The following is a 72089-nucleotide window of genomic DNA, read 5'->3' as shown; positions in this document are numbered from 1 at the left end:
AATGTGGCTGAACTAAGTTGTTTTAGAAATTCCAAAAAGTGCTTTTTCCAGTTTAAATTTTCATCAATATGGATACCTAAAGTGTTCGAAGTTTCCATCCTACTTATTATTTTCTCAAGTGTGTTATCCTTAATATGGGTGTTGTATCTCTAGATGTGCAGAACTGAATATCTTGAGCCTTTTCCAAGTTTAGAGAGAGAGAGAGACCATTCGCAGACAACTAGTCAAAACATTGCTTACCATTTATTCTGTTACTGTATTGTGAAATCTGTCGAAAATTTTCGGATTTTGCGCGCCACGGACGGCACTCGTATGTGTGTGATTGGACATGTTTATAAGATCAGCATTATAACCGCCTGGATATGAGAATGAACTGTCTGCATAGTACAAATGTTGGAGGGACAGTACAGCTGGCTGCAACCAATAAATCGTATCAAATTTTATCCCTTTATTATTTTGAGACAATTGCAGGAGAGCCCACAGATCAAGAGGTTAACCCCACACGTAAAATTTTTATTGCAGCCAGTGAGCGCTTCATTTCCGGGGCTCAACGAGACGGGTACAAAGATTTATGGATCGACCAGACCGAAGAGTGCTCAGGATATTCTACTAATAAATTCTCCATCTTGTGTGACGTGTGCTTCAGAATAAATCCACCTTGGCGTCAGCACAGCCTACTGGTTGCATTGTGGTGCGCAAATTGTAAACTGTGGAGGTTGTTTACAGTAGCCACGAACAAGGAAGGCTATGCTAATCGTTTGTAGCGACGGGAAAGGAGAAGTCAAAGAGATGTTCAGGTCGATAGGAACCCCTGCCAAAAGTGGATTACTAACAGACCACTTCAGTTTCCGACCACATTGCTGCCTGCATGTATTCATGTATTCTGTTGCAACATGGCAACACGACCAGCATATGGCCTGTGCGACAGTTCTGATAATCACAGAAGTGACGTTGAGGAGTTTTACGCATCCACCATTCTCACTACACTTTTTCCCGAACGTTTTCAATGTGATTGGACCACTCTGAGTATCATTTGGCGGGTGGTACTCCTCTGTGGTGAAGAAGTACCTCACGGTGTGCATTCTAGGTGACGGAGACTGCGAAATGAGTTTTTATGTTACTTTGTTAGCGCTGAGGAACTCCTTTGTGCTTGGGGCTGAGTTATTGTGTTAAATATTGAAACGGATATGTGCAGCTAAAACATTACCAAATACGAGTCCTGGATCTTCTATGTAGGAAAATAAGCTCATTTGTGATTGTCGGCTATTTACCCCTGCAGTGCCGCCAGTACATGCAAATCGACCATTCAGTATTACATAAGTCTCTCTAACTTTGTCTTGCAAAGCGTAGATGTGAGCATGTTTCCAAATATATCAATGTCAACACCTGTAAAACTTGGGTATTTGTGTAACTGAAGATAGTTCATGGCGGCTTTGCATTTCATTGCCAATCCAAAAAAATACCATAAAAATATAATTTAATGTCGGTGAACATACCACAGTCTCGATACTATTTTTCGGGGATACGTGTGTATAACTTTATGAGTGGTGTTTAAATGTAAATAACTCATTCCTAACGTTATAAGTTGCATATAATACTTTTCCTTTCCTTCACTGTGGAACTTGATCTGCGAAGTAATGTGTGGTTTCAGACGATCCTATATCTAGAGAAATCATATTATTTGCAATTTTAAGCTTGTTCTTTAGTGTGTCTACCAGGAAAAACTGGTAGAAGCTGACCTCGGGGAAGATCAGTTTAGATTCCGTAGAAATATTGGAACACGTGAGGCAATACTGACCCTAAGACTTACCTTAGAAGAAAGAATAAGGAAAGGTAAACCTACGTTCCTGGCATTTGTAGACTTAGAGAAAGCTTTTGACAATGTTGACTGGAATACTCTCTTTCAAATTCTGAAGGTGGCTGGGGTAAAATACAGGGAGCGAAAGACTATTTACAATTTGTACAGAAACCAGATGGCAGTTATAAGAGTCGAGGGGCATGAAAGGAAAGCAGTGGTTGAGAAGGGAGTGAGAGAGGGTTGTAGTCTCTCCCCGATATTATTCAATCTTATATTGAGCAAGCAGTAAAGGAAATAAAAGAAAAGTTCGGGGTAGGTATTAAAATCCACGGAGAAGAAATAAAAACTTTGAGGTTCCCGATGACATTGAAATTCTGTCAGAGACAGCAAAGGACTTGGAAGAGCAGTTGAACGGAATGGACAGTGTCTTGAAAGGAGGATATAAGATGAACATCAATAAAAGCAAAACGAGAACAATGGAATGTAGTCGAGTTAACTCGGGTGATGCTGAGGGAATTAGAGTAGGGAATCAGACACTTAAAGTAGCAAAGGAGTATTGCTATTTGGGGAGCAAAATAACTGATGATGGTCGAAATAGAGAGGATATAAAATGTAGACTGGCAATGGCAAGGAAAGCGTTTCTGAAGAAGAGAAATTTGTTAACATCGAGTATAGATGTAAGTGTCAGGAAGTCGTTTCTGAAAGTATTTGTATGGAGTGTAGCCATGTATGGAAGTGAAACATGGACGATAAATAGTTTGGACAAGAAGAGAGTAGCAGCTTTCGAAGTGTGGTGCTACAGAAGAATGCTGAAGATTAGATGGGTAGATCACATAACTAATGAGGAGGTATTGAATAGAATTGGGGAGGAGTTTGTGGTACAACTTGACAAGAAGAAGGGATCGGTTGGTAGGACATGTTCTGAGGCATCACGAGATCACCAATTTAGTATTGGAGGGCAGCGTGGTAGGTAAAAATCGTAGAGGGAGACCAAGAGATGAATACACTGAGCAGATGCAGAAGGATGTAGGTTGCAGTAGTTACTTAGAGATGAAGAAGCTTGCACAGGATAGAGTAGCATGAAGAGCTGCATCAAACCAGTCTCAGGACTGAAGACCACAACAACAACAACAACAACAACAACCTGTTCAGTATAAACAGCAGTGTGGTAAGAGCTGGTTAAACTGTATTCAACAGGAAAAATATTCGCCTACTGACAATTTTTTGTGAATTGTCGTTCTCAGTCGTGATGCGAGTGCGCTTGACTTTATTTTTGAATCAGCCGCCACTGGTCGGCAGCAGTCTTGATCTGCAGACGTATTTAGGTGTGTGTTTTGGCATAACAGGGACGTGTATGAAATTACGTCCATCTTGAGATTATGTTCAGTTTAATCATTCGTAACGCGTTTGCAGTACACTTGATGTGTCTATGTGAAATAATTCATTATACGTATGTTGTAAGATAATGAATTTTTCTGAATCAAAGTATAACTTGAAATTTTTGGAGAAAGATAATTTGCAACATCAAACAGTACTTTTTGTGATCTGTTATTACTTATTGTCAGTTAAATCCTTGTCCGCCCCCAGTAGCTGAATGGTCAGCATGACGGATCGTCAATCCTCTGGGCCCGAGTTCGATTCCCGGCTGGGTCGGGGAATTTTCTCCGCCCAGGGACTGGATGTTGTGCTGTCCTCATCATCATCCTTTCATCCCCAACGACTTCAGGTCTCCGAAGTGGCGTCAATTGAAAGACCGGCACCCGGCGATCGGTCTGCCCGACGGGGGGCCCGAGCCATACGATTAAATGAAAATAAATAAATAATTTAAATCCTTTACTGGCTCCATAAAAATCCGCTACTGAAGGAACACGTAAATTTCTATATGAGTAACTCGATAGAGTGAGTGAATGTACTAGTTACGATTGGTTGGGGACTAATGGTGGAAAAACGGATTTGAAGGGGAGTAGTCACGTAGCGCCGTCACTGATAATACTATCGGATGTCTCTTCAGTGACATTTACAACGCTAGTGTCTACCACGCTCGACATCTTAGCGTGTGAAGACGAGTCTCAAGTAATAACCATTGGCATCACGCATTGCTAATTGAGAATCAACAGAGTAATTGCAAATGTTGTCATCCCCTTGTCACATGTCTTTCTCTCAGTCTAGTTTTGGATACAGTTGGCCCAGATGTAGATGGCAATTCCCTCCCTTGGTGTATGAGAAACTGGTACAGGTATTTATAAGTCGTAAGCGTGTCAGCTTCTGTGACAGGTATCAGCTTAAAGTGCACATACGTAAGATACCACCTGCTCGCAAAGGCTATGTATCTGGAGCAGTTACATGTTCCAACGCAGCTCAAAAGCATCGCATCTGCATGCTAGATGCGTTACGACCTCGATTTACTCACATCTAAGTTCACTCAATGTGCGTGCGGCGTTCACAACAGTCTAAATACGTCCAGAGATTTCAAGTATTTCAGTGGGAATACTGCCAGTTCTGTTACCACAAATATTAAGGGCATTAAACAAAAGTATTCGAATGAACACTTTATTTATAATTGATTATAAGTTAAACAGCTGTATGAAATATATCTTGCACGGCAAGAACCGTATTTTACTTGCTATAAAAAATGGTTCAAATGGCTCTGAGCACTATGGGACTCAACTGCTGTGGTCATAAGTCCCCTAGAACTTAGAACTACTTAAACCTAACTAACCTAAGGACAGCACACAACACCCAGCCATCACGAGGCAGAGAAAAATCCCTGACCCCGCCGGGAATCGAACCCGGGAGCCCGGGCGTACTTGCTATAAATTTACTAAATTCCTTTAAAATATTTCTGTTTACTTGGAAACCATTCAAGGTCAGAAGAAATTTTCCATTATTCCAGTTCTAGAATACTGATGCGTTACGGTTCCGTTTTCCTCAAATCGAAACACTGCGCGTGCAGCATCTACAGGTATCTGGAATACATCCAGAGATACCCATATATCAAATGTGTCAGCGGAAATACTGGCATTTCTGGTTCCACAAATTTTACTGATTGCACAGGTATATAGAAGTATCTGATTTGCAATAAATTTATGTCAGCGTTATAGAAATATTTCTGCTTAGGTGAACTCGGCTCAGAACAGGATAGCGGGGTACAACGGTATTGTGGTGTTTTCTAAACTGGAGAGTGGTGCAACCTATTGTAGTGACACATAACTATGTCTCTAAATCGTAGGGGGAGCTGCAACAGCCATTCTGACTTAGTTTGAAATGCGACTTGTAAATGACTGATTGTCTTTCACGTTTCCAGTTGTGTTTTTATTACTTTTAGTGGCTTTCGACGCAAAATGAGCCATTAGTTGTTAGTTGTACGCTCTTAAATGACATGCAGTCTGAAAGTGTATAATACGGTGCGTCACTTATTTTGCTCCACAAAAGTTTTTGACTTGGGGACTGGGTAGAATAGGGTAGTATCCTGATGTGTCCAGTCGTTTTTGATGCAACTAGATTTCAAACTACAAATTTTTGCCCTTGCTTTTCCAGATGGTGTGAACTTACATTAAAATGACTGACTGACAACAATGGGACATTAAAGCGATGGAAATGCTGGTTTCAGTGGTTTTATCTTCTTAAATGGGAATTTTAAAAGCATCTAAGGAGCTAAGTTTACCCAAATCAACGACTGAGAGATACGTTCGTAAATCTAAGATTAATTCCCCCTACAGATCTCACGAATCAGACGGAAAATTTAAAAATGTGCTCATTGCAGGTCGAGAAGACGAGATAGTAGCATATCTAAAATGAATAGAGAGCAGACTCTTTAGTCTAACATTTCATTGTCGGATCATTAGCCTATCGTCTTACAAAAAGAAATGGCTTATCATAAAGATTTGTCAAAATAAATTGTCTGGTTGGGCAGGACTGGATTATAGGACTTATTACTAGGCATCCTACGGTGTCTATTCGCAAGCCAGAAAATGCATCTGGGGTACAAGCTATGGGATTCAATAAAGTAACAGTAACAATCACTCAGTATTAAGCATTAAAAACTTTATATTTTTCAGAATGACTTAGTTTTGTTAATAATTTTTTTAAAGATTACATATTTCTTAGTCTAAATTGTTCATTAAACAACTTTGTCTTAGCTATAAGATTATAAACTTGGAAACTTGAGGTACGTTCTATGGGACCAAACTGCTGAGGTCATCGGTCCCTAGGCTTACACACTACTTAATCTAACTTAAACTAACTTACACTACGGACAACACACACACCCATGCCCAAGAGAGGACTCGAACATCCGACGGAGGAAGCTGCGTGAACCGTGGCATGGCGCCTGAGACCGCACGGCTACCCCGCGCGGGTTTTCAGATTATATTCCTAATAATTTTAATGTTCATGCAATAATTTCACAAAAAGCTCTCTTATCCCATTCTGTACCTTGGGTGGAGAAGAAAAGGAAAGATCCAAGCGTGTTGTTTGAAAAAAAATGTAAGAAAATACATGTAATAGAACTTTAAGTTATTTTCAGGTAAGATACGTTAACTTACACTACAATGTGGTTTATACTTTTAAGAAGTGTGTTCTTATGTTTTTAATTTTACAAAAATTATGAAACATTGAGCCCTGAGGTCTCCTACTTGGAAACTATCGAAACTATGAAGAAAATTTCCATTATTCGAGTTCTAAAATATCGTTTCGGTATCTGAAGTTCTTGTCAAGTAGACATGGCAGTAGACAACCAACGTACTTTGCAACGCGCTGTTGCGATCGTAATAGGTCGGTATACTTAATATGAGTCTCTAAAAAGCCGCGCGGGATTAGCCGAACGGTCTAGGCGCTGCAGTCATGGACTGTGCGGCTGGTCCCGGCTGAGGTGCGAGTCCTCCCTCGGGCATGGGTGTGTGTGTTTGCCCTTAGGTTAATTTAGGTTAAATAGTGTGTAAGCTTAGGGACTGATGACCTCAGCAGTTAAGTCCCATAATATTTCACACACATTTGAACATTTTTGAACAGTCTCTAAAAATGTTCGGGAAACTCAGCTAGCAACATCTGAAAGGAAACCGACGTTGTTCTCGCGAAACCCGTGTTGGGTGATTTTAGAGATCCTTTGTTCGGAAAAGAGTATGCAACCATCCTGTTGCCACCATCATGTATCGCCCGTAGCGTGCATAAAATAAGTGAGATTCGGGCACGCACTGAAGCATGCAGCCGCTCGTGTTTCCTTTTTTTAGTTAGTGAACGCAACATAAATACTCTCGCCAGGTCTTGGACAGTGCTTGAGAAGTACGTAATTAGATGCAGCCGAAAATGTCAGACATCTATTATTTTTACAAAGAATTTGTAGAGGATATCCGAGTTAATCCTATGCGCTCAATCTGGAATTAAAGCGACATCCAACAGAGTGGTTTCAGCTTTACGGAAACTGTCGCTCAAAAGGAGGCCAAGGTATCATTGATGAGCGTGAACGAGAGCAATGTCGGCAGTCAGGCAATAGTAGCCGACCGAGACAGACGCAGCAAAACAGGGAAGTTACCGCTTTTGTCACATTTACGAGTTCCTGACCAGGGGCGAATTTTATTATATCATCTGTGTGCTTTGTTTAGTTTCTAATAGCCGCAGTCCTCGCGTTTTCGTTTGCGTCGAAAAGTAAACCGATTTTGTGACATATTACAAGTTCCTTATCTGGGGCCAATTATTTAGTTCCACCTGAGTGCTTCGGTAGTTAGGTTTTTGAACATCTGCGTATTGTTAGACACAGTTCCTGCGTTTTCGTCAGGCTCTACATTAGAGTTGCGCAGCACGTGCCGATAGTCCATTTATCTGAATTATTTTTCCACGATCTTTAGTATGGGACTCCGATTGATGTGTGCGGATGCGACCCGAGTTGGTGACACTTCGCTCTCAGCTTCAGGCTGTGGTGGCTTCAGTTATACAGCTTGAGGATGCAGTGGGACGGCACCACTGTTGTGGGCCGGCCGTGGGGATCCAACGGACGTCCAGCACGTCCGAGTCCCCCAATCGGTCCACACCGGTGACCACCCCAGTTACTGCCCGCACTGAGGTTGACCTCTCACCTGTGGTCCAGCGGGAGGTCGGTCCGGGGCGAAGCAGGTGGCGAAAGACTCCCAGCGCGGCAGAACGTAAGGACTCCCCGGTTCGCCTGACAAACAGGTACCAGGTGCTGTCTCTGGCTGACACTGTCGCTGAGCCAGATGCTGTCGCCTGTCCTGTTTCAGAGGAAACCACTCAGCCTGCAAGATTCGGGCAATCACAGAGGGTGGGATTATTAGTACTTGGGAGCTCCAACGTTAGGTGCGTTATGGGGCTTGTTCGGGACTTGGCTGACAAGAAGGGAAAGAAAACCCATGTTCACTCCGAGTGCATACTGGGTGGAGTCATTCAAGATGTGGAAAGGGTCCTCCCGGATGCCATGAAGAGCACAGGGTGCAGCCAACTGCATGTCGTTGCTCACGTCGGTAGCAATGATGTGTGTCAATTTGGATCAGAAGAGATTCTCTCTGGTTTCCAGGGGCTAGCAGAAGTGGTAAAGGCTGCCAATCTTGCTTTCAAGATGAAAGCAGAGCTGACCATTTGCAGAATAGTCGACAGGACCGATTGCGGACCTCTGGTACAGAGCATAGTGAAGGGTCTGAATTAGACCCTCAGACGGTTCTGCGACCGTGTAGACTGCAGATTCCTCGATTTGCGCCAAAGGTGGTTGGGTTTCGGGTTCCGCTGAATAGGTCAGGTGTCCACTGTACGCAGGAGGCGGCCACAAGGATAGCAGGGACTGTGTGGCGTGGACTGGGCGGTTTTTTAGGTTAGAGGGTCTCGGAAAAACACAAGAAGGCCTTCAATCACAAAGGGTGCAGGCTGAACACAGGAAGAACGTTGATACAGGAACCATCTGTATAACAGTTGTAAATTGTCGTAGCTCTGTTGGCAAAGTACCAGAGCTCCAAAAGCTAATAGGAAGCACTGATGATCAAATCGTTATAGGCACTGAAAGCTGACTGAAGCCGGATATAAGCTCAGCCGAAATTTTTACGAAGAACCTAACGGTGTTCCGAAAGGATAGGCTAAACACGGTTGGCGATGGCGTGTTTGTTGCTGTTAGAAGTCGTTTAACTTTTCGCGAAATTGAAGTAGATACTTCCTGTGAGTTAGTATGGGCAGAGGTCATTGTTGGCAACCGGAATAAAATAATAATAGGATCCTTTTACTGACCTCCCAATTCAGATGATACAATTGCTGAAAGTTCCAAGAAAACTTGAGTTTGATTTCAAACACGTACCCGACTCATACGATAATAGTTGGTGGTGACGTTAATTTACCCTCGATATGTTAGTGAAAATACATGTTTAATTCCGGAGGTACGCATAAAGTATCATCCGAAATTGTGCTAAACGCCTTCTCTGAAAATTATTTCGAGCAGTTAGTTCATGAGCCCATGCGAACGGTAAACGGTTATGAAAACACACTTGACCTCTTAGCAGCAAATAATCCTGAGTTAATAACAAGCATCAAAACCGATACGGGGATCAGCGAACACAGGGTTGTCGTAGCGAAACTGAATATTGTAATTGCCAAATCCTCCAAAAACAAGCGAAAAATATTCCTATTCAAAAAAGCAGATAAAAATTCACTTGACGCCTTCCAGAGAGACAGTCTCCACTTCTTCCAAATTAATAATACAGGGTGATTCAAAAAGAATACCACAACTTTAAAAATGTGTGTTTAATGAAAGAAACATAATACACTCCTGGAAATGGAAAAAAGAACACATTGACACCGGTGTGTCAGACCCACCATACTTGCTCCGGACACTGCGAGAGGGCTGTACAAGCAATGATCACACGCACGGCACAGCGGATACAACAGGAACCGCGGTGTTGGCCGTCGAATGGCGCTAGCTGCGCAGCATTTGTGCACCGCCGCCGTCAGTGTCAGCCAGTTTGCCGTGGCATACGGAGCTCCATCGCAGTCTTTAACACTGGTAGCATGCCGCGACAGCGTGGACGTGAACCGTATGTGCAGTTGACGGACTTTGAGCGAGGGCGTATAGTGGGCATGCGGGAGGCCGGGTGGACGTACCGCCGAATTGCTCAACACGTGGGGCGTGAGGTCTCCACAGTACATCGATGTTGTCGCCAGTGGTCGGCGGAAGGTGCACGTGCCCGTCGACCTGGGACCGGACCGCAGCGACGCACGGATGCACGCCAAGACCGTAGGATCCTACGCAGTGCCGTAGGGGACCGCACCGCCACTTCCCAGCAAATTAGGGACACTGTTGCTCCTGGGGTATCGGCGAGGACCATTCGCAACCGTCTCCATGAAGCTGGGCTACGGTCCCGCACACCGTTAGGCCGTCTTCCGCTCACGCCCCAACATCGTGCAGCCCGCCTCCAGTGGTGTCGCGACAGGCGTGAATGGAGGGACGAATGGAGACGTGTCGTCTTCAGCGATGAGAGTCGCTTCTGCCTTGGTGCCAATGATGGTCGTATGCGTGTTTGGCGCCGTGCAGGTGAGCGCCACAACCAGGACTGCATACGACCGAGGCACACAGGGCCAACACCCGGCATCATGGTGTGGGGAGCGATCTCCTACACTGGCCGTACACCACTGGTGATCGTCGAGGGGACACTGAATAGTGCACGGTACATCCAAACCGTCATCGAACCCATCGTTCTACCATTCCTAGACCGGCAAGGGAACTTGCTGTTCCAACAGGACAATGCACGTCCGCATGTATCCCGTGCCACCCAACGTGCTCTAGAAGGTGTAAGTCAACTACCCTGGCCAACAAGATCTCCGGATCTGTCCCCCATTGAGCATGTTTGGGACTGGATGAAGCGTCGTCTCACGCGGTCTGCACGTCCAGCACGAACGCTGATCCAACTGAGGCGCCAGGTGGAAATGGCATGGCAAGCCGTTCCACAGGACTACATCCAGCATCTCTACGATCGTCTCCATGGGAGAATAGCAGCCTGCATTGCTGCGAAAGGTGGATATACACTGTACTAGTGCCGACATTGTGCATGCTCTGTTGCCTGTGTCTATGTGCCTGTGGTTCTGTCAGTGTGATCATGTGATGTATCTGACCCCAGGAATGTGTCAATAAAGTTTCCCCTTCCTGGGACAATGAATTCACGGTGTTCTTATTTCAATTTCCAGGAGTGTATAACCTTCTGTTATACATCATTACAAAGAGTATTTAAAAAATTTTTTTCACGCAAAAACAAGTTCAGAGATATTCAATATGGCCCCCTCCAGACACTCGAGCAATATCAACCCGATACTCCAACTCGTTCCACACTCTCTGTAGCATATCAGGCGTAACAGTTTGGATAGCTGCTGTTATTTCTCGTTTCAAATCATCAATGGTGGCTGGGAGAGGTGGCCGAAACACCATATCCTTAACATATCCCCATAAGAGAAAATCGCAGGGGGTAAGATCAGGGCTTCTTGGAGGCCAGTGATGAAGTGCTCTGTCACGGGCTGCCTGGCGGCCGATCCATCGCCTCGGGTAGTTGACGTTCAGGTAGTTATGGACAGATAAGTGCGAATGTGGTGGCGCTCCATCCTGCTGAAATATGAATTGTTGTGCTTCTTGTTCGATCTGAGGGAACAGCCAATTCTCTAACATCTCCAGATACTGTAGTCCAGTTACAGTAGCACCTTCGAAGAAAAAGGGACCAAAAACTTTATTGTCTGAAATGGCACAGAAAACGTTCACCTTAGGCGAGTCACGTTCATACTGAGTTGTTTCCCGCGGATTCTCAGTGCCCCATATACAGACATTGTGACGGTTGACTTTCCCGTTAGTGTGCTTCATCACTAAACACAATCTTTGAAACGAAAGATTCATCTGTTTCCATTTGAGCAAGGATAAAATCACAGAAATCGATTCTTTTAATCTTATCAGCTGCAGACAGTGCTTGAACCAATTTCAGACGATAAGGTTTCATAACTAACCTTTTTCGTAGGACTCTCCATACAGTTGATTGTGGAATTTGCAGCTCTCTGCTAGCTCTGCGAGTCGATTTTCCTGGGCTGCGAACAAATGCTTGCTGGATGCGTGCTACATTTTCATCACTCGTTCTCGGCCGTCCAGAACTTTTCCCTTTGCACAAACACCCATTCTCTGTAAACTGTTTATACCAACGTTTAATACACCACCTATCAGGAGGTTTAACACCATACTTCGTTCGAAATGCACGCTGAACAACTGTCGTCGACTCACTTCTGCCGTACTCAATAACACAAAAAGCTTTCTGTTGAGCGGTCGCCATCTTAGCATCAACTGACGCTGACGCCTAGTCAACAGCGCCTCAAGCGAACAAATGTACAACTAAATGAAACTTTATAGCTCCCTTAATTCGCCGACAGATAGTGCTTAGCTCTGCCTTTTGTCGTTGCAGAGTTTTAAATTCCTAAAGTTGTGGTATTCTTTTTGAATCACCCTGTATAAGTGTAGACCAGATGTTGCTTGAATTCAAAGAAATATTATCTGCAGTAATTGAAAGATTTTTGCCAAATTAATTAACAAACGACGGAGCTGATCCTCCTTGGTACACAAAACGGGTCAGAAAACTGTTGCAGAAACAACGAAACAAACATGCCAAATTTAAAAAGACGCAAAAACCACAAGTTTGGCTATCTTTTACGGAAGCTCGAAATTTAGTGCGGACTTCAATGCGAGATATTTATAACAGTTTCCACAACGAAACTTTGTCTCGAAACCTGGCAAAAAATCCGAAGAGATTCTGGTCGTATGTGAATTATGTTAGCGGCAAGAAACAATCAACTTCTTCTCTGGAGATACTATCGAAGACAGTGCTGCCAAAGCAGAGTTACTAAAGACAGCCTTCCGAAATGCGTTCACAAAAGAAGACGAAGTAAATATTCCAGAATTAGAATCGAGAAACATGAGTAACGTAGAAGTAAATATCCTCGGAGTAGTGAAGCAACTTAAATCACTTAATAAAAGCAAGTCTTCTGGTCCAGACTGTATGCCAGTTAGGTTTCTTTGGGAGTATGCAGATGCATTAGCTCCATACTTAACAGTCATACACAACCATTCGCTCGACGAAAGAGCCGCACCCAAAGACTGGAAAGTTGCATGAAGTGTTGAGTGCTATTGACAAGGGATTTCAGATGGATTCCGTATTTCTGGATCGCTGGATGGCTTTTGACACTGTACCACACAAGCAGCTTGTAGTGAAATTGCGTGCTCATGGAATATCGTCTCAGTTATGTGACTGGATTTGTGTTTTCTTGTCAGAGAGGTCACAGTTCGTAGTAATTGACGGAAAGTCATCGAGTAAAAAAGATGCGATTTCTGGCGTTCCCCAAGGTAGTGTTATAGCCCCTTTGCTGTTCCTTATCTATATAAACGATTTGGGAGACAATCTGAGCAGCCGTCTTACGTTGTTTTCAGATGACGCTGTCGTTTATCGACTAATAAAGTCATCAGAAGATCAAAACAACTTAAATTGAAAGGAGCACATAGAAAATGTTGTAGGGAAGGCTAACCAAAGATTGCGTTTTATTGGCAGGTCACTTAGAAAATCTAACACATCTACTAAGGAGACTGCCTACACTACGCTTGTCCGTCCTCTTATAGAATACTGCTGCGCGGTGTGGGACCTTACCAGAGAGGACTGACGGAGTACATCGAAAAAATTCAAAGAAGGACACCACGTTTTTTATTATCGTGAAATATTGGAGAGAGTGTCACTGGAATGATACAGGATTTGGGGTGGACATCATTAAAAGAAAGGCATTTTTCGTTCTGACGGAATCTTCTCACGACATTCCAATCACCAACTTCCATCTCCTCCGAATGCGAAAATATTTTGTTGACATCGACCTACATAGGGAGGAACGATCACCACTTTAAAATAAGGGAAATCAGAGCTCGTACTGAAATATATATGTATTCGTTCTTTCCGCACGCTATACGAGATTGGAATAATAGAGAATTGTGAAAGTGGTACGATGAACCCTCTGCCAGGCACTTAAATGTGATTTGCAGAGTACCCATGTAGATGTAGATGTAGAATGGCCTGGTCCATGAGTGAGTTGTACATTCGTTGCATTGATATTTGGACAATAAGATAAGCAGAGTATTTTGAGGTCTTTCTACTTCACTATAATCTAGCTACACCTTAGTCAGAGCATTAGGTAACTGCCTGGTGAATTAAAACTGTGTGCCGGATGAGGGCTCTAACATGAGGGACCTTTGCCTCCCACAGGCGACTGCTCCACCGAATGAGCTATCAAAGCACGACACACCTCCTGACCTCACAGCTTCACATCCGCCAGTACCTCATCCCACCTTCCAAACTTCAAAGAAGTTCCCCTGAGAACCTTGCGGGACTATCGTCCGATACACGGACGATTGCGGTTGGCGCATGTCGAGGTACGGACGCGGATTGCATTGTTGACGATTCCAAGCGACAGTTGCTGTGTGCGCATGCGCTTGCTTTCCGCTTCAAGAAAGCGTGTATCCTTCAAATTATGTCTCTCGCTTGCTTATGCAGAATTTATCACTCACCACCACAATCAGCGATGACAACTCGCAACAAATGGAATCGAAATTCACTAAACAACTCGCTATTATCACGTTTAATGCTCGCATTAGCTACAGCATTCACAGCAGAGCGCTCAGGACATGCTGAACGCTCATTGGCTGTCGGAGAAAGCTTGACGTAGATACGCAGAACAAGCCTAACTCGACCGCCATCGTTCGTGACTCCAATTATAGTACTCTTGGGAAGAAAGAATACTGTAGAGGCATGGCTTAGCCACAGCCTGGAGGATTGTTTCCAGAATTGCTTTTCACTCTGCAGCGGAGTGTGCGCTGACCTAAAGCTTCCTTGGCAGATTAAAGCTGTTTGCCAGGCCGAGACTCAAACCTGAGAACATCGAATTTCGCGGGCAAGAGCTTTACCAACTGAGGCAAAGCCCCCAGGTTCGAGTCCTGAGCTGGTATACAGTTTTAATCTGCCAAGAATTTTCAAATCAGCGCACACACCGCTGCAGAGCGGAAACTCATCTAGAGCGTTAGGTACTCTGCAACCAGGTCCGGGGTTCGAGTTGTGCTGTACTGTAGTTAGCCATGCTAGTGCATGTTATTCTGTGGTACATTACTCGCAATCTGGCTATATGTTACGGTGTGACTCTACTTACAAAAGTGATTTCAGTTGTGTTTATCTTTATTGTGATAACTGTACGAGTGACTAAAAACCGAAAGTACATCAGGCATTCGGCTGAAACCGCAAAGCGGTCACAGTGGCGTACCACGCTCATGTGGTCCGATTTTTGTTTCGACCGAAAAATTTACAAAAGTGTGTTAAGGATTCTATTGCAGCTAAATATTTGTGACAAGCAAGACTGTAAATACGAATGCCGCTCGTTTCATTCGCAGCAATGTTTCCATAGGTTCATATCTAAACGTACGCTCTAAAATCGTGATACACTCCCAATACGCACAAAGTGCTGGTGACAAGCAAGGCTATAAACATGGCTGCGCCTCGTTTTACTTGCAGCAATTTAAGCTGTACTCCTAGATTCCTGCCTAACCACATCCTCGGAAATCGGGACATTCTCGGGAAAAACGGTCAAATATTTGCGACAACAAGGAATGTAAATGTCACTGCTGGTTGCTTTACTCGGAGCAATTTCATCTATCGTTTGTTAATCAGAAAAGCGCGACACATTTTGTGCATAAACAGACAAGTATTATAAATATAATCGCCCCTCGTTTTGCTCGCACCAATTTAACCTGTTCTCTTAGGTTCATGAGCGCTAAGTCCCAAAACGGAAGGAAATAAAATAGAATATTGAGGAAGAACTTACGTTACATGAATAAGAAAGTCCCAGAATGTGTTACAATCGCGTAGACGAAAAAAAGGAAGTGTGTACCTAGTTTCGACCCTACTTCCTTCACCTCAAAACAACGCGTCTGTAACCAAAGAAGCACGACGAACAGTACATTGCACTGCCTTGAAACATTTAATTAGAACAAAATGGTTAAAATGGCTGTGAGCATTATGGGACTTAACAATTGAGGTCATCAGTTCCCTAGACTGAAAACTACTTCAACCTAACTAACCTAAGGATATCACACACATCCATGGCCAGCTAATTAGAACAAATCGCAAGTAGAGTGATAAGTTTTCATTGCGCCTTTGCCTTAAAACGGCATTCTGTCTTAACACGTGTGGCGAAACGAGTGCTGTATCGTTTGAGAGATACAGAGGGGAGCGTGTGTATTCGTATTTACCTCAGTTCATTGCTTCTAGCGCTACGTCATCATAACACGCCTGTGCTTAGCATACAAAGTGTTCCGCCGTAGTATGAAAATGAAATTAAAAATTAAAGTAACTTTTTCAAACTTTGTCAATATATGTATCAGTATATTAATGCTGAAATCGTTAAATCTCAGAATGATCAGATGAATATGTTTCGCTAAATACATTGTTTTAAGCAAAAAATAAGTTGTTCTAAACATCGTAGGTAGAAAGGCCAAAATTGTACAGAATGAGCCAATGTGAGTCACAACTTGATCGGAGTAATATTTATGGTCAAAATCGGCGTTTTTACGGATAATTGAAGGCGCTAAATATTAGGCACAGAAAGATGAAAAGTCGTATGTAGCCTCGGTTTCACATAAAAACATTAACTATGTGACTCCGTTAAGCTACGTCCAATAGTTTTCAAGTTATTTGCTGGAAACTAAATTTGGAACAAAAATATCCTCATTCGTAATAGATCGATTACAGTTTGTGTTAATGACAGAAAATTCTAAATACAGCACTCAATTAATGTCATTAAATAACACAAGTGTACTAATTTTCAAGACTTTAATGTAAATAACATTCAATAAAAGGACTCTTAAAGAAGTAATTCAGACTCAGAGATCACATTCTTCTGTCAGTTCCGTTCTAAAACTTCTTGCCGGCAAAGTTTAAATGCAGCCGAGTTGAAACTTTTTCAGTAAATAAAGCCACCTTACATTGATTCATCTAAAAATTGTGAAGATTGTAAATTGTTACACAACAGAGTTATTAAATGATACGCGTCTGAGAAAGTGGACATTTAGATGCTGCTGCCTGTCCCTAGAGCGGTTGACAGCAGATGTTCCGTTCGGCCGTCCGCTGCGCCCATATACAAATACGGCCAAGCTATAAATATGTTCGCGTCAGTCAGTGTCTCGGACGACGTCACAACCAGGCAACCACCAAACGTGTTGTCGGCGAAAGTAGGCACTGAACTCACGTTGACTTTACAGCTTCCTGGATCGTTTAGATTTCACGGAAGTAACTGTTTGTGTGCCGCCTGTAATGTTGAGAAAACCGCGTGGCAAGTGCTGAGATTATTTTCCACTTTTGTACTGACCAATTTACTTTGATGGTTAGAAATCAATTTTACTTTGAACTTACGGTAGAGGTCGCCTCTGAACAGCTAATAGTGCTGTTTATGATAGGGACATAATTATCGCCGGCCGGAGTGGCCAAGCGGTTCTAGGCGCTTCCGTCTGGAACCGCGCGTCCGCTACGGTCGCTGGTTCGAATCCTGCCTCGGGCATGGTTGTGTGTGTCGTCCTTAGGTTAGTTAGGTTTAAGTAGTTCTAAGTTCTAGGGGACTGATGACCTCAGATGTTAAGTCCCATAGTGCTCAGAGCCATTTGCATCATTTGAACGTAATTGTCATTATCAGAAATATTATTATGTTTGTGGTTGTGAACTTATAATGAATATATAAATCAGTTAGAACTCAAAACTTTTATTGGTAATCATAGTTGCTGATCCTGCTGAGTAAGCAGCAAGTAGTAACATTTTCTTTTCAGTGGGCACAAGAAGAGTGTGGACTTTCAGACTGGAAATTATGGTCAGCATGTTCTCCATCGCTTTCTGGCCAAGCGCAAAAATAATTTTCAGGCTCTTGTAAAAACGATGAAGGTAATAAAATTATTTAACCCGCCGCACCACACGCGCAGGTTATAATACAGAAACAACCGAGATATGGTGAACCCAATATGGCGTCCCAAACGTAGCTAGCGAGGGCGTCACGTGACCGATTTCCGATTTCAACCGAATACCAGACTCACTTCCGATATTTAGTCACTCGTGCTATTTGTATCTACGAATCGTTCAGTAAATTCTCTTTTGTCTTTCCCACAACGGAAGCCTGTTACTCAGAATGAGCTGTTGCAGAAACGACTTTCACAAAGGTTTAGCAAAATGGACGTAGTCCGCAAGCCAGTGGGGGCTACGTTGAAAAGTATCCACGTTGCAGAGTTCCATCTGTTGAACTGTTCGGCCGGTTTCCCAGCGTCCTGGAGACACATGTTCAATAGTACCCAAAAAGTAAACAGCTCGAGTCTGCTCATTCAGTCCACACGCCTCACACAGCCGTATGATACATTCAACTACTGGAAAACTACTGTGCATCACAGCACGAACCGCAGAACAGATTTCAGACTACTTAATGCTCTGACAAAAGTGTACCTGGATTACTCTTTACAAAATGACATCAAAACTGAGCACCAATGCAACGACTCTGCTTGTAACCGCAATCAAACATGTTTCAGCCTCTTCTGTGAACAAATGTTAAGATCACAGAAAGTAGGCGTTTGCGTACCTGTCCTTATTGGAACGGTTGTTCTTGTTTTGATGCCATCACAAAAGTTCAAAAATATTCATGACTGGACTAATAAAAAAGTAGAGAACGGATTGGATGGTTGTTTTAACAGTTCAGGTTTTCTACAAAGGCTCCCCCACTTGAGAACACCGCATGTAACGTTCATATGACGATGTGAAACAGTCAGAAAATTTCAGAATGTTGTTCAGCTAGCGCTTCACATTGACTTGAATGTCGGGTATGTCGTCAAAGTATTGGTCCCTCGCGTGAACACCTGCACTTTGTCGCAGGTCAGTACTGGTAACACGAAGTGTCGCCAACCCTGATGACTTTTTGCAGAAATGAATCGTCTGTGCTTTGTGTTTCATTAAGTAGCGGCAGGCGTCGTCGTGTCGTTTTGTTTGACAGACAAGACGTGGTGACAAACTTCGCACACACTTTTCTCTTCTGCAAAACATTCTGCAGAATGTCCTGCGCACTTGATGTAGAGACTGATGTAAATTGAGGTGGACAAAGAATGGAAGGAAAGGATCACTGCCTGTAAGGTGTCAGGCAAATCCAACACCTTCCATGAAAACCCTGACATGATAAGCAAATCCAGTAGTATGTCACATAGCTCCGAATAAATCGTGACGTTAAATTAACCAAAGTAATGCGAGTAACGAGTGAGCAAATGGAATACCACAGACTAACACAAGAATGTCTAAATGCATGTCATACCTTCCCACCGTGAGACAGACGCAGTTCCGAGGGGAGAAACGAGAACAGAAGCCGAGAACAGAACCGTGTTAAGCTAGAAGGCCCTACGATAAGAGACGGACACCCACGTCGCCAGCTAACCACCAGGACCACCCCCCAGCCCATGTTAAAAGCTAGAGTCCTTCAGAAGGACAGTATAGATCTTACGATAACACTAAAAGGGCCACACCAGCTGCAAGTTTTAGTGTGAGACTTTTTCGCGTCTCTGTTACGTTGCAAACTTTAAAAACATTGCCCCACCACGAAAAGTATAACATTTCTCGTTGGATAGACAGAATTTTTGTAGGTGGAGCTTAAGGTTAACATTGAGACCCTGATTGGTCAGATGAAAACACAGCCAGATAGTTTTTTTTAACCAACTTCGGTAAATTGTAGTAAGGAGAAGTAAGGAGAGAGTTGCTTCCGAGACGGCGAGCTGTATGGAGCTGCGCCGGCCGCCGCCCCCTGACAAACACCGAGAAGGTAATGAACGCACGCAATGCTGCATTTTTGAGCGCATAAGGCTTCACTCAGAACTGCAGAAGTCTCATCTGTTACATCCCCTTTTTGCGTAATACTAGTATCGATCGTCAATTAAAGCTCATGGTATTCATATTTGCTACGTGAGTTAAAATCTGAAACTCGATGATTTTTCTGTTATATAATTATTGAGAAGCCACATCAGCCACTGTACTTTACGACAAGTTAAATAAGTAATTAAAGATAATTGAGGGTCACTGTAGACCATTTTGATAGTTTTCCCTTTAATGAAACTTAACTTAAATCTAGATTATAGATGTGATATGGCATAGGTCATCCTTCGATCCATTGTAGAACTTGGAAACCAACTCAGGGAATATTCGTTCACATTTTTGTTGAACGCAGTTGGTTTTTATCATCCTGTATTCAGACATTCCCTTTTATCAATAGTGCAATGTATAAACAATGTTTTGTGAGTAGAATAAAATTTCCAATGGTAAACTTAACTGCTTTTTCGACGTTATTTTACCAGCTGACTAAAAATAGGAAAGCCTTGAACCCCTTCCACTAAATTTAGTTAATATTAAGATTCTTTTCCAGGGAGTGCAGTGGAGCTGACGCTGAAATCATTAAGTATTTTGTTATATCATCGCTAGTCTCACTGAACTCCTCTGAACTCTACATGTCATATGTGGTCTGGCGTCTCCTTATCAGCAACAGGTCCCAGGTTCAAACTAGTCAATTCCTTAAAAAACACGCTCAGAGCGTCGTTGTGTGAAAGTGGTAGGGAGACACGACATAGAACAACAGACACCACACAGAATGTTAAAGAATGGCGACCCTGCCAGGATGGTAAAATACCATGATTGAAGGGCGACCACATGCCTAATGCGGTCAGAAAAATATCCTGTAGAAAAATTTTCGTAATAAATTTTTTTAAGGCATAAATAGTCGAAAACAGTAGCTGCAGCGATAGATAGTAAGAAAGTATTCAATAGAACATGAGACATTGTAGCAGAGACAATAGCATAATTAAGTTACGAATTTTAGTATTGTTAGAATTAAGTTTTCTCTCCAATGCAAGCGCACAGGTGGCGGATACATGGTTGACAAGTTGGTTCTGACCCAACAAGTAAGTGAATGGATTGTTAAGTCGTGTGTGCAAAAAGTTTATGAAACGCGTGAGATCGTATGAGCGCATGTTGACACGAAGTAGGGCGCGTGAATTGCTTTTAAAACAGAAAATATGGGATTCGGAAAGATTAGCAATGGCAGATCGAGACCTTGTCCGAATTGAGGTAGAGACCCAACATGAAGACGGACAGAGAATAGAGGACAGTACAACAGACGATGCAGTATCGCGAGATATAGGAGAGATAACGCACCGTAACGGGGATAATGTACGTCAAGGCATAGAAAACGTAAGTCAGCATACGACAGAGGAGCAGGAAAGTAGAGAGACAGCCGGTGAGGATTCTAACTTGCGTCTTGAATACGTAGAACCCATAGTACAAGTAATCAGAGCTCCCTCACCACAGAGTACAAGGAATTCGAGCAGAAACGTGTCACCGCACAGTTCACTGCAATCGGTTGCGAACCAACTCTTGGGCGAAAACACAGAGCGTAAAACGTCGGAAGAAAATGCAATAGTACCCACCAATCTCGCAGAATTATTACAACAAATGACGGAAACCATGACAAGGAAAAATAAAGAAATAGCGAACCAAATTAAAATTCTGAATGCAGAAACGACGAAACAAATTGCAGGAACCATGAGACAAATGCGTGAGATTAAAGAACAAAACAAAAAAATTCAGTTACACCTAAGTCATATTGAAGACGAGGCAAAAGAATCTCGAGAAGTGATAGGAAACTTAGTAACAGGTCACAATCAATTGAGAACAGACATTGACAAGGTACAAGCGGACGTACAAACATTGCGTAATGACACTCAGGACCTGATCAAAACATTACATAACAACACCCAGGGAGAAGTCAAGAAACTAGAGAAACAGGTAAACGTAATTACTAGACAAGCAGCAGGTACAGCGCGTGAAATTGTTGAAATCAGTGTGTTAGGCAAACGTATCACAAAAGCAGCGCTGAAAAGATATGATAACCGCATAGTCAAAATAGAAGCGCAAACGAAGCAACAGTTTCGGAAATTGCGAACAGAGTTGTTGCAAACCATTGAAGAGCGTAATGAACAGGATCGAACAAGCACTGAGTCTGCAGCCACATCCGTATCTGTAACAGCACCGGAAAAACAAGCAATTAACGAAGATATCATGCATCTTCGATTCCAATCACAGGCGGAAAATAACATACGTAAAATCAGACAGCCTGCACAGCAACAAATAAGTTTCGAAATTCTTGGTGAACAAACGGCACCACAAACACATGCGGAACCACAAATGTATGTCTCAAGACATGTGCACACATGTCAGGAACAGTCGCAGAAACCATGCCGAATGTTGCAGCGACATGCCGATCGTACGAAGATTTCAGAGAGAAGTTTCTCTCACGATATTGGTCCAGCGAAGCACAGAACAGAGTGAAGTACGAATTATTACAGAACCCATATTTTGAAAATTCAGGAGAGAAGAGTCCCGAGAAATTTTTCGAATTAATGGCAAACAAAAATCATTGCTTAGATGTACCATACAGTGACGGAGAGTTCATTAAATTATGCGCGATGAAGTTACCATTGAAATACCAGCAATCATTAGTAGGTCGCGGAGGCAATGACGTCGAAGCATTTAAAGGTATTCTAAGGGAACTAGAGTTCATATTTTCGGAAGATGACGCAAGAAAACGACAAAGCGCAGTGTAACCTCCCCACCGCAATTTTAAAAGAAAATGAAATGACAATACTTAATAGAAATGGGAGCCAAGTGTAACCTCCCCACAAATTTTTTAAAAGAAAAGGACGATACTAATTAGAAATGCTGATGGACATGGCTCTATGCGTAACCTGCCCACAATGAAATGTACTGACAATGGCAACAAAAAATGTGAAATTCGCAATCTGACTCAAATATAAATCCTTCAAAAAATTAAAGTCCATTCAGTGACAAAAAATTCAATTAAACCGAAATATCGGTCTTTGGCCCTGTGTAAAACAATCAGAATTAAAGTCTTACCTCAGAACAAATGGATGTCACATATCTGCTCTTGTTGTTGCGCACCGCTTCGAGGAACTGCATTGCAAATAATAATATTCTCTTTTTTTGTGATTTTAGTGGAGTTTTTCTTCAAAAGAAGTGGAATGAAATGGGAAGTGCAACGAAATCTTGAGTTCAATAAAAAATTAAATTTTTGAGAAAATGCTTTTGAAATAAAAAAAATTATTATTGGGAGACTTGTTGGAGAATAATTACAATAAATAAAATTTTTCATTATCTAATGATTATATTAATTAACAGTATACCTTATTCCTCATCTTGACCAGTGTTGCCGACCGCCTACATCACACAACCGCACTGGGCTGCTACTACTGACCGACCGCTCTGCATGACGACTATTAACGACAGACTCGCAACGACTGCTTGACAGACTGAGCAACGACTACTGACTCGCAACGACTGACTGACAGACTCGCAACGACTGAGAACCGCTCGCAACACTCGCGCGGTCAAGCGCATACTCTCTGGTCACAGATGCTACAATGCCTCGCCATCGCTGCTATGTTACATACGTGTTTCATAACCCTCCACTGGGGGGGCAAAAATTTGGCAGCGATGGTGAGTCATTTGGACTTGCCAAGCGCGGCAAAATTTTTCTTTAATTAACAAAATTCTATAACTTACAGAGTATTTAAATGTTGTGCACACGCACTAAGTACAAAATATATCAGACAAAGACAAAATGTGAGTACAAAACATAGTAGCAAATCAGAAAAGTATATACAAATTATTTGACAGATAAAGTGCACAGGCACTGAAAAAATTCTTTAGCATATTCAGAACAAATAAACAGACTGGCAAGAATAATTAGATGTAGTACATAAAGTATATGTTGTGCACACGCACTAAGTACAAAATATATCAGACAAAGACAAAATGTGAGTACAAAACATAGTAGCAAATCAGAAAAGTATATACAAATTATTTGACAGATAACAAAGTGCACAGGCACTGAAAAAATTCTTTAGCATATTCAGAACAAATAAACAGACTGGCAAAAAATATTATGTTGACAAGTGACATAAGTGTACTCGCATTGGACTTCAGCGAATCGAAAAATGTATAACCTATGAACATAAATGTTGTTACCAAAAAATTTTTTTCTTTATGTGACAAGAATCAGGATAGGAAAGGGAAGGATTGCATCATGGTTGTAGCACTTTAGATTGCACACAGCTGCTCTGAAAGTCCATATCTTTCCACAGAAGTACAACACCAAGTGACACAACTTGAAGTTCTTTTCCCATCAGAATTTATCAGTGTAGCCAAGACACTGAACTGTCGTAGTAATGTTCCATGTTTTCATTTTGGCAGTACATTAGGTACACCAAACAGCGGGACCATAATAACGTCTTCATTGCTCACGGTGGTGGACAGCATGTCGTGTCAACACCACCCTCTTACAAGGCACACCAACGTAGAATTAGTGCAAAACCAAATATAGTGCTCCATGATCAGTGGGATAAACAGGACAAATGGACATTGCAGTAATTCAGGGTAGTTAACTCATGAGGTGAAGGACATTATGTCACATAATATTGACAATTACAGACTTAATTAGTAGTTTGTGGCATTCATAGCCCAGTTATTGAACATTTCTGTACCAAGTATGTAGTATTACAGAAAAATGTTCATTAATTGTTTTACATAGAATCAGTAGCTTTCGTTTCCTGGTTACAAAATATTATGAAATAATCGCATTCGTTTCAGTTACAGAGTATAATTAAGAATCATTAACCTTCTCCTAATTACAGTTAATTAATCATTTGTCATTCCAATAAAAATCATTAGCCTTTTCCTAATTACAGTTAATTAATCATTTGTCGTTAATTGATCATTTGTCTAATTACAGTTAATTAATCATTTGTCGTTAATTAATCATTTGTCTAATTACAGTTAATTAATCATTTGTCGTTAATTAATCATTTGTCTAATTACAGTTAATTAATCATTTGTCGTTAATTAATCATTTGTCTAATTACAGTTAATTAATCATTTGTCGTTAATTAATCATTTGTCTAATTACAGTTAATTAATCATTTGTCGTTAATTAATCATTTGTCTAATTACAGTTAATTAATTGATCATTTGTCATTTCAATATAGTAAGAATTATTAGCCTTAATTAATTACAAAGCATTATTAAACAGTACCATAGTTAATTAATTATGTGTCATTCCAATCTATTAAGAATCATTAGTCTTTTCCTAATTACAAAGCATTATGAAACAGTCACATTCATTTCCAACAACAAAGTATGGCATCGTTAATTAATCATTTGAAATTCCAATATATTAAGAATTATTAGCCTTCTCCTAATTACAAAGCATTATTAAACAGTCACATTCATTTCAAATTACAAAGTATCAACATTGGAAACAAGAGCTAATCAATGGCATAATTAATAACAATTCGTGGAGTGACATTAATTATTGGCACTCAGTGGCCAGCAAGTATTGAATAAAATCATCATTCAGTATTATTCAGATTATCACGAAGTCATTATTAAAAATCAGTTAATTACAGTCATAGCATTAATAATCATGGGCATTACAAGTACTCATTACAATAAACAGTGTTCCTCATTCAGTAGTATTCAGATCATTACAAAGGCATTATTAAAATCAGTTAATTACAGTCAAATCATTAGTAATCACAAGTATTATAAGTAGTATCATTACAACAAAAAGTGGCAGTTATTAGCTAGTGACAAAGCATCATTTTGAATATAGTCTCATTAAGAGGTCATTACTCAAGTGACATGCTATTCAGAGTTGATCAGTATTATTCAGAATTATCATAAACTAGTGACATTATGTGGGACTGGTAATACATTTTTTTTGGTAGCAATGCATTGCGTTGGGATCGATAATTAATTGCTGAGGCATAATACTTTTTGCTTTTGACCTATTGTTGCAAATGAGGATAGGTAACGTCATTCGTCATGAGTCAGCTGTAGCAAGATTATGTAACAAGGCAGTACATGTGATCACATTTATAAATGATAAACACAAATGGGTAAAAAATATAAAAATGCAAGTACTAGAACAGGTATAATAACTAACAGGTTTAGTAAGTATCATGAAAAGCTTCTCCTGGAAAAATTACAAAATGGATTATTGACCTGAAAGAAGAAACGCACACTATGCTGAAAAGTAGTGAACTTCGAATTAACAGGTAGTGAAATGTGTATAAAAATGTGTTTCATAGCTGTCCTTTCCAAAACTTTCCGTCATCCTACTATGCAATAGTACACCTGCTGTCAAAGCAAACTGCAATAAATACCTAAATAACTACATAACATAAATACATAACTTCAACATTATCCTCATCTGTAAAGAAAACTTCATTATCCATATCATCACAACTTCACTATTATCATCATCTGTAAAGAAAAACTTCATTATTCATAACATCATATCCTTCATCATTATTCATCAGTATTCATTATCATCTGCAAAAAATCACTTCATTACTCATTATACAATTATTCCTTATCTCTAGCATATTTCATCACTAAAACTAAGATGTGTAGTTCAGTCTGACAGCCTGCATCAATCACCTTGTAATCTGAAAGAAAAAATTAGTTAAGACTGCTATTCTGTGATGAGTACAGTATAGTCTTGTTAATGCTTGTTAATCCTGATCCATTTACTCTTCCTCATAAAGTTATTGCATCTCCTTTCGTTTATCCCGTAGGTGAAATTCCCATTTCTGTTGAATTTATTTCTTACATACATCATTTCTTTCTGAAATTGATGAGCAGAGATTAATGTCTTGCATTTAAATCATATACCCACTAAATAATGACTGGTTTATGGTGACACAATTAACCATACAGCATAACATGACAGAAAACGTAATATGTTAAAGACGTTGACAGTGTTCAGATGCAAAAGTGTACACAGTAGCAAAAAAAAATGTTAAACAGTCACGATCTGGAGGTGTCATATGGCAACAAAAAATGTCAAAGTCAACTGGTGTGTGTTATATCTTAACTATTTCACAGTACATACAAACAAAACTTGAAAACAATCATACACACAAAAAAAGTGGAAAATGTGCACGGTCTGATATGTAACGACAAGAAAAGCGACCTGCTAACCTTACCTTGCCGGGCACTTGCCAAGAAAAAATACGATAATCATCAGTAATTAGTCAGGTGAATTAATTGCATTAGTAAATGACATCATAGTGTGTTGAATCATAAAGTGTCTTCATTCAATAAACGGTTTAATGTTTGAGATATGGTGATTGCCTTTCGATTTTCTGGTTCTCAAAGTTTCGACGTGTACAACATTGGGGTGAGGGATGCTGCGAATCCGATATGGACCTGCGTATAGAAGTTCAAATTTACTGCACTTACCTTTTAATTTACTGGATAAATAGTGTGTACGTACTAGTATCTTCTGTCCAACGTGAAAGTCGCGGCGTGTACAAACCTGTTTTTGCTGTCTTCTCCGGCGCTCTGCGGCACGTTTGATGTTCTTCAGCGCAATGTCAATTATTTCGTGGTGTCGTAGGCGACGACTTTTGGGAAATTCTATTAATTCTTTAATTTTGTTCGGTGGTTCAACGTTTTTCAGTATAACAGTCGGAGATAGCATAGTGGATTCATTTGGAATGGAATTAATTACATCTTGGAATGAGAATATGTGTGTGTCCCAATCAATATGTCTTTTGTGGCAGTATATTCGGCACAGCTTACCAATTTCTTTCATTAATCTTTCACAGGGGTTCGAAGAAGCGTGGTACTTGGATATATAAATCGGAGAAATGTTTCTAGCTCGTAACATGCGTGTCCATATACTACTACGAAATTGTGATCCATTGTCGGAAATTACTTTCATTACATGCCCTACATGAGATAGAAAATGTTTTACAAATGCTTTCGAAACAGTTTTAGCAGTAGCTTTGCGTAACGGAGTGAAAGTAACAAATTTTGAAGTGAGCTCAACAGCGACAAAGATGTAGCAAAAACCTCTGTTAGTTCTCGGAATCGGACCAAAAATGTCTACTGCGGCCATGTGTCTTAATTTCACAGGTATAATGGGATATAAAGGAGGAATATGTGAAGTGGTGTCTGATTTAGCTTTCTGGCAAATTTTACAAGACGCTAAAACTCGTCGTATACGTTTCTCCATGTTGGCAAAATAACAGTTCTGTCTCAGTATAAGAAAACATTTTATTGCTCCGTAATGTGCGTAACTTAAATGAATGTACCAAATTAATTTGTTAACCAGTTCGTCAGGAATGCATAATAACCAATTGTTGCTGTCAGGATGAGAGCGGCGAAACAGAATGTCATTGCGCACAGTGTAGTGGTTTCTAATCGTAACATTATTCTTATCTAGCCAAAGGTGTTTAATTTCTTTCCACACATTGTCTTTATTTTGCTCCTTTGCTATGTCCTGTAATGACGATGAAATAAAGTTTTCAAATGCAACTTGCTGAATGTACATGACACTGAAATTTGTTTTGCAGAAGTTGGTTGCTACGTCTTGCTGATTGTTGCCGAGAGAACGCGATAGTGCGTCTGCTATAACATTTTGTGTACCGGGAATGTGAACAATCGTAAAATTAAATTCCTGTAAATACAGCTTCCATCTACTTAATCTATCGTGAGTGAATTTGGCTGAAAGCAAAAATTGTATGGCTCTATGGTCAGTGTAAACGGTGGTGTGTCTGCCATAAAGAAAATGCCTAAATCTCGTGAAAGCCCATACAACACATAATGTTTCAAGTTCTGTAACAGAATAATTTCGCTCAGCAGGTGACAAAATGCGGCTTGCAAATGCGATGTTTTTAATAACTGTTGAACCATCTTCTTCTATTTCCTGGAAAATATGTACGCCTAAAGCGGTGTTGGAACTGTCGGTAGCAATGGAAAAATTTCTAGTAAGATCGGGGTGCGATAACAGTGGAGCATTCAACAGAGCATGTTTCAGGTTCATGAATTCAGAGTGTGCTTGCTTATCCCAAGACCAAATACTGTTTTTACCTGTTAATTGACATAATCTGGGTGTGTCTAAAGCAGAGTGATGAATAAATTTACGAAAAAAAATTAATTAAGCCCAAAAAACTGCGTAATTGTTTCTTCGTCGTAGGAACACTAATGTCACGTAGAGCCTGAAGTTTTCCTGGATCAGGCGCAATGCCTTCTGCTGAAATCACGTGTCCAAGAAATTTTATAGAAGTTTTGCCAAAGTGCGATTTACTAAGATTAACTGTAAGTCCTTGTGCATAAAAAGTTTGTAACAGTTGTTCAAGAATCAGATTGTGTTCATACCAGTTAGCTTCTGCGATAAGAATGTCGTCTACATACGTCGTAATTCTGTCTTTAAGTTCTGTCGGAAGTATTGTGTTCAAACCGCGAATAAAAGCTGCAGAAGAAATAGTTAATCCGAACGGTAATTTGCAAAATTGATAACAGTCGCCGAAACAGAGAAAAGCTGTATATTTTCTGCAATTTGGATGAAGTGGAATTTGCCAAAATCCCGATTTCAAATCTAGTGTAGAATAAATAGCTGTACCGTGAAATTTCTGTAAAAGTTCCTCTAGTGTCTGTGGTCGATCTGTTTCATTAATAATAATGTCATTAATGTGACGTGAATCAAGTACAAGGCGAAGCGAGCCATCTTTTTTCTTAACAATATGCAGCGGGTTTATGTACGGACTAACTGCTGGTTCAATAATTCCTTGATCAAGCATATCCTGCAATTCTTTTTTAACTTGTTCTCTGTGAATGTATGGAATAGGATAATGCTTTGCTTTAAATGTGTCGTGCGGTTTGACTTGAAATTCATACATAAAGCCGGACATAGTACCAGGAATGTTGTCGAAAACTGGAGCTTGCTGTAAAAGAATTTTGTGTAATTGCGTTCGTTCGTCGTCTGTACTTGCACTGCTCTCTTTAACCTTATCAGAAATCAATTGCATTACGTCGTAGTCAGCTTCGTCTGGAGTACTATAGTTGTGTACGTACGTATCCGTGAACAATGTGGGATTACAGTCTATGTTACGTGTTGCGGAAATGACCTCTGTGCGGTTAATTGTTTGTTCTTCCGCAGATAAAGAGTGCTGAAATTCTAAAGCCAATTGTACATTTTCATCCTTTAACCTTAAATAAGAATTCTGAAAGTCGATAACTGCGTCGTGTTGTACCAGAAAATTCGTACCTAAAATAACGTCTGTTGTCAATAAAGGCACAATCCAAAAATTAGAGTGAAAAGTATGACCTCCAATACAAAATGATAAATGCGTCTGTAATTTAACGTCTACACCTTTACTCGATACTGCTCCTTTCACTTTTGTTTTGCCTAAAGGTAACGTCGGATAAGTATTCTCTTTGTTGCACTCGTTGAAAGTCTCCTCATTAATTACTGATATAGGTGATCCGGAATCGATTACCGCTGAAAATTTCGATGAACCAATTTTAATTTCGATAACAGGATGTGAAATGGTTTTCTGAATAACTGGTCTTTCCTGTAAAAGAGTGTCTCTGATGTCGTCAAAAGTAATTACATTTTCGTGAACAACATTTTGCGTGTCTAAGGTAGTGCTTGTGTTATTAGAAGATGCGTCCTGTGCAGTATTTAGTCAGATTCTATCTGACGTGTTATTATTATTAGGAGGATTCTGTGGCATTTCGACTATTTGAACTGTCCTATTACTTCTTCCAGGCGTGTTACGCTCTGGATGGTACCTACTGTCGGGTTCATTCATGAGAATATGTTCTTGCGTATGATTTTGCTGTTGGTATGACCGACTGTTGTTAGATGTTCGCTGAAAATTGTCCTCATTAGTTTTACGTCTGTCGTAATAGTCATTCCTATACGGTGCATTACGATAGGAATTGAAATACTGTCTTCTTTGTACGTAGTTGTTTCCTTGCTGACGTACGTTACTATTTGTTGGACCAGGGGCTATACGTCCACGCGGCGAAACATTAAAGCCTGGTTGACCTTGTGTATTCCATTGTTGGTTAGGTATGTTAACCGGCTGGTTTTGATGTTGTTGTTGTGAAACACCTCTATTGTTACTAAAGTGTTGTTCCTGTTGCTGAAAATTTTGACGGTATTGATAATTAGAATTTTGCCTGTTATTAAAATTTTGGTAGTTGTCGTTCCTAAAACGTCTGTTATCTTTCCGATTGGAATTACGTCCCTGATCATAATTGCAGTACTGTTGTTGACCTTGGTTGTTACTCAAAAAGTTTTTGTTTACAAAAGAATAATCAGATTGCTGTACTTCCAAGAGCTGTAAAAGATCTCTGAATGCTGAAATGTTTTCTTTTTGCTGGCCTGTTAGAAGCGACACTCGTAATGACCGTGGTAATTTGGAAATGCATAATTGTATAAGTGCAGATTCACTGTACGGTTCACTTAGGTACTGATTTTGTTGGACCATATGCTCAAAAAATTGCGTTACACTGGGAAAATTTGAGTTCTCGTAGTTTGGCAAACTAATTAGTTGGTCTTTAATTCCGCGCTGTGTCGTCTTCGACCAGTAAGCTGACAGAAAAGCATTCTGAAATTCCTCTACCGAGTAACACTGTCTCGCGATCGGTCTCATACGAGTTGCCGGTTCGCCTTCCAAAAAACTGCAAATAAATTCAAGTTTATGTGTTACAGGCCAAGTCGGTGGAAGAGCAAAACTAAACTGTTGAATCCAATCCAGCGGGTGAATCTGCGTTCTATCGTTTTTGAAAACCTTAAACTTTCTCACTGACAGAAAATGTTTGTAGTCGAAGTTATCATCTCTGCATGATGGAACAGGTTCAGAATCGTAAGAGTATCTATTGAACTGTGGTTGTTCGGAATCGAAGTCCCGTACTCTCTGCAGATTACCCAAATTATACGCGCTGCGTGAGTCTGACACATGTTCATAAAGTGGCGCCTGTTGTGGTATGTTATTAACTGAAATGTTTTTGATTTCCGTTACTTCTTGTTGTAAATTTGACAACTTCCTACGTAACGTATTGTTAGATGAATCGATCTCATTAATTGTCTGCTGTAAATTTTGAAATTCAGGTGTTTGGTTAAATGACACCGGTGCAGTATCGTCTGACTTATTGTCATTAGCACTTTCGATAGCATCAATACGACTGGCCAATTCATCATATTTTTCTGTCAGTATTTTTGCCTGATCATCGGTTTTAGAATCGGACGCATTAACCTGTTTTTGCAACTTACGCGTAGTTTCGCTCAGTTTTTTAACATCAGCTTTGATGACATCGCAATCCTGTGTTAGATCTAGTTGTTCGAATCTATCTGTCACTGTTTGAATATTTACTGTGTGTGTATCTGTTTTTGATTTAAGATCAGAAATTTCATCCCGTAACTCCGCGTTCAATTGTTCTATGGTATTAATTTTGTCGGACACTGTAGTAATATTATTGTCTACATACGTCTTCGCTTTCGCGAACATTTTACGTTTGTCCTCTTGTCTTTGTGCAGTGATTGTTTCCATAACCTGACGTTTGACTTTATTTTGATCTTGAATAAATTTGCGGAAACGCGTATCACTGTTCTGTATGTGCTGATTAAAGCGCTCGTTAATCTGAGTGCTCTGCTGTTCGAATTTCGCGTCTATCTTTGCGTCCATTGTGCGCGAAAGTTCTACCGTTATTGCTTTAAACTCGTCCCGTAAATGTGTAGCTTTTTCAGAGCATTGTTTAGCGACTTCGCTAATTTCGTCTCTGAGTGTTTCTGTTGCGGCTGTCTGCATTTCCCTTAATTCTTGCGCAACAGACTTTATTTCTTCGCTATTTTTTCGTGAACAAGCCTCAATTTCCGCGCGCAACTGTTCCTTAGTGTCATGACACTGCGCGGCAACAGCTTTAATTTGTTCACTAAGCTGCCTCGAATTGTCGTCAAATTTTTCATTTTGTTGTCTGACCTGTTCACTAAGTTGCTTGAGGTTTTCATTTTGTTGTTTGTTATCTTCCCTAAGTTGTTTGAGATTTTCGTCATTATTGTCAAGTTTCTCATTCTGTTGTTTGACCTGTTCACTGAGTTGTTTAAAATCTTCACTTTGTTTGTCTAATTTTTCGTTCTGTTGTTTGGAATTTGCAGTAAGGTCGTTCTTAAACTGTAGCATTATTGCCATAAATTGATTCAAATCATACGTAGCATTTGCATTCTCAGTACTGTTTAATGGTGTACCTGCAGTTGTCGCGCTTTGTGTGACCATTTGGTCATTCTGTATTTTAGAAAAAGGTTTGCCAGTCAAATGTACACTATCAGTCATTGTTTCGGAATTAAATAAATCCGCCCTACTTTGTGTGATCTGTTCATATTCATTAGACAAATTTGTCTGTTCGTTACTTGGGTTTTCCAAATCGGGTGTGTTAAGCTCTGCAGCGCTCATTACAATAGAGCATTCTGCGTCATCAATTGTCGTCAAGTTAACAGACGAGACAATTGAGTTCGTTTGTTCATCATTAAGGTGAAAGTCATCTTTAGTGGTTGGAATGCACTGATTGTTAGTGAACGCAGGATTGTCATCATTACGTTGCGTATCACAATTACTATCGGTCACGTTGTTTAAGTCGGTAATTTCGTTCACAATACTTCGCGATACACTATTCACAGTCTTTCGCGGCATTTTTACAATAGTCAAAATTTTTCACAAAACAAATGAGCACAATGCAAAAGCAACACACAAATACAACAAAGCAACAAATTGCCGTTGACCTGTAGAGAGAAAGTCACAAGATTAATAAAAGCGTAGCGCCAAATCCTAATTATACTTAAGCAAATAAGAGCAGATATCTGACTGTTGCTCAAAAGACTCTCAACGAAATACGATCCTGGACTGGGTGTCGCCAAGTGTAACCTCCCCACCGCAATTTTAAAAGAAAATGAAATGACAATACTTAATAGAAATGGGAGCCAAGTGTAACCTCCCCACAAATTTTTTAAAAGAAAAGGACGATACTAATTAGAAATGCTGATGGACATGGCTCTATGCGTAACCTGCCCACAATGAAATGTACTGACAATGGCAACAAAAAATGTGAAATTCGCAATCTGACTCAAATATAAATCCTTCAAAAAATTAAAGTCCATTCAGTGACAAAAAATTCAATTAAACCGAAATATCGGTCTTTGGCCCTGTGTAAAACAATCAGAATTAAAGTCTTACCTCAGAACAAATGGATGTCACATATCTGCTCTTGTTGTTGCGCACCGCTTCGAGGAACTGCATTGCAAATAATAATATTCTCTTTTTTTGTGATTTTAGTGGAGTTTTTCTTCAAAAGAAGTGGAATGAAATGGGAAGTGCAACGAAATCTTGAGTTCAATAAAAAATTAAATTTTTGGGAAAATGCTTTTGAAATAAAAAAAATTATTATTGGGAGACTTGTTGGAGAATAATTACAATAAATAAAATTTTTCATTATCTAATGATTATATTAATTAACAGTATACCTTATTCCTCATCTTGACCAGTGTTGCCGACCGCCTACATCACACAACCGCACTGGGCTGCTACTACTGACCGACCGCTCTGCATGACGACTATTAACGACAGACTCGCAACGACTGCTTGACAGACTGAGCAACGACTACTGACTCGCAACGACTGACTGACAGACTCGCAACGACTGAGAACCGCTCGCAACACTCGCGCGGTCAAGCGCATACTCTCTGGTCACAGATGCTACAATGCCTCGCCATCGCTGCTATGTTACATACGTGTTTCAGCACGTGAAAACGAAAGCAAAAAGCATTGGAATCCACAAGACACAGTACGAAGAAACAATAATTACGAACCACGTGATAACTTCGCACCAAGAAACGACAATAGATTTCAACAAAGAACCGGTTATGGATTTAGAAGAGAATATGGCAATAACTATAATTCACCCAGGAACGGCAACAACTATTACAGAGGAAATAACGACAACAGGAACGGGTTCAAAAATGGCTCTGAGCACTATGGGACTTAACATCTGTGGTCATCAGTCCCCTAGAACTTAGAACTACTTAAACCTAACTAACCTAAGGACATCACACACATCCATGCCCGAGGCAGGATTCGAACCTGCGACCGTAGTAGTCGCGCGGTACAGGAACGGGTATTGGAGCGCCACTAGACCGATAAATTATCAACAAAGAAACCAATATCAACAAGCGGAGCAAGAAAAGAGAATACAGATAGAAGAGGTGGAGGTAAGACCACCAAACCCCGAAAAACGTTCGAATTGACAGCTGAGCGCCAATGCCAAAGGGAATGACGCACCGACCCAGGACAATTGCAGCACCTTGAACAGAGAAGAGAAGAGAAGAAGGAAGAAACAAATCCGCAGGGACCAGACGAAAACGAAGACAGGAAAATAACAATATCGTGTTGGGACGAAATTAATTGGGAGAATACTGACGAGGAAGATGAATTACCAGAGGCATGCACAACGAATGTAGGAGGAAAGGACGAAGTAATGAGTATTGCAGAGCTATTTGAGATGGAAACCAGGGAAAGCGAATTCAATGAGGACAATGCGCAGTCGACAGAAGTTGAAAATAAGTTACTAGTGGGCACACAACCCAACGTATATAATGAAGGAAGTTATGAAGCGATAATTAGAGCATTTAGATACGATTACGTGGAAGTAGCGACGAAGAAGGAGAAGACAGACGAACATGAGGAAAAAATAGAGGATGCTGAAGAAAGCGTAAATGAAGGAAGAAATAGAGAAGAGGAAAAAAAGAGAGAGAAGTAGCAGTCGAAGCTTATCCTACAGAAAGTTCGAATTCACAAGGAAAATTCCTGAAAAGACTCATGTATGATTCGGTGGAGGATTCGGTGATGCAAGAAGAAGAAGAACAGAATCAACCCTTTCAAATTCAACCAATTGTGAAGCCCATGGTAAAGCATATCCCAGTCAGTATTGTAATTGATAGCGGAAGTGAACTGACTGCGATCTCAGAAAATTTATTCATGCAGTGCAATGCCAATGAGGAATTGCCAGTTCTGTAAACACGTAAGATTAAAGTAAGAGATCCTATTAGAAACAATGCTGCGGAAGTTACGAGACAAACAAGGTTAACTCTTTCGTGTCAAGGTCAAAAGATTGAAGCCAATTTCGTGATTATACCTAAACTAACTGTAGATTTGATTATAGGTGTAGATTTTTTAAATGAGAGACGAGCGATGATAGATATGGGGAAAGGTAGCGTAACATTCGGGAATGTCACACTTCTCTTTGAGCAAAAGCTAAAATTAGAAGAAATACCAGTTATAAACAAACAATTAAGAATGACGCGAGATAAAGAGGATGAAGAATTAGAATGGTATGCACAAAAGAGGGAATCGCCTCAACTCATGTTAGAAGTCCATAAAGAAATCGACGAAAAATTGCAAGAAGTTCAAGGTATTTCGGAACACAGTAAAAGAGAATTAGAGGGTATTTTACGAGTTAAAGCAGAGGTATTTTTACCTAAGACTGGCAGTATTAAACACTTTCAGTACAAGTTTGAAGTAAAACAGCACAAACCATTTAGAGTGCAACCCTATACAATCCCATTAAGCTACAGGAATAAAGTATTCCAGGAGATATCTAAAATGTTAGATGATGATATTATTGAACCAGCTACCTCCACGTATAACAGCCCGCTCCATATTGCACAGAAACGAGATGGGAGCATCAGGTTAGTGCTTGATTCCAGACGGATCAGCACAATCATAATCACTGAGACAGATCGCACAGAAAAATTAGAGGAATTGATACAAAACTTCCACGGTACTAAGATATTTTCATCAATTGATTTGCGGAGTAGTTTCTGGCAAATAGAATTGGCCCCAGAATGTAGAAAATTTACAGCATTTACAGCATTTATCGTATTCGGTAGATGTTACCAGTTTAAACGATTGCCATTTGGTTTAAACATATCATCAGTAGCGTTTATTAGGGGATTTAATACTATACTCAGTCCTGAAATTTTACAAAAAATTACTTCTTATGTTGATGATGTGACTATAGCAGAACCCTCTTGGGAACATCACAACGACACATTAAATCAGTTTTTACAGATCATGAAAGAGCATGGGGTCACAGTAAATACAATGAAATCCAAATTTGGAAGGCGAGAGGTCAAATTTCTAGGACACATAATTTCAGAGAAAGGGGTAATGCCCGACCCAGAAAAACTGACGGCAATCAAAGAATTCTGTTCTCCATATAATAAGAAAACTCTCAGAGGATTTCTAGGTCTCACCGGATTCTATAAAAAATGTATTTGGATCGACTCTCTCGCAACACCACGCCTATGTGCATTGACTGGGAAAAACACGCCATGGGTATGGGATCAACAAGCCAATGAAGAATTTTTAAAAGTGAAAAACACTCTAACAACAGCACCGATTTTAGCACATCCTGATCTAACACAAAATTTTTGTATGGCCACTGATAGCGCGAAAACAGGTTTAGGAGTTGTTTTATTCCAAGAATACGAACAGGCAGGGCTAAGATCATATAGAACAATTGCATTTGCCAGTCGGGTACTCACAAAAAGCGAGAAAAACTATTCAGTCACAGAGCTGGAAGCACTGGCCATTGTATGGGGCTTCCAACGTTTTCGATACTTCCTATTCGGAAGAAAAACAAAAATACACACTGACCACAAAGCATTAGAATTTCTGTTATCCGCCAAACTAACTCATGGGAGGTTAGCCAGATGGATGTTAATACTACAAGAATTTGACTTCACTATTACACACATACCAGGACCAGCGAATGTATTAGCAGGTGCTTTATCACGATGTCCACAGGCTGCATCCAATAACATAGGTTTGGAAGCAGCAGAAGACCAGTTTACAATGTACTATATGAAACAAGTACCTTTCGAAAACTACATTACGACAGCATTGAAAAACATAGGCAAAGAACAGGACAAGGATGCCGAAATACTAGGAATCAAACACAAGTGGAGAAGTAAGGATTTTCCAGACATTCGACAGCACTATCTTGTAAAAAACAATGTTTTATTTTTTAGACGAAATGTTGCAACGAATGAATGGTTAATTTATATCCCAGATGAACTAATTAGTAAGTATATATGGTATACACATTTAAGTAATGGCCACTTTGGACCAAAGAAATGCTTTTTAAAAATAAAACAAACAAGCCATTTTCCTAATAAGGAAAGACGAATTAGAACAGTATTAGTCAAATGCAAAAAATGTATGAGGGCTAAACACGTCACTTTCCAAACGAAACCACCTATGTTTCCAATAATCCCTAAAAAATTAAAACAAATAGCTGCACCAGATTTGATGGGGCCCCTCCCATGCACAAAAAATGGATATATTTTCATATTTGTCGTTTTGGAACTTACTTCTAAATATGTTACCTTGACACCATTAAAATGGGCAACAGGTATTACTATATGTAAAGCATTTAGACAAAATTTTCTCAGACAGGTAGGTCGAGTGGAACGAATAATTTCGGATAATGGCCCACAATACAAATCAGTGCAATGGCAGAACGCGTTAAAACAACACAAAATAAAACCCATCAACATATCTAAGTATAAACCTAGCGTAAATCCAGCAGAACGATCTATGAAGGACATAGGCACTTTATGCCGATTATATGCAGGCAAAAGACACAACACTTGGGATATATACCTTACAGATTTTCAAGAAGTAATAAATGAAATGCCACATAGCACTACACTACTACCTCCAGTTACTGTACTTAAAAACATTGAACCCCCAAACAAAATCAGAGAAAATGTTAGATTTCCTATTGTACCACGTAGAGAGCACAAACAAGTCATAGCAACAGCACTCTCCAACATCAGAAACGCAGCCATTAAAAGAAAAGAAAGAGGAGATAGAACAGCAATTAAAAGAACATTCTCAGTAGGCCAGAAAGTATTTGTAAAAACACACCATCTCTCCAGCAAACAGAAACACAAAATACATAAGTTTTACGCTGCATACAAAGGACCTGTCATAATTATCTGAATTGCTCATGATAATGCTGTGGAACTAATGAACCCAAAAACAGGCAAAACCTTAGGACTACACCATGTGAGCCATATCAAAAAGTTCGAAGATTAATTTTATTACTGCTAAATAATCAGCACAATATTTCAAGATTATGTTGTAGATAAGATCATCAGGAGAAAGAAGAATGAAGAGAGAGGAAGGTGGGAAAAAGAAAGTGGTTTCAATAATAACACCAATAGTACCATAGATTAAGGTGAAGGGATAAAACGTAGATAGCCTAACAGAATGAAATACTAAAATGCTATACACCACGACTCTACACAAAAATAAAAAACGGATTTGAGGATTCTTGTAGAAGTTAAGACTCAAAATATCTTAGAATTGTAACATGGAAAGGGCACCGAAATTTGTAAAGTTTTTTAAGAAAGTGTAAAACAGTGTAGGTACTAGACATATGTTACATGATTATAAGTAAAACTTTTTGTAAGAACGATTGTAAAAACTCCAGCAAAGACCAGATGCAATGACCCACAAGTTGCAACGCAAGAAGTATCAAGAAAGAAAAGGATGTAATTAGCAAGACACGATTCCTACAAGGCAGGAGCGTCGAGAGAAGGGAAAGGACAGCGAGACCATCAGAGGGCCCTTGTAGCTGAAGTGGAAAGTAAATCTGCTGAACCACAGAGTGGCGGAACCCTGCTGGGACAGAACACGGAACCACAGAGTGGCAGAACACGGAAGGCCAGGAGGGTCTTGGAACGCCCCAACTCAGCGGAGTGAGCAAAAAACGGCCCGACGAGAAGACGGCTTGGGCAAGCCACCACTGGCAAAAACTATGTGTAAATGTCACACTACTGCTATTACACAAAACTGAAGAAAACTTCCACAAAGTAAAAATGACATGCCCAAACTATTTATCAAACTGTTACTAAGAGGAGAACATCGAAGCGACTAGTTATCAATAAATATTTCCATATCCTGCCCAGAGAAGAAACAAGAATCAAGTAAGAAGCAGAGAAAAAGCAGGAAGAACAGAAGTTGAAGATTCGCAAGATTGAGACCAAGAAAGAAGATGGGTGGAGAATAGACGACATACCCTCCCAAATCCCTATCCTATTGTAAACAAGTCGTCTGCAAAGTATTACAACGAAAAACGACTGCTTTCAGCGACACATAAGGATGACTTTAACACAGACAAAGCCAGTAAACCACGAGATTCTGCACTCACAGCTCCATTCCATTATGGGACCTCCACAACAGCAACACACACATGCAAAGGCAACAAGGAATGACGAACAAAGCTGTACATCAAATACTTGCCCACATCCATCTCGCTCAAGTCCATCACCTTCGTACAAAAACATTCGCCAACCTCATGCTTAAACATTCATAGGATTGTGTGAAATCAAATTATGTGATGTAGGAATTGTGCAAAAGAAACGTGTGAAAAACTAAATAAGTTAAGCACACCAGACAGCTAATAAACTACAAAATAACAGTCTTTGACTATGGACTTAAGTAAAAAATAGACTATTGATAAAAATAAGTCATTAGTTCTGAAATGGACAGTATATAAAGAACAAAAGTAAGGCATAATAAATGCTAAAACTATATGCCACTTATTTTCTCCTCATAAAAATAAAAGAATAACTATATTTTACTTATGTTCTCCTTATAAAAAATAAGAATAAATAATTATCTTGTTGGATGTTTTTCCTTTTTTTAACATTTTTACCATTTGTTAGGATAATATCTCCATACTTGTGTATGTATATTTCTTTGTCAAAGCAATTCTTAGAAATAATTCTTATTTGTTAGTGTAACAATGTTGAAATGAGTGTCTAGAAACAAAAACATTTTAATTGTACATGATATTTAGAAAATGTGTTAGGAATAGATTTTACTTAATTACTACATTTATAAACAAAATATTTCTAAGAAAATCTATGTGAAAGACTCCTCACTTTCGATAACAAACTTCTTAAAAAACAAACTTCACACTTAAATAAAGAAAGAAAATAATTAAAAATTAATAATAATAATAATAGCATAAAATATTCTTCTCTTGTCAATATAAACATATTTTTGAGAATAATGTGGAAGAATATAAAAATATAAATTAGTAATACAAACTAGCATAGAACCAGAATAACGTAGCTGAACAGTAGGCAACAAAATTTAGATAAAGGAATAATTATTGACTGACTTAGACAACGATTCAATCATTGCTTAACTTCAGTGCAACAAATTAAGTTCGAAGGGTGGTGATATGTAAGGTGTCAGGCAAATCCAACACCTTCCATGAAAACCCTGACATGATAAGCAAATCCAGTAGTATGCCACATAGCTCCTAATAAATCGTGACGTTAAATTAACCAAAGTAATACGAGTAACGAGTGAGCAAATGGAATACCACAGACTAACACAAGAATTCCTAAATGCATGTCATACCTTCCCACCATGAGACAGACGCAGTTCCAAGGGGAGAAACGAGAACAGAAGCCGAGAGCAGAACTGTGTTAAGCTAGAAGGCACTGCGATAAGAGACGGACACCCACGTCGCCAGCTAACCACCAGGACCACCCCCCAGCCCATGTTAAAAGCTAAAGTCCTTCAGAAGAACAGTATAGACCTTACGATAACACTAAAAGGGCCACACCAGCTGCAAGTTTTAGTGTGAGACTTTTTCGCGTCTCTGTTACGTTGCAAACTTTAAAAACATCGCCCCACCACGAAAAGTATAACATTTCTCGTTGGATAGACAGAATTTTTGTAGGTGGAGCTTAAGGTTAACATTGAGACCCTGATTGGTCAGATGAAAACACAGCCAGATAGTTTTTTTTAACCAACTTCGGTAAATTGTAGTAAGGAGAAGTAAGGAGAGAGTTGCTTCCGAGACGGCGAGCTGTATGGAGCTGCGCCAGCCGCCGCCCCCTGACAAACACCGAGAAGGTAATGAACGCACGCAATGCTGCATTTTTGAGCGCATAAGGCTTCACTCAGAACTGCAGAAGTCTCATCTGTTACATCCCCTTTTTGCGTAATACTAGTGTCGATCGTCAATTAAAGCTCATGGTATTCATATTTGCTACGTGAGTTAAAATCTGAAACTCGATGATTTTTCTGTTATATAATTATTGAGAAGCCACATCAGCCACTGTACTTTACGACAAGTTAAATAAGTAATTAAAGATAATTGAGGGTCACTGTAGACCATTTTGATAGTTTTCCCTTTAATGAAACTTAACTTAAATCTAGATTATAGATGTGATATGGCATGGGTCATCCTTCGATCCATTGTAGAACTTGGAAACCCACTCAGGGAATATTCGTTCACATTTTTGTTGAACGCAGTTGGTTTTTACCATCCTGTATTAAAACATTCCCTTTTATCAATAGTGCAATTTATAAACAATGTTTTGCGAGTAGAATAAAATTTCCAATGGTAAACTTAACTGCTTTTTCGACGTTATTTTACCAGCTAACTAAAAATAGGAAAGCCTTGAACCCCTTCCACTAAATTTAGTTAGTATTAAGATTCTTTTCCAGGGAGTGCAGTGGAGCTGACGCTGAAATCATTAAATATTTGGTTATATCATCGCTAGTCTCACTGAACTCCTCTGACCTCTACATGTCATGTGTGGTCTGGCGTCTCCTTATCAGCAACAGGTCCCAGGTTCAAACTAGTCAATTCCCTAAAAAACACGCTCAGAGCGTCGTTGCGCGAAAGTGGTAGGGAGTCACGACATAGAACAACAGACACCATGCAGAACGTTAGATGCCTTCAGCTGCATTGGGACATTACGCAGAATTGACTCCGGAAGGTGAAAATGTGCACCTGCCCGGGATTCGAACACGGCATCACCTGCTTACTAGACAGGTGCGGTAACCATTGCGCCATCCAGGACAGAACATTAGCAAAACTGCACGCACTGTCTCAGCTTGCCTCCGGCCGATCCACACTCCCATCGAACGCCACCTACCCGCAGCTCCCGTCCATTTCTTCCATATTCGCACTTCCGAGAGTCCCAAGGAGGTCGCATGTATTTGTGCATCCGCACGGAAGAAGGTGGATTCATTGCCCAGCTAGGCCTACCAAATTATGTGAATGACGATTTGTCGCCATTGACCGGTCGAATACATGTCTATTGTTTACAGTTGTTTGTTCAAGCTGCCACAGTAGTTAATGTGCTGAGGTCGCTTAAATGCCACGAATATAATTTTTTGGACGGTATATATATATGAATATTTTGTAAGATCATAGTACCCAAAAACAAGAAAACAACTCCAAGTTACATAGGCTCTGCAGTGCATATCTTAAGAGCTATGAACATCTGTTCATCTTCGATACTGTACAACACATCTCTTCTACTGCAAGCTCTTTGCTTCTCTTACGTTGGAAGGAGATAGTACGGAACAAAATAGAAAGAATTTGCCAGTAAGAGTAGTGTTTCACAATACCGAGCTCTTAAGGTAAGCATTCTAGAACCCATGTTTTTTGGACTTTTTTTGCTTGTTTCGGTGAGTACTATCGCGTCTCAATATTCAACACTTTCTTTAACACCCTGTATTGCTATGTGATTTTCCATAGTTTAGGTGCATTCTCTCTCGTGGAAACTTGCAACTGCTGTCCTGAAACACCAAAAAACTGTTCAAATGTATGTGAAATCTTATGGGACTATATGATTTCACATACATTTGAACAGTTTTTTGGTGTTTCAGGACAGCAGTTGCAAGTTTCCACGAGAGAGAATGCACCTAAACTATGGAAAATCACATAGCAATACAGGGTGTTAAAGAAAGTGTTGAATATTGAGACGCGATAGTACTCACCGAAACAAGTAAAAAAGTCCGAACAACATGGGCTCTAGAATGCTTACCTTAAGAGTTCGGTACTGTGAAAACATCTCTTACTGGCAAATTCTTTCTGTTTTGTTCCATACTGTCTCCTTCGAACATAAGAGAAGCAAACAGCTTGCAGTAGAAGAGATGTGTTGTACAGTATCGAAGATGAACAAATGTTCATAGCTCTGAAGATATGCACTGCAGAGGCTATGTTACTTGGAGTTGTTTTCATATTTGTGGGTACTATGATCTTACAAAATATTCATATATATATATATATATATATATATATATATATATATATATATATATATATATATATATACCGTCCAAAAAATTTTATTCGTGGCATTTAAGCGACTTCAGCACATTAACTACTGTGGCAGCTTGAACAAACAACTGTAAACAATAGACGTGTATTCGACCGGTCAATGGCGACAAATCGTACAAAGGACTGATGACCTCAGATGTTAAGTCCCATAGTGCTCAGAGCCATTTGAACCAATAATCGCTTCAGCTGTATTTAGTCCTTTATTATTGGGTCACTACTGGTTTCGTGGCACTAAAAGCCACATCTTCAGGTGAACATATAACTAAAACATTAGAGCGAAAAAGCTCGGAATCTTTGTACCCAACATTCGTTGTTCCTCAAAACAACACTATTGAAAGTCGGTATCTCTTAAATAAAAACAGCCAGATTCAAATGTAGTGGATAGGTCCGCCTCTCCGATCTATACGGAATCGCGTACAGGGGACACGGTCTCGTGCTCTGTCACACTGACGGCAGAGAACTGATGTTCAGACTGTGGGCTGCAGGATTTATGTCGTTAGGAGTGTTTGTGTTATGAATTGCCGTTACGGGCCGGTACTGGTACGGCGACGAAGGATTGAAACACGAGCATTAGTGTGCATTACAGCTGCAGACAGTCAACATGGGTCTGAGGGTGGGCAGGGATTTACTCGTACAGGTGTTTTATGAAAGTAGCAGCATCAGTGCTGTTACTCTTTCCGAGTATCAACGTATTAAACTTATACGGAGATGCCATCTTTCCTCATCAGGGTTGAAGTACTCGATTGGGAAGTTCGAATTAACTGGCGATTTTGGAATTCCTCCTGGCAGAGGCTGGCGGACAATTGCGTCATAAACTGGTAAAAAAGTTAGTATTGCCACGGCTGCGAATGCATGAGGCGTACCACGGCAGATGAACATTCCATGGTCTACCGATTCTTCGGGAAGCAATAGAGCACTCTCTACTGCGGTTCCAGGCAGTACGAAGTTAACAATTGTTATCCTCTCATGTGAACAGTAAATTTTTTTTCCTTCAATAGCCTGTTCGTTATTTCTCTTCCCCATGTCCTTACAAATGTTTCCATAAAGTTTCACTGTCCTACGATCAATACGTGCCCTCTCCAGTAATGGAAGTCCAATTATAACCTTGCTGTATAAAAGAGGAGCGTCGAAACGACGGTATACTGACCTGTTTCCCCAGTGCCCCCAGAGGGTTGGTGCGTTACTTTGTGTTGTGTGGTGTACGTCTTGATTATTCCATATGTCATGCTTCTTCACGTTTGTGAAGATATTTTGACAGAAACAAGCGTGACTGCGGTAACAGACCTAAAAAATCATAATTATAGTACAAATTTGTAGCGAGCTGCCTCTGGTTCCTTGTACCAAAATGCTCAGACTGAACAAGCTATGAATGTTTGTCAGTGTGTGTGTGTGTGTGTGTGTGTGTGTGTGTGTGTGTGTGTGTGTGTGCGTGTGTGTGTGTGTGTGTGTGATATTAAAAATTCTGATATCCTGATATTTATGTGAACGGCACTTCAGAGCCTAATGGATTCCAATAGGAGTCTTCGCTGACAGTCCTTACAGGGTTTATAGAAGCTTCCAAAAGCAAATCAGTCTGAAGGTACTTTGTAACACACAAAGCAAAAGACTATAGACACAGTGATTGACATGCAGCACACGTCACAGAGCAAATTAAGCAAGGAGGCGAGCAAGAGGCAATAGGAGAAACATTTGCAGCCGACGTAGCCCCACAAACGATGACTCAACGGGATCCCGTCAGGTAGAGCAAAATCTGAACGCACAAGAAAACAGGAATATACCAAAGGACGGGGGAAAAGCAGTGTGTATGGTAGCGCCAGAGACATACCTCGGTTACATGCAACATGCCCAGCCATTGTTGGTCACCACCAAGTACTTTCGAAATCTCTCGTTCGATTATTGGTTATTGCTCTTCATTCTGGAAATCTTGCCAGTAGGGAATTAGAAGAGAGAGAAAATATCCGAAGAAGAGCTGCACGTTTCGTCACTGTCTCGTTTGGTAAGCACGACAGCGTTACGTAGACGTTCAACCCACCCCAGTGGCAGACGCTACAACAGGTGCGGTATGCATCACTGGGAATTCAGAGGGCGTGCGTTTCGGGAGGCGTCCGGCAACATATCGCTCCTCCTATATACGTCTCGTGATGTGACCACGACGAGATAAGCAGAGAGATTATTATACCTCATACGGAGGTTAAGCTACAGTCCTTCTTCCCATGCACCATTGGCGACTAGAATAAATATGTATTAACAGAATAAAAAATCCGCTTCAGTTGAGAGTAATTTCTTACTTATTTCAAGACCGGCTTTGAAGCCTGATGATTTGTTTTCGGGCCGGCCGCGATGGACTCGCGGCTCTAGGCGCGCAGTCCGGAACCGCGCGACTGCTACGTCGCAGGTTCGAATGCTGCCTCGGGCATGGATGTGTGTGATGTCCTTAGGTTAGTTAGGTTTAAGTAGTTCTAAGTTCTAGGGGACTGATGACCACAGCTGTTAAGTCCCATAGTGCTCAGAGTCATTTGAACCATTTTTTTGTTTTCGGTTGTCAAGAAGAAATTATGGAAATATGAAACGAGCGTATGGCAACGTTGGCCGGGAGGCCCCATCCGGGGAAATTCGACCGGCAAGTGGAAGACTTATTTCAGTCGACGCCATATTAGGCGACTTGCGCGCCTGTGATGAGGATAAGGACAATACAATATCAAGTCCCCAAGCATAGAAAATCTCCACCTAGGCCGGTAATCGAACTCCGGCTCTTTTGCATGGGAGGCGAGCACGTTACCACCCAGTTAAGCAGGCGGACATGGAAATATGAATCTGTGGCTGATAAGCCAGTTTGTCATGGGGGGAGGGGCGGTCGCATCCACATAAAAGAACGCATGGGAGTGTAGGCGAGGGGGACCCACTGTTGCCAGTGCTGCACTCCCATGCGTTTTTATGTCTCTATAATTATTTGATCCCCCCATGAACCATGGAGCTTGCCGTTGGTGGGGAGGCTTGCGTGCCTCAGCGATACAGATAGCCGTACCGTAGGTGCAACCACAACGGAGGGGTATCTGTTGAGAGGCCAGACAAACGTGTGGTTCCTGAAGAGGGGCAGCAGCCTTTTCAGTAGTTGCAAGGGCAACAGTCTGGATGATTGACTTATCTGGCCTTGCAACAATAACCAAAACGGCCTTGCTGTGCTGGTACTGCGAACGGCTGAAAGCAAGGGGAAACTACAGCCGCAATTTTTCCCGAGGGCATGCAGCTTTACTGTATGATTAAATGATGATGGCGCCCTCTTGGGTAAAATATTCCGGAGGTAAAATAGTCCCCCATTCGGATCTCCGGGCGGGGACTACTCAAGAGGATGTCGTTATCAGGAGAAAGAAAACTGGCGTTCTACGGATCGGAGCGTGGAATGTCAGATCCCTTAATCGGGCAGGTAGGTTAGAAAATTTAAAAAGGGAAATGGATAGGTTGAAGTTAGATATACTGGGAATTAGTGAAGTTCGGTGGCAGGAGGAACAAGACTTCTGGTCAGGTGACTACAGGGTTATAAACACAAAATCAAATAGGGGTAATGCAGGAGTAGGTTTAATAATGAATAGGAAAATAGGAATGCGGGTAAGCTACTGCAAACAGCATAGTGAACGCATTATTGTGGCCAAGATAGATACGAAGCCCACACCTACTACAGTAGTACAAGTTTATATGCCAACTGGCTCTGCAGATGACGAAGAAATTGAAGAAATGGATGATCAAATAAAAGAAATTATTCAGATTGTGAAGGGAGACAAAAATTTAATAGTCATGGGTGACTGGAATTCGAGTGTAGGAAAAGGGAGAGAAGGAAACATAGTAGGTGAATATGGATTGGGGCTAAGAAATGAAAGAGGAAGCCGCCTGATAGAATTCTGCACAGAGCACAACATAATCATAAGTAACACTTGGTTTAAGAATCATGAAAGAAGGTTGTATACATGGAAGAACCCTGGAGATACTAAAACGTATCAGATAGATTATATAATGGTAAGACAGAGATTTAGGAACCAGGTTTTAAATTGTAAGACATTCCCAGGGGCAGATGTGGACTCTGACCACAATCTATTGGTTATGACCTGTAGATTAAAACTGAAGAAACTGCAAAAAGGTGGGAATTTAATGAGATGGGACCTGGATAAACTGAAAGAACCAGAGGTCGTACAGAGTTTCAGGGAGAGCATAAGGGAACAATTGACAGGAATGGGGGAAAGAAATACAGTAGAAGAAGAATGGGTAGCTTTCAGGGATGAAGTAGCGAAGGCAGGAGAGGATCAAGTAGGTAAAAAGACGAGGGCTAGTAGAAATCATTGGGTAACAGAAGAAATATTGAATTTAATTGATGAACGGAGAAAATATAAAGATGCAGTAAATGAAGCAGGCAAAAAGGAATACAAACGTCTCAAAAATGAGATCGACAGGAAGTGCAAAATGGCTAAGCAGGGATGGCTAGAGGACAAATGTAAAGATGTAGAGCCCTATCTCACTAGGGGTTAGATACCGCCTACAGGAAAATTAAAGAGACCTTTGGAGATAAGAGAACGACTTGTATGAATATCAAGAGCTCAGATGGAAACCCAGTTCTAAGCAAAGAAGGGAAAGCAGAAAGGTGGAAGGAGTATATAGAGGGTCTATACAAGGGCGATGTACTTGAGGACAATATTATGGAAATGGAAGAGGATGTAGATGAAGATGAAATGGGAGATATGATACTGCGTGAAGAGTTTGACAGAGCACTGAAAGACCTGAGTCGAAACAAGGCCCCCGGAGTAGACAACATTCCATTGGAACTACTGACGGCCTTGGGAGAGCCAGTCCTGACAAAACTCTACCACCTGGTGAGCAAGATGTATGAAACAGGCGAAATACCCTCAGACTTCAAGAAGAATATAATAATTCCAATCCCAAAGAAAGCAGGTGTTGACAGATGTGAAAATTACCGAACTATCAGTTTAATAAGTCACAGCTGCAAAATACTAACACGAATTCTTTACAGACGAATGGAAAAACTAGTAGAAGCCAACCTCGGGGAAGATCAGTTTGGATTCCGTAGAAACACTGGAACACGTGAGGCAATACTGACCTTACGACTTATCTTAGGAGAAAGATTAAGGAAAGGCAAACCTACGTTTCTAGCATTAGTAGACTTAGAGAAAGCTTTTGACAATGTTGACTGGAATACTCTCTTTCAAATTCTAAAGGTGGCAGGGGTAAAATACAGGGAGCGAAAGGCTATTTACAATTCGTACAGAAACCAGATGGCAGTTATAAGAGTCGAGGGACATGAAAAGGAAGCAGTGGTTGGGAAGGCAGTAAGACAGGGTTGTAGCCTCTCCCCGATGTTGTTCAATCCGTAAATTGAGCAAGCAGTAGAGGAAACAAAAGAAAAATTCGGAGTAGGTATTAAAATTCATGGAGAAGAAATAAAAACTTTCAGGTTCGCCGATGACATTGTAATTCTTTCAGAGACAGCAAAGGACTTGGAAGAGCAGTTGAACGGAATGGACAGGGTCTTGAAAGGAGGATATAAGATGAACATCAACAAAAGCAAAACAAGGATAATGGAATGTAGTATAATTAAGTCGGGTGATGCTGAGGGAATTAGATTAGGAAATGAGGCACTTAAAGTAGTAAATGAGTTTTGCTATTTGGGGAGCAAAATATCTGATGATGGTCGAAGTAGAGAGGATATAAAATGTAGTCTGGCAATGGCAAGGAAAGCGTTTCTGAAGAATAGAAATTTGTTAACATCCAGTATTGATTTAAGTGTCAGGAAGTCATTTGTGAAAGTATTCCTATGGAGTGTAGCCATGTATGGAAGTGAAACATGGACGATAAATAGTTAGGACAAGAAGAGAATAGAAGCTTTCGAAATGTGGTGCTACAGAAGAATGCTGAAGATTAGATGGGTAGATCACATAACTAATGAGGAAGTATCAAATAGGATTGGGGAGAAGAGAAGTTTGTGGCACAACTTGACCAGAAGAAGGGATAGGTTGGTAGGACATGTTCTGAGACATAGAGGGATCACCAATTTAGTATTGGAGGGCAGCGTGGAGGGTAAAAATCGTAGAGGGAGACCAAGAGATGAATACACTAAGCAGATTCAGAAGGATGTAGGTTGCAGTAGGTACTGGGAGATTAAAAAGCTTGCACAGGATAGAGTAGCATGGAGAGCTGCATCAAACCAGTCTCAGGACTGAAGACCACAACAACAACAACAATTATTTGATGACTCGGGAGGATGAAGGTTTTGCTTCCGAAACCGATCGTTCAATAATGGTTCAAGTGAAATCGTGCAAACATGATAATACATACTGTACGTATTATTAAAGAAGAGTCCAACCCTTAATCCGTGTGCGCGGAAGATGGGAAACATCATTGCTTGGGGAGATAAAGTACTAGGGAGGTGAGCCGGTCAGCGTGGCCGAGCGGTTCTAGGCGCTACAGTCTGGATCCGCGCGACCGCTACGCTCTCAGGTTCGAATCCTGCATCGGGAATGGATGTGTGTGATGTCCGTAGGTTAGTTAGGTTTAAGTAGTTCTAAGTTCTAGGAGACTGATGACCTCAGAAGTTAAGTCCCATAGTGCTCAGAGCTATTTGAACCAACTAGAGAGGTGAACTACAACGAGGGCTTTGTGGGTTCCAAAACTACTACGGGAGCCGTGAAGGCTCTGCAGGAACTGAAGAGATGGCGGCTAAACTTGTTCTGGCGAGGACTCAATGGCAGCATCGGCGAGGGAGATGGACTCCGATACGGCGACACTGGCCGAAGGGTCTTTCTGGTTTGAAGATTCAGTATAAGACTGAATGCATAGCTCCAGAAAGACAGTAAGTCTAGTGGGTGGAAATTACGATTGAAAAAAGAGTTGGTCTTCCAAAAAGTGAAAATCACCAAATTTCCCACGCAAGCCTCGGAACTGGGCAGTTTAAATGGAAACGAAATCTGACATGGGAAATTGCCACATGCATAGGGACATGGGATATAGATGGGACCTCAACTGAATCAAATTAAGTGTTTAAAGAATTTAAACTGTTAGATATGGCCACTGCTGGTCTAGCAGATGCCAAAGAAAAACGTATCTGAGAAACGGGGCTCAAAAATGCCTACCTTAAGACCAGGAGCACTTGTTCGCCTTCGGTGCAGTAAAACACTTCTTCTCTGCTGAATAAGTGCTTACAGCTTCTGAGGTAGGCATTTTACAGTCCACATTTACCGAACATTTTTTTCTTATTTTGGACAATACTACCTCTTCTGGATAACAAAGAGCTTGCAGTAGAAAAGGTGTGTTTGACAACAGCGAAGATGATCAAGTACTCATAATTGTTAAGGTGCATGTAAGAGCCTATGTTGATATGACATTTTTTTCTTGTTTTCGTCCGTACTAATACCTGTGAAAGTTTATAAGTGAGTTGTGTTCTCCCTATATATAAAATACAGAGTGAATCACTCAGAACTGCACCGTAAATATTGCGAAAATGGAAAGTGCTACTGATGTGTAGCTTTCATAGAACGCATTTGTAATCGAGAGCTAGTACTGTTAGTCAGTCAGCAGAATTGTAATTGTTGCTGTTGTTGTCTTCAGTCCTGAGACTGGTTTGATGCAGCTCTCCATGCTACTCTATCCTGTGCAAGCTTCTTCATCTCCCAATACTTACTGCAACCTACATCCTTTTGAATCTGCTTAGTGTATTCATCTATTGGTCTCCCTCTACGATTTTTACCCTCCACGCTGCCCTCCAATGCTAAATTTGTGATCCCTTCATGCCTCAGAACATGTCCTACCAACCGGTCCCTTCTTCTTGTCAAGTTGTGCCACAAACTCCTCTTCTCCCCAATTCTACTCAATATCTCTTCATTAGTTATGTGATATACCCATCTAATCTTCAGCATTCTTCTGTAGCACCACATTTCGAAAGCTTCTATTCTCTTCTTGTCCAAACTATTTATCGTCCATGTTTCACTTCAAAAAAATGGTTCAAATGGCTCTGAGCACTATGGGACTTAACATCTGTGGTCATCAGTCCCCTAGAACTTAGAACTACTTAAACCTAACTAACCTAAGGACATCACACACATCCATGCCCGAGGCAGGATTCGAACCTGCGACCGTAGCAGTCGCGCGGTTCCGGACTGCGCGCCTAGAACCGCTAGACCACCGCGGCCGGCCTGTTTCACTTCCATACATGGCTACACTCCAGACAAATTCTTTCAGAAACGACTTCCTGACACTTAACTCTATACTCGATGTTAACAAATTTCTCGTCTTCAGAAACGCTTTCCTTGCCATTACCAGTCTACATTTTATATCCTCTCTACTTCGACCATCGTCAGTTATTTTGCTCCCCAAATAGCAATACTCCTTTACTACTTTAAGTGTCTCATTTCCTTATCTAATTCCCTCAGCATCACCCAACTTAATTCGACTACATTCCATTATCCTCGTTTTGCTTTTGCTGATGTTCATCTTATATCCTCCTTTCAAGACCCTGTCCATTCCGTTCAACTGCTCTTCCAAGTCCTTTGCTGTCTCTGAAAGAATTACAATGTCATCGGCGAACCTCAACGTTTTTATTTCTTCTCCATGGACATTAATACCTACTCCGAATTTTTCTTTTGTTTCCTTTACTGCTAGCTCAATATACAGATTGAATAACATCGGCGACAGGCTACAACCCTGTCTCACTTCCTTCCCAACCGCTGCTTCCCTTTCATGCCCCTCGACTCTTATAACTGCCATTTGGTTTCTGTACAAATTGTAAATAGCCTTTCGCTCCCTGTATTTTACCCCTGCCACCTTCAGAATTTGAAAGAGAGTATTCCAGTCAACACTGTCAAAAGCTTTCTCTAAGTCTACAAATGCTAGATATGTAGGTTTGCCTTTCCTTAATGTATTTTCTAAGATAAGTCGTAGGGTCAGTATTGCTTCACGCGTTCCAACATTTCTGCGGAATCCAAACTGATCTTCGCCGAGGTCGGCTTCTACCAGTTTTTTCATTCGTCTGTAAGGAATACGCATTAGTATTTTGCAGCCGTGACTTATTAAACTGTAATAATACATATAAAACGTATCTTTGTGCAAACATTCACGTTTTTAAGTGGAACAATGCCTACTGACATTAACAAACTAAAAGTAGGATTGGTTAGAATGGCAGTGGATTTCGATTCTAGAGCGAATCGTTTACGAGATATCGTATTTTGAAAAATTTCCACACCTACCCTTGTTTGTGCCATTCCACCTTCGTAGTTGCTAGTAAGAAGTTGTTATATTTGCTTGCAGTGTGCTTGTGTGTTCCTTGAGTGCACTGCCGCCGACAGTACTTATGGTGTATGGAGAGTGTAGGAAGAATGCAGTTCATTCTTGTTCAGTGTATGCGGCACAATATCCCAAATATACATCAACTTTCTTGACAGTTATTTATCAACCTCTTCAAGCAATTACGTAAAAGTTGCACTGCAACACCTACAAAACGTAACAGAAGGAAACAAGTGACGACAGAAGACCGGGAAATTGATGTCCTTGCTGCTGTCTTAGCCGTTTAGCACGTCAGCTCCCGCACAATCGTACAAATAAATGGCATGAGTCAGAAAATTGTTATACGCATTCTCCATCGACATAGGTTGCATCCCTATCACAGCTCTCTCTATCAAGAGCTCCATGGAAACGATTGTTAGAATCGTGTTAACTTTTGTACGTGGTCATTAAGACAGGATACTTCAGATATACTGTGAAGGAGCCACATTTACCAAACGTCGCCACGTAAACCGTCAAAACATGCATTATTGATCTGTTGACAATCCCTTTTGGCTTCGACAGGTGGAAGGTCAGCGACTGTGGAGTGCGAACGTGTGATGTAGGATAGTGAACCATCAGTACATGAGCCCGTTTTACATAGACGGAACACTAAACGCGCACAAGTATCGGGACCTTCTAACAGACCATCTTCCACGGATGCTAGAAGGCGTTCCTCTGCAGACTAGGAGGAAGCTGTGGCGCAAACATGATGGCTGTTCTGCCCATAGTGCACGAAGTATTATAGCATGTGTGTGTGTGTGTGTGTGTGTGTGTGTGTGTGGTGGTCTTCAGTCCTGAGACTGGTTTGATGCAGCTCTCCATGCTACTCTATCCTGTGCAAGCTTCTTCATCTCCCAGTACCTACTGCAACCTACATCCTTCTGAATTTGCTTAGTGTATTCATCTCTTGGTCTCCCTCTACGATTTTTACCCTCCACACTGCCCTCCAATACTACATTGGTGATCCCTTGATGCCTCTACACATGTCCTACCAACCGATCCCTTCTTCTAGTCAAGTTGTGCCACAAACTTCTCTTCTCCCCAATCCTATTCAATACTTCATTAGTTATGTGATCTACCCATCTAATCTTCAGCATTCTTCTGTAGCACCACATTTCGAAAGCTTCTATTCTCTTCTTGTCCACACTATTTATCGTCCATGTTTCACTTCCGTACATGGCTACACTTCACTTCCTGACACTTAAAACTATAGTCGATGTTCACAAATTTCTCTTCTTCAAAAACGCTTTCTTTGTCATTGCCAATCTACATTTTATATCCTCTCTACTTCGACCATCATCAGCTATTTTGCTCCCCAAATAGCAAAACTCCTTTACTACTTTAAGTGTCTCATTTCGTAATCTAATTCCCTCAGCATCACCCGACTTAATTCGACTACATTCCATTATCCTCGTTTTGCTTTTGTCGATGCTCAACTTATATCCTCCTTTCAAGACATTGTCCATTCCGTTTAACTGCTCTTCCAAGTCCTTTGCTGTCTCTGATAGAATTACAATGTCATCGGCAAACCTCAAAGTTTTTATTTCTTCTCCAAGGATTTTAATACCTACTCTGAATTTTTCTTTTGTTTCCTTTACTGCTTGCTCAGTATATCTTTACGAATTGTTTCCTAGGTATCGGATTGAAAGCAGACGACCTGTACCTTGGCCGGCCAGTTTCCCATAGTTAACGCCTGTAGGCTTTTTTTCTGTTCGGAAAACTGAAAAGCGCTGTCTACAAGAACATAGGAACTACACCCGATGACACTCAACAATGTATTACAGCAGCCTGCTCGGACATCTCCGCTGAAATGCTAGCACGCGTGGAGCAGTCGTTCCATACCATACTGGAAGCGTGTACTGCCACTGCCAGTGGTCATTTTGAACGCAACCTGCGATGTTCAACTGTCTCGCTACTGGTCAGAACCCACATAAACACTGTATGCACTTGTGTTGTTGATTAGTGTGTGCTATTACAGCTATTGCACAAATGACTGTGTGCGAACTTTTCAAAATCTGATGTCTCGTAAACGCCTCGCTCCAGAATCCCGCAACAAACACTACTGACAGTCTGATTTACGCTACTTTTAGCTTGTTCATGTCAGTAGGCATTTTTCCATTTAAAAACTGTATGTTTGTACAGAAAATACAGTTTCTAAGTTATTACAATCTGTTGGTTGACTAACAATAAGTGCCCCTGATTGCCGATCCATTCTGTGAAACCAGCACGTTAATACTACTTTCCATGTCCACAACACTTGACGTACAAGTTTTAGGTGATTCAACCTGTATCTTAGCAATCATAATTGTAAATATACGAGGGTAATTTCAAAAGTCCTGCGAATGCGCGTGTGCTACCGTTACGGCGGCATGATCAAGTTGAAATTAGCCGGCGGTTCTAGGCGCTTCAGTCTGGAACCGCGCGACCGCTACGGTCGCAGGTTCGAATCCTGCCTCGGGCGTGGATGTGTGTGATGTCCTTAAGTTAGTTAGGTTTAAGTAGTTCTACGTTCTAGGAGACTGACGACCTCAGATGTTAAGTCCCTTAGTGCTCAGAGCCATTTGAACCATTTTTTGAAGTTGAAATTAATGTCTACTGCGGGCGAGACCTGAGGCCTGATAGTCGTACATGTGTTTGCTGGTTCGTGTGGCTGCATCGTGAGTAAATTAGTTTTAAAATGGAAGCCTAAACATAGTCTGGTCAGATTATATGTAGTGACAAGTGTTCATACATCTAAATCGAATCCCTATGTGGAAAGAACCAACGGAAATTTACGAGAGAGAGGTGTGTGGGAATAGCGTAGTGGATCGCAGCACAGTATTACGGCAATCTGATCATTTCTGTGAAGGTCGGATAAAGACTGAGGACAACTCAGGATGTGGAATATCGTCAGCTGCAGAAGACTACACATCTCAGGTTGTTGTTATTGGCATTTTGAGAGAGAATCGAAGCAAAACATGTGAGAAAATTCCGTTTGAGGGCAAAATTTCAGTTCACTTCAGTTTACAGAATGATAACTGAAAAGTTGAAGATTAAAGAAGTTGCTGCCAGACGGTGTTCTCATTTTGCACGATAGTAGAAGAACGCATATTGTCCTACCAGTGACAGAAACGCTCGGCACATATAGACGGAAAATTCTTCCCCATGCAGCACACAGTCCTGATACGACTCCACCAGACTTTGATTTGTTCCCCAAATTGAAGGAACAACTCCGTGGAGAACGTTTTCGTACAACAGATGAAGCTTCCAGTGAGGTGACCGAAGTAATGATACAGATCAACCATAAAGGAGCCCTCTCCAGAATACAGAAGTTGCCAAAACGTTGGGAAGCTGCCAAAGAACAAGAATGAAGATTATATTGATATTTGGCAAAAGAACTTATTTTCATCAATCTAGAGTGGCCTGCAGAATTTTCGATATGACTCTCGCATCTCCTGACTTCTTACTTTTCTTTCCTCATTTTATTTTTTATTTTTTTTGTGTCAGTCCTTCTGGTCTTCCATTTTACGTTTATGTGCCGAACGTTTGAGACACAAGTTTTGTTCGTGTACGAACAGAAAAATCCGGAGCATTATTGACTGGTACCGTCAATGACACTATAACATACTGAAACACGTGCATTTTCCGAGTGTAGCTCCTATGCAATGTGCACTGGAATTTTCCATGGCCCGCTGGCTGCGGAATAGTGACGTCGGAATATACGAGTATCCACTTCCTGGGCGCACATAACGGAGGAAGTTACGTAAAGTGGAAAACAGGCGTTTCAATTGACTCGCCCATGGCAGCTTGAACGTAAATTACGTATTCAGTAGCGAGACGTATTTTCTCACATTATTCACGGCAGATACTCGTTAAAAACGGATGACATGACGGTAGTTATAAAAATAGCGAAAGCTGAGTCGTGCACACATGAACCGGAACTGGAATCAGACAATCATTCTTTAATTAAAACAACCTGAGCTCTTTCCACGTGCAGTATAGTCTTTCTGGGAAATATTTTGTTTTATTGTATACGAATACTTCTCATCGATCATGGTGCAATGTAACAACCGTCGGCAATGTTAAATCGAAGCGATTTTTGTATCTAGGTAGTGTGCAGCAGTCATCTTTTAAAACCCAAACATGAAGAGAGGCGAGGAGGCAAGTGGAGTTGTGGGGTCTTTGTTTTATTTCAACTTGTTGTTTTATTTTATTTTATGTTTTGTTTCACTCTTTCCGGTCTAGCTCTCTATGTTCAGCCCCCTCTAAAAATCTCACAGGGAATAGTGTGAAAATTCGAAGAAATGAAGATAAATGTGAGAGTACTACTATGACATCTACGTTTACATCCACACTGTGCTTCCACGCTAAAGTGTATGGCAGAGGGTACTTCTAATTACACCCCGTATTAAGCTTTCTTCCCCTTCCATTCCCGTAAGAAACTCGGTTAGCAAAACTGCTTAAATGTCTCTATGCCCACAGTAGGCAGTCTGATCTTGTCTTCTTGCTTTCTACGGAAGCTACACGTAAGTAGGTATAGTTTATTCCTAGTTTCACCAGTTCATACGCCTTCCTGAAACTTTGTAAGAAGACGTTAGCGGGGAAGTAGGTGCCAGTCTTCAAGTGTCTGCCCGTTGGCGTTTTCGACATTTCTTCGACGCTCTTCTGTGGCTAAAACAAACCTGCAGTTTGTGGCGAGTCATGGCCCATCGAACACAGGCTGGTGTGAGGTGGAGCGTACACCATTAAGTTAAGTAGTGGTTTTGACTTTGTACATATGTACTGTTTGTGTTTTTCTTTTCCTTTTCGTTTATAAATGTATAGCTATGGTGTAGTTTTAATCATTGACTAAGGTCTTCTTAGGCACTTGTGGGTTTTATTGTTGTGCCGAAGAAGGTGTAGTTATCTACGCCGAAACCTGGGTTAACCATTAACACTAGGTGCTTTTTTCGCAATCGAGGCGGGTTTTTAGTTTTTTAATAAATCTGAAGACACTTTGCAGAAAAACCGACCCACCATGGAGTCAAGAATGTAAATGTCGTGTGACTAGGGCCTCCCGTCGGGTAGACCGTTCGCCGGGTGCAAGTCTTTCGATTTGACGGCACTTCGGCGACTACTGCGTCGATGGGGATGAAATGATGATGAAGAACACAACACACCACCCAGTCCCTGAGTAGAGTAAATCTCCGACCCAGCCGTGAATCGAATCCGGACCCTTAGGATTGACAGTCTGTTGCGCTGACCACTCAGCTACCGGGGGCGAACACCATGGAGTCAAAACGGCCGGAATGCAGCCAGACGGTATCATCCTGTGTCAAAATTACACCCCCCCCCCCCACATCGCATTCGGGAGGACGACGGTTCAATCCCGCGTCCGGCCATCCTGATTTAGGTTTTCCGTGATTTCCCTAAATCACTCCAGGCAAATGCCGGGATGGTTCCTCTGAAAGGGCACGGCCGACTTCCTTCCCCATCGTTCCCTACTCCGATGAGACCGATGAGCACGCTGTCTGGTCTCCTTCCCCAAACAACCAACCAACCAACCCCTCCCCCCCCCCCCCCAAACACACACACATACACACAGGCTGACAATCGGATGAAGGATTTGCTTCAACGATTGGATTCGGAAACACTGCAACATTCTCTGCAGAGCCCGGATCTTTCACCCTGTGTTTTTCATATCTTTGGCGACCTGAAGAAAGACATTCTTGGGTGTCGGTTTCAGCTGGACAAGGAACTGCAAGAGTGGGTGCGGTTGTGGATCCGTCAGCTCCCAAACACCAAACGATCTATTCAACTTCTGCGGCCAAAATATACGCGGCACCATGTGTACACAGAAGGGTGTAGCAAAATGTAGACGCTCTTTGATAGCCACAATTAGTGAAACAAAATTCTTGCAGGGGGGGTGGGGGGCTGGAAGGATATTTTGTGTGTTCAAAGTGACCCCTATTAGCAGCCAAACAACGCCGATGCCGCTGAGCTGTTGACCGAAGTACGGCTGTCAGTGTTGCCGGAGTGACAGTCGCACAGGACGCCTCGGTAGTTTCTCGTAGCTCGTTCAGTGTAGCTGGCTTCTGCTGATGAACTTCATTTTTCAACGTCCCCCATAGGTAGAAGTCAAGAGGTGTAAGGTCTGAAGATTGATTGTGGTGGGTACTCAACAGCTCCTCTTCGACCTACGATATTGCAGTGCCTGTGTTATTATGATTACGATGCTAAGTTCCTTTGGACATGCGTGCATGTCCATAGGAGCAGGCACTGCGGCGACTGCAGACGTTATGAAATACATGAAATGTATTCGCAATTGCGGATAATGACAACCGTCAGCTGTAGAATCGAATGACGACAATGGAGATTTGTGCCGGACCGGCACTCGAACCAGGACTTCCCGCTTATGCCGAGCGGTCGCCTTACCATTTGGTTTTCCGTGAACGACCCACGGGCAGACCCAAACCTCCACATGTCGTCAAGCATGCGTCTACCACCTGAACTCGTACATCCATTGTGTATATTTCGTACTTTGAACTCGCTTGACCGGTGTCGGCAGAGAAATACGTTATTGCAGAGCCTGTGTTATTCTGATTACGATGCAACTTCCCTTTGATAAATGATAATTAATAGAAACCCTCAGCTGCCGGCAGGTGTTGTTGATACACCTTGATGGGGACAGCTGTAAATGTGTGCCCCGAGCGGGACCCGAACCCGGGATCTCTTGCTTACATGGCAGACGCTCTGAGCCACCGAGGACACAGATGAATAGCGCGACTGCAGGGACTTATCCATTGCACGCTTCCCGTGACACCCACATTCCCAACTGTCCACAATCTACATACGTCTGTGCGAATGCGCACAGGTTGCCTTAACTCTTACGGGAATCGTCACCTTAGTGTGCGCGAATAATTAGTGGATGGGCAAATATCTATTAGGAACATTCCGTATGTAGATTGTGGACAGTTGGGAATGTGGGTCTCACGGAAAGCGTGCAAGGGATCTGATGTAGATTGTGGACAGTTGGGAATGTGGGTCTCACGGGAAGCGTGCAAGGGATAAGTCCCTGCAATCGCGCTATTTATCTGTGTTCTCGGTGGCTGAGATGGATAGAGCGTCTGCCATATAACCAGGAGATCCCGGGTTCGATCCCGGTCGGGGCAAACATTTTCAGCTGTCCCCATCAAGGTATATCAACAATACCTGCCGGCAGCTGAGGGTTTAAATTAATTATCATTTATTCTAGAGAAGCTGCACGGACATCAATGGTATCTGTTCTTTCGAGAACAGTTACTGTCTTAATATATTTTTCCACTGGTCACTCATGCATATTTATCTGCCGATACCGGGAAAGCGACTGTCAAGTACAACGCCTGACCTTTACAGGAATATACATAACGTATGTACGAATCCAGGTCGTAGGCGCTTGGTTGACGACTTTTGGAAGTTTGTCTCTGGCAATTGTTCGTGCACGGATAGCCAAACGGAACGGCGACCGCTCGCGGTAAGCGGAAAATCCGCGGTAGAGTCCCGGTCTGGCTCCTTATTTTCATTGTCGTCATTCCATTCAACAGCTGATGGTTTTCATTATTCGCAATTGCGAATTAATCTGATGTACCTCTTCGACCTATCCGTTTTCCAGGTAGTTTTTCATTCAAGTAGGCTCCGAAATCTTGTGGTAGTGAGGTGGAGCGCCATCTTGTTGTTGGTAAAATCTTTCACTTCAAAACACCTCTCGGATGGGAGTTAAATCGATGTTGGCAACGTATGAAGATACACCTCACCAGTTAAGATACCTTCAAAGAAGAATGGGTAAGTCAAATTGCGCGGTGACAGAGCAAATCACACTTTAACACCCGATAAATTAACACGTTTGTCCACGTGAACATGAGGGTTGGGTGTGTGTGTGTGTGTGTGTGTGTGTGTGTGTGTGTGTGTGTGAGTGTTTCTCAAAGTATTAAATTTAAGAAGAAAGCAAGGAGTTTCAACAAGCAAGGCGGCTCGAAAATTTAAGAAGAAAGCAAGAAGTTTCAAGAAGTAAGACAGCTAGAAATCAGCACAGTATGAGTGATCATCGTCAATTTGTACCCCTAGGCCGGCCGCGGTGGCCAAGCGGTTCTAGGCGCTTCAGTCCGGAACCGCGCGACTACTACGGTCGCAGGTTCGAATCCTGCCTCGGGCATGGATGTGTGTGATGTCCTTAGGTTAGTTAGGTTTAAGTAGTTCTACGTTCTAGGGGACTGATGACCTCAGATGTTAAGTCCCATAGTGCTCAGAGCCATTTGAGCCATTTTTTTGTACCCCTTGACTCGAGCTCGACTTGGTTCGTATCAGCAAAGTTTCTGATGATTTGCATTTGTATTTTATTCGTCTCATAACACACATTTTACAGGCCATCTGATCGTGTTGTACAGGAGGCACGTCAATTTTTGGCTTGTGATATACATAGTTGTATGATTTTATAGCACTAATTTTACCAGCACAGGTTTATGTTGAACAAAATAAATTTTGTTGCCAGAGTATCTACGGGGAGGGGGGGGGGGGGGGGGGGGGGGAGAGGGCATTTTAAGTGCGATTTTGACGGAGTGTTGTTACCTTGCCGTTACATTGCCTGTGTGTATCATAATGAATGGTGTTACTTACATATCAGCGGAACAGAACGATGTACTGACAGAATTTATACACAGTAAACGACAGGCTCATTCATTTTATTGACCGCAAAGATAAGACGCTTGTTGGATACCAGAGCAACACTTCATTTGCGTACTCTCTTTTTTTCATATCATCATCTGGCCGACAGTCTTAAAATGAACTGCAGGAAGTAGGTGAAAATTTTCGAAAAATGTAAACTGCAATGTCGAGAATTTCAAAATCAAAACTAATATTACATTTTGCTTGCCACCTACGATACTCCTGGTTCTAAAATCGGATATAAGGTGCTTTGCAATTGTCTCTGTAAGCAGACAGGTACCGGCACAAGGCTTTGCAACTTCATTAAGACACCAAATTACAGGTTTGGGAACCAGGATGAAGAACCCCACCCGTGGATGGTATTGCTTGACTCCTGTGACGACTGGGTTACCGATTCATGTTCTTGAACCGGTAGGCGATGGTGAAAATGTGACCGTGGACCAATGCAAAATAGTGAGATATCAGTTTTCAATTTAAAAAGAAAAATCACATGCAAGGAAACAAGGACAAACGGTTTCTGCATGTCACCTTCTGACTTGGTATATTCCCTCAAGTTCGATTGTCATTTTTAACTATTGCTAGCGTACATTGGAAAATGGAAGGCGATTATCTGGGTGGTTAAAATAAATTCTTTCCAACCGTGTTTCGTTTGAAATCAATTACTCAAAACACATTTTCTAAAAGCAAAATGAATGTGATCTACTTTTGTAATTTTTACGGTAGCTATAACTGAATTTGTAGATATCTGAAAAGCACTACGTGAATGAATTTTTTGGAAAACATCGTGTTGCTAAGTTTCATATATTCGTAGAGCGATTTTTCTGCCTATATTGCCTCACTGTTAGCCCATGTTGGAAATTAAATCCATTGTTGCGGGGACTTGAAACACGTTATATTAAACGATACTGATTTAGCAGCTTGAATGGAAAACGGTATTTATAAAAGAGGTGTCGAATATACCATATTTTCATCTTTTCACAAAAATCATCATATTTTCGACAGATTTGTAGAACATTGGAAATCAGTCGGTGAATGGAATTTGTATACCAAATCCTTGTGCTACCAAGCTATTGCGTATTATGTTTCACCTTCAGCGTGCGTTTACGGGATATAAGAATCCGTAATTTCCATTTTTTTATTGACGTGATTTTCACGCCCAAATTTGAGTCATAATATCTTGCCCTGTTAGCCCGCTCTGGATTATCAAATTCACTTTGTTTTGCGGTTCGAACCGTGGTACTTCTTATGAGCCGAGTTTGGATAGTTGTATAGCACACGGTTTTTTGAAATCAGGTCGAAAATACCACATTTTTTATCTTTTTACAAAATTTTCAACTTTGCACTTAATTTATTCAATGTTTGAAAGTAGTACACAAATGAAACTTTATATCCGATAATCTTGTGTTATTAGGTTACTACAAGCCAAGTTTCACGTTTGACGTACATTTAGTCTCACATACATGAAGCCAAACTTTGAAAGTTTTTCGGGAGCCGAGTTTTCTGTGATACTTTACCTACAGTTTTCTGGCTGAATATTACTCGTAAATTATTTTCATTGCAATTCTTCAGAGAACGCATAAAGTAGTACAAGATGGACAAATTTCATTTATTTTGACAAAATATTGCCCGATATATAACTGCTGAAATTCACCAGAAATTCAGGATTGCTCTGGGCAAAGTTGTTCATGGAGTCAAACAACTGATTATATCTCAGCCAGTATTGCTTCGACGAACGTCAAACTTCACCAGCATTCAATGGGGACTTGTACCAATGTTCACATGAAATTTCATCGAAATCCGTAATGATCGAGCAGCGTGAACTAAAGTTCTGTAGAGCCGTTTTCTTGACATATGAACCATGGCGAGCTGCTCGTGAGAGACCATGCTCCATTGTCTATGGTGATGTACGAGACTGAACCTTCAGTATCTAACTGAAATGAACGTTGCTGATTTAAAATCTTCTTCGACCTGGTTAAGCATATTCAAGAAATCATATCACTGTAAGATGTAGCAAAAGAACGAAGAATTTGGAGAAGATACAATTAATTCGTAGCAGAAATGAAGACGAAGCTTTGTGTTAACCCCACTTGTGCTGCCTCTAACGCTGTTCAGTCACGTTTCACGAAAGAACTATTGGAAAACCGCGCTTTACAATTTCGAGGTGAAAGAAGATAGTCTATCGTGCAATCGATTAATGCTATGACACATTCATATACAACAATGACAGTGCTAAGTACGAGGAGGTTACTCTTACGCAGTTTGATATCTGTCTACAGAGAGCTCAAGGCATATTAGGATCAAAACTTTAAAGAAAGGACTGTTTAGAAGCAAAAATCATAATCGACGTATCAAAATCTTAAAAAACAAGAAAGAATAGTTTTTAACATTTCAGTCGAAAGGGTTTCTTACCAGTTTCCTTGCCGAAATTAACTCATTGCTATTGGTGAACTCTTCACTTGAACAGAACGATACCTCTGATACTATGAAAAGATTTGATATAATTCAGATTACGCCCGGACCTACCAATGTCTCGATAAAGAATTATTTCGAGTGTGGGAACTATGTTTAAGGAAATTGTTGGACAAATCAATTTCCGATAGGTCCATATCATTTGAGGTTTATCAAGAGAACAGTATTCTTAAATTTTAGTCATTTATGCATTATCAGTTTGCATCGGTGCGTTTTACAAATTGCTTAAGTATGCTCAGTATGCAGCACAATAAGCACAGCAACGTCCAGGACCATTTCGTAGTCCATCGCAATTCTGTCTAAATAAAGTTAGTAATTACCGTGACGTGGCTGAAAGAATTAACTTTTCATTCGTGAGCCGTGCGTGGTGTAAGGAAAAGATTTTCGTTATTCAACTGTCATTTTACTCGTACTTTATTCGGACGACTATGGGAGATAAACAAGCAAATCTTTAATAATTACTAAAATATATATATATATATTATTCACAAATTATTACAAGAACTGTGGTACAGGGATTCTCATAAAAAGATATACTTGGAAAAAATATTTCATTTCAATAAATTAAAGTCACGACTGATGGAAGTCGTCTGTAATGCAATATCAAACACTGCTTCGATTTATATTTCTCTGCGAGCCACCTCTTTAAGAATTACGTAAAGTATGCATCGGTTTAGCTATCGGTAAGAACTACCTATTATCAAAATATTAATGCTACGTGAAAGTTTTTCTATGGTTTACGTGCTTTAAATTCGCTTGACAGCCCAATATTGCCGCTACATGGCGCTATGCTCTCTTGTCACGGCCGATCGCGCGCTGGGCAGGAACAGTTGTACAAATTGCGTCATAAGCTCTTCTTCGTGGAACGAAAGCGGGTACCGTCAACAATTTAAAAGCCGCGCGGAATGGCCGTGCGGTTTGAGGCACCATATCGCGGATTGCGCGGCCCCTCCCGCCGGAGCTTCGAATCCTCCCTCGGGCATGGGTGTGTGTGTTTTTCTTAGCGTAAGTTTAAGTAGTGCGCAAGTCTAGGAACCGATGACCTCAGCAGTTTGGTCTCTTAGGAATTCACACAACAATTTTAAAAAAATAGCTGCAGTGCTTCTTAGCAGTTTAAATTTTGAATGTGCATTCATTTTCTTGTATTCTTCCAGCATAAAAATTTGAGGTGTGTTTCGACATGTCGGACTGAACTTTTCCCTTACAAGGAGACTGCGCACGCTTTCAAGACGCTGAGTTATTCTGTCGTTGGATGCGAAAAAATGGTTCAAATGGCTCTGAGCACTATGCGACTTAACTTCTGAGGTCATCAGTCGCCTAGAACTTAGAACTAAGAAAAACCTAACTAACCTAAGGACATCAAACACATCCATGCCCGAGGCAGGATTCGAACCTGCGACCGTAGCGGTCGTTCGGTTCCAGACTGCAGCGCCTAGAACCGCACGGTCGGTGGATGCGACTCAGAAGCGCGGACAGAAGTTTAATTTTGAAGAATCAATAGTTTGAAAGTGAAAAGGAGAAGTATTAGAGTCGTCACAGTAATTGAATTGTCACGGGAAGACATTTCCTCAAGCTAATTGCTCGAACCGCGGGTTTTGAGCAGTTTGCATATTGCAGAGTGATATATGTATGCCAGAGATTGGAGCACATGACAAACTAATTCGTTATAGGAGAATACGAATAAAAGTCGGATATCAGAAGACACCATAAACACAATTAGTTCTATTCATGAACTAAATAAAATGAACTGACTTATGCTGCTAGACAGTGAGTGACGTTGTGCTGAAGCCGTTTGATGAGGGCTCAAAACTTTGCACTTGTAAAATAAAAACATTGAATAATTGTATTTACTTTGAGTGGTTTTTATCATCTTAGAACAACGGCGAAGTACAGTTCTGTGTAAGTATAGACTGTAGTCCGCAGGTTGGTTCACTCCAGTGGCTATTTGCACGTTTGATATAACGAGCGTCCTGCACTCACTCAAGTGCAGCGAATAGGAGTGAACATTTATAATTTCGAAATAGATAATAGACAGAACTTGCATTTCGCTGCAACAAATCTCTAATTAGTTGTTGCGTTCTCCAACATAAGGTAATCTTGAAATTGAAGCTATGTTCTTACAGGAAGAAAACACAGCAAAAAGAACAAGTACCAATATCTTAATGCCTCATTGACTTTAAGTATCACTACATGTTTTACCTCATTCTTCTTCACTGTAGTTTCAAAGATGTAAACGCTCCCTATCGAAGGTTCCGTCCTTGGTTCAGTCTGAATATCAAGCTGTAGAATGCCATTGATGAGGATTGGTGACTCTCGCCTAGCGTTCTGACAAACTGTCTACAGACTTACTATTACACCGAGACAGTTATTACCGCCGGTTTGTTAGAGAACTGTCGTGCACGGGGTTTGATGTCGCAGCTGTCGCAACAGGCTGCAGGAAACGGCAACGGCGTACGGCGTTGCGTAACCACAGCTCTGTGTACTGAGGTACGCCGCTCATGCCAAGCAACACCTGAACAGATGTCAAGCCGCTCTCTGCCAGTACTGATGCACCAACAACTTAGTTTCACAATAAAATCTTAATTTATACGTGGCTTACATACAGAGTGTAAAACTACGTGTACAATATTTTAGTGTGTTTGCAGGAGATAAAAAGAAACGATTCTTTTGTGTAACAGACCTCTAGTAGCCCATGTATGTTCTGACGCTAGTTATGTACAGAAGCGGTGTTCATTTGACGAATACTGTTTTACAAATTTAGTGTAAATAGAAAGGAACACTTTTCTTGTACGATACAAATGTCACAGGTGCACTGTTTTCCCGCTAGGGGTTCCTAAAGGGTTTGACGCTTGACTTCCTTTAGGCCAATGTCTGTTGTTGTTTTGACTCCTGTGTACGCTTCACTACGAAAAAGAAAAGAAAAGAAATCTAGGTTTCAACGACAGCAGAAGCTTTATTGACATGTTTCACCATAGGATGAAGGGGGAATAACCTTTAGGAATTGTCGGCATTGCATTAATCATAAGTAGCCAAAACTTTTGGTGTGCACCTAGAATGCAAAAGTAAAAGGACTTTTTTTTAAGTAAACTACAAGAAAACGTTGCCCAAGACTACCAACGAAGAGCCAAATTGGTAGTGGAACCGTGAAAGAGACGACGATTCGTATCTTCCGCGAAGACATGCAGCTAAGTTAACATATGGCCACACTTCTAATTTGGACACAAGTACTGGAGTACAAACTGTACTGGCCATGAATACATGACCGTATGTGCGCACGCTGCATGGGACTGGCAAGTAGAACGGAAGCTACGATAGGGGGCTTTTACATTTTTGAAAGTACAGAGAAGAAGAATGAGGTAAAACATGTAGTCAATGCAGATGGAAAATAGGTTTAAAATAATTCATAGAAGCAAAACGGATCTAAAATCAATTAAAGAAGAAATAAAATGTCTGACACAAAGCGTCATCCAGTGGTTAGCACACTGGACTCGCATTCGGGAGGACGACGGTTCAATCCCGTCTCCGGCCATCCTGATTTAGGTTTTCCGTGATTTCCCTAAATCGTTTCAGGCGAATGCCGAGATGGTTCCTTTGAAAGGGCACGGCCGATTTCCTTCCCAGTCCTTCCCTAACCCGAGCTTGCGCTCCGTCTCTAATGACCCCGTTGTCGACGGGACGTTAAACACTAACCACCACCACCAAAGCGTCATCTGCTGTAGTCAAAAGTAAAGACAAGAAGTCCGCAAGAAATACTTGAACGTAACAACTCCTCTAAAAACAAACATGAAATATATTAAAAAATTTCCGTGCACCAAATGTAAAATATGTTGTGGCTTTCTGTCCAAAGACTGGATTGATCCAGCTATCAATGCTACTCTATCCTGTTCAAGCCTCTATATGTCCGAATAGCTACTGCAACTTACATCCTTCTGAGCTCCTTAGTGTCTTCATCTCTTGGACTCCCTCTATAATTTTTACCCTCCACACTTTCTTCCAATTCTAAACTGGTGGTCGCTTCACGTCTGAGAACGCCTTCTATCAAATCCCTTCTACTAGTCAGGTTGTGCCACAAATTCCTTTACTCCTTAGTTTTATTCAGTACCTCCTCATTAGTCACGTGATCTACGCATTATCTTTTGCATAATTCTGTAGCACTATATTTCAAAAGCTTCTATTTTCTTTTTCTCCAAAAATTTTATTGTCGATGTTTCACTTCGGTAAGTGGCTACATTCCATGCAACTTCCAAAAACTTAAATGTATATTCGATGTTAACAAATTTTTCTTCTTCAGAAACACTTTTCTCGCCAGTGCCAGTCTACATTTTATATCCTCTCCACTTTGACCATCATGTGTTATTTTTCTGCCCAAACAGCGACACTTATCAACTACTTTGTCTCGTTTTCTAATCAACAGGGTCACTAGCTATTGCCACCAAGAATAACTCCGAAAGTATGATAATAGCTGAAAAGCTTTACGGAAAAAAGTTGCATGGGACAATGGGGGCCATAATATGACATTGGTTTTTTCTTGCTAGGTGGGGTCGCGTCAGAGATATGAAGGTCAACCTTTTTTTTTATGGGATGCTGTAGTTTGGTACTTAATTTCTGATAGCGGCTATCGAAACGAATCCAATGATGTGTAACAGTAAGGTCTTTGAAGGTAAAAGAAGGTCACAAAGGTGGCATGGTGGTCCATGTACATAAGGTGTTCGAAGTGATGACCATTGGTATCAACGCAGTGATACAATCTTCTCATCATAGATTGAGTGGTATTCCTTATCACTTCGGCACTTACCGAAGCACATGCTCTGACAATTCTCTCTCGTATACCGTGCAAATAGTAAATATTCGTCGAATACGGCCTATCCAAATGAAAGTGTTTCACAAGCTCCAGTTCCCTCAGGAGAGTCAATTTTTTGCTTTTGGGTACACGATGCAAAATTTGGAGCGATTCTAGTACAGGTTCTGGATGTCTACTAGCCTGTGAATGCTCAGCGAAAGAAGAATTCTTTTCAATTGCATCTTTTTTGAGCATATACTCCTGAAATCCCGGTCTGAACACCCGGCCATTCTGCACAATGTAAGACAGGACATTAAGCGCATGTTAATTTACAAACGTCGTAATGTGTGAATTTGTTTTTACATGGCTGTTCGTTATGTATGAAGTGATACTGATTCCTATCATGAGTGGTGTAATTTGCTTTAATATCACATCTTCTAAACAACCTTGTGAGTGGATAGGAAACCCTACCCAAGAACGGTAGGACAGCAAAATTAGGTTTTGGAATTATAAAATTAGCATCTGTTAGACTATCACAATTTGTACTTTTTGTTTGCACAAGTTATCGACAATGTTCGGGTTATGTCCATTAGTACTCGCTAGGAACTGCAAATTGGCTACTTCACAGTCACCAGCGGATGGGGTTAAAAGAAGTTCTCATAGGCGGTCTATCATGGCTCTGAAGAAACTCATATTGTGTTGTTATGGATAGCATAAAGACGCATGAATTACTGAGCTGCTGGCGGCTGGCTTACGAAAATGTCAAAATTAATTTCATTGTTGGCCATCTGAAGTTTTACGTCCAAATAATTAAGCACTTTGTCTAGACCCATTAATTCATAAATGAAAGACATTTTAGAATGCAAAGTTCTAAACTTATCTTTCACTAAAGATATATCATACAAAGGACCATCATATACAGTGAAAATGTTGTAGACATAACGTCTATAAAATAAATTGTTTTTGCAGAGATCGGAATCTTACAGAAAGTACCGGTACTTAAATTATAAACCGTTGAATAAAATGTCAGCCAGAGAACCAGCGAGACAATTGCCCACAGCCAGACTGCCAGATGGCTTGTGCGTGCAGCTAATGGAAGAAAGTAATTATACAAAGTTACCAATTCAAGAAGTGAAGGTATTTTTCCAATCTCGTCGATAATAAACTGACCGTTAGAAGACAAATGTTCTTGTACAATGACGATTGTTTCGTGAACAGGAATGTTAGAGTAGAAATATCGAGGGAAGCTGGACAACAGGGCAATGTAAAGACCTTTCCTTGAGTTTTTGAGCTAACTCGTTCTTATTCGCAATAGAAAAGTTTGTTCTGTATATAAATGATTTGCGGTGCAAGTATTTACTGCCACTACATTTTGGATTCCAGTATTTGTGGCAAGATTAGAAGTGTGGTTCTATCTCAGCATAGCTGCATGCCGTCGCTGAAGGTAAGAATCTTCATTCATTTCGCGGTTCCATTACCAATTTGGCGCTTCGTTGCTAGCCTAGGGCACTGTTTTTTAAAATTGTTTTACTTTTGCATTCTAGGTGCACACTGAAAGCTTTGGATACCTGCGACTAATGGGCTATCTGCAGTTCCTAAACGTAAGTCCACCTTCAAATTGGTGGTTTTGTAGTTTTTTAAAAAAAATTCTATCACCATCTCATGTTAGATAGGACCGTGCCCTAAATCAGGTCTTATGAATTATTCCCATGTAGAAATTCGAAGATTCTCCTCGGCTTAACTACGAACCGTAATTTGTAGTTAGCACCCATCACCCGATGTCTCTGCCGTGTGCGACCGCTGTGAGGTAGACGTATGAAGTTCTGTGCCTCACGGTAGGAGTACGCTCGAATGGCATCGCTATAATATACGTAATACAAGACACGAAGGAATTGAAGATATTAGCTGCCAGTGGGAACTGATTTATAACAATGGAGAAAGTTGAAAATTTGTGCCGGACTGGGATTCCAACGGAGGTTCCCTGTTTACTAGGAAAATGTCCTGACCACTACGCCAACCGGACACAGTGGTCAACACAACTGCAGGAGCTACCCTCACACGCTTCCCGTCAGACCCATATTATTCTCATCCACACACTACTGATGTAGACCTCCTTGCCTGTGATGCACATCGCTCGCGGCATTTCGCTGATTCCCTAAGAGTTCGAGCTTAATGTGCATCTGCACTGAAAGAATCATTGGGTGTCCTCGCCTTAACTATACATATGTGGCGTCTGTTCATTCGGACACCACACACACGCACACACATATATACGCAAATTCTACATCTACCTCTACATTTATACTCCGCAAGCCACCTAACTGTGAGTGGGGGAGGGCATTTTAGGTGCCACTGTCATTACCTCCCTTTCCTGTTCCAGTCGCGTATCGTTCGCGGGAAGAACGACTGCCGGAAAGCCACCGTGCGCGTTCGAATCTCTCTAATTTTACATTCGTGATCTCCTCGGGAGTTATAAGTAGGGGCAAGCAATATATTCAATACTTTATCCAGAAACGCACCCTCTCGAAACCTGGACAATAAGCTACTCCGCAATGCAGAGCACCTCTCTTGCAGAGTCTGCCACTTGAGTTTGCTAACCATCTCCGTAACGCTATCACGCTTACCAAATAACCCTGTGACGAAAACGCCGCTCTTCTTTGGATCTCCTCTATCTCCTCTGTCAACCCGACCTGGTACGGATCCCACACTGATGAGCAATACTCAAGTATAGGTCGAACGAGTGTTTTGTAAGCCACCTCCTTTGTTGATGGACTACATTTTCTAAGCACTCTCCCAATGAATCTCAACCTGGCACCCGCCTTACCAACAATTAATTTTGTATGATCATTCCACTTCAAATCGTTCCGTATGCATACTCCCA

This window comes from Schistocerca americana, chromosome 1 (assembly GCF_021461395.2).
Source record: "Schistocerca americana isolate TAMUIC-IGC-003095 chromosome 1, iqSchAmer2.1, whole genome shotgun sequence".
NCBI lineage: Eukaryota > Metazoa > Arthropoda > Insecta > Orthoptera > Acrididae > Schistocerca > Schistocerca americana.
Note: the sequence above shows the minus strand (reverse complement) of the source record.